The sequence below is a fragment of the Chenopodium album genome, chromosome 9 (assembly GCF_948465745.1).
Source record: "Chenopodium album chromosome 9, dcCheAlbu1.1, whole genome shotgun sequence".
NCBI classification, from domain to species: Eukaryota; Viridiplantae; Streptophyta; class Magnoliopsida; order Caryophyllales; family Amaranthaceae; genus Chenopodium; species Chenopodium album.
The window spans coordinates 62517045-62588925 of record NC_137842.1 but is presented as its reverse complement, the minus strand read 5'-3'; the positions used below and the strand labels follow the sequence as shown (position 1 = coordinate 62588925).

Sequence of the window (71881 nt, the reverse complement as noted above, 5' to 3'; positions counted from 1 at the left end):
GCAATGACCTTTGTTTTGTTGGATTATGAACAAGGTGGTCAATGGGGATCAGTTCTTCCAGCAGCGTAGGAATGCAGCTGGAAGGCTTGGGTTATCACCGTTGCAGAAATTCACCGCTGCGATTAGAATGTTGGTGTACGGTACCTCTCCGGATGCCTTGGATGAATATCTACGCATTGGAAAAACAATATCCTAAAAGGCATTGCAACATTTTTGTTAAGGGGTTATTACACATTTTGAAGCTGAATATCTCAGAAGTCCCACAGATGAAGATTTAAGGAGAATCTTGCATCAAAATGAAATGCGAGGTTTTCCCGGTATGATAGGTAGCATTGACTGCGTGCATTGGGAGTGGAAGAATTGTCCTATGACTTGGAAAGCGTAATACGCAGGACGGAGCAAAAATGCAACCCTCAATTTAGAAGTCGTTGCATATCAAGATTTATGGATTTGACATGCATTCTTAAAATCCCTGGATCTTGTAATGATCTTATTGTCCTTTACCGTTCTCCAGTATTTGATGATGTTCTCCATGGCCGGGCACCTCCAATTAATTTTTCCGTGAACGACCATAAATACAAGTTGGATTATTACTTACCAGACGACATTTACCCAAAATGGACTACTTTGATTCAAGGTATAACACTTCCTCAACTTCAGAAGGATAAATTATTTGCTGATAAACAAGCTGCGGCTGGGAAGGACGTTGAACGAGCTTTTGGGGTTTTACAGGCTAGGTTTGCCATTCTACGACAATCATCCCTTGCGTTTAATGAAGACATTTTGTGTGACATAATGAAAGCTTGTTATCATTATGCACAACATGATTGTTGAAGATGAACGACAGAACTATACTCGGGCTGAAGTTTTAAGAAGGTACTATGAAGAAGATTGCCCACAATTTACAAGACCAACTACAAGTGCTACATTTAACAACAAGCCTTTTGAATACAATGTTAGCCGACCGCTTAACGTTGATTTTGACACGTATGTCCAGAAAGAATGTTCGTACGTGATAGAGCAACTCAAGTTTAAAAGTAGATATAGTGGAACACATTTGACAAAAATATGGTTCTAATAATGAGTAAAAAAATTCAAATGTCGTACGATAACTATTTAATATAATCTAATGTAATCGTACGTTAATAATCGAATTTCATTAATTATTTGTAGTATGTATTAAATGTAATCGTACGCTACAAATTTAGATTATGTAATTGTTCGGCATTAAACATTTCTAATGACTAAAATGTAATGTAGTCGTACAATAACAATTGTTCGGCGTTAAATAATGAACATTTTTTTTTTTTTTTTTTATCACTAGTAGGAGAGAGATTTAGTTAAATCCCTCACAGGTCCTCCCGACCCGGGTTAGCACTTAACCGGGGGGGGGGGGATAAGAGAATTTTCATCCCAAAGTGCCTCTAGTAGGATATGATCTCATAATCTCGTAATTGTGACATACAATAAATCCAAGCCATGCTCGTCTCTAGTGCCTATAGCCCTATAGTAGCACATTTTTCGCATTAGGGCGTGTAGGATACTTCCAAAGCTTGAAAACACACACCGATTACAACATTTAGACAATGAGACCAAAACGTCCAAGATGGGTTGGTCGTACGTTGGTGACCTGCCTAATGTAAAACCTATGGTAAGTATGATCATATGACAACAGATATTCGAAATTTTGCGGCACATCTTCTTCACCTTCTAAAAATTCCATCTTTTTGTTTGGGTCCCCACTTTCACTTTCCCTTAAAATTCCAATCACACCCTTCTTAGTTGGCATCAATTCAATAAAGCCTGTCAAAAGTCGTCAAAACTGCCATAATCACGCTACACTAAAAAAAATCAAAAAAACAACCAACGTCTCGCAACTTTCATTTTCTCTCTCCTACTTTTCCGACCTTAATTTTTCTCGATGTCTGCGCCGCCGCCGGAAGTTTCGCCGTTGATTCCGGCGGATAACGCGACGGGTCAAACGCCACCTGCGCCGCCGTCGGGTGAAGCCGCCGCCATTCCGCCGGGACCACCCGCTGCTATTCCGCCGGAAAACGCGAATTCTTTTCCGTTGACCCTGTCAACGCCGTCTTCGGGAATGTCGAAGGAAACGTTGACTGCTTTGGTGGTTGGAATTGGGCTTGGAGGGTTAATTGTTTTGATTGCTGTGGGTATTTTCGTCTTTTTTTACAAGCGGAGGAAGCGGAAGCAGGCGGAGGAAGATCAGTTAATGTTGCCTATTAAACGTATGATTTTTCTAATTGTTGGTTTAATTAATAGAATGTGATGTTTGTTTGTGTTTAATTTTAGTAATTTTTGAATTTTTTGTATTTATTGATTTTTTCTTGTTTGTTTAATTGTATGAAATTGTCGTTATTAATGGTTGCTCTGACGGATTTGTAACTGTTATTAATTAAAATATTGTCAAGAGTTGTTTGGTTAGGTATTTGTTTGGTTTAATTTATTTATTAATTTGATGTTTGAATTTGTACATTGAAGGAATTTGTTGGTGGGTTTTATTTTTGGGGTAGTGGTGGTATTTGTGAACGTAAATTCGAGTGATTTGGTGATTTGAATGTGGTTAACTGGTTGATTAGGCGGATTGTGATCCAATTTTAGTAACTTTTTGAGATGTGTTATTGAAGACATATGCTTTGACAAATGGGTTTTGATGCCCTTGTTAAATGAGATGTGTTGATGAAGAATTCGGGTTGAGAAATTACATGAGATATCCTTGTTGCATAGATGTTGTATTAGGTTAATTGAGTGATTTGCTTTTGGAGATTGGTTTTTCAACATTGAGTGATTGTTATAGGGGTTACTTCGTCTTCACAGTTCCCGTCTTCTGTCACCATCACTACACTCATGTTTTGTGGACTGAACTACTGAAGTCATGTGTTCTTCTTCGTTCTTACACGGTTTATGGACTGCAGAAGGAGTAACTACATAAATGCTACACTGGTGCAAGTTTATGAGGTTTAGCAGCATGGTATTGCGTTACAAAGTTTGCCCAATCTTATAAAGTAGGAACTTGACATCAGATCCTTTGACTCAAGGGGGAAGGGAACTTATGGGAGTTTCTTTTGTGAATGACGAATTGATTAGGAAATTCCAATTCATGTTGTATTTTGAAGCCATTAAGTTATGAAGCACTTATTTACTCTTTGTGATTAATAGATCTGTACTACTCTGTTACTTTCCCGTCCCTAATATGCAAGTGTATTGTAATGAAAAGTAGAAATCCTTCTCTTTGACATTGTGATTAATTGAGGCCTTTGGGATTAAGGATAAAGGGGTTTCTGTGGTTTCTTCCAGTGATTGGATGTTATAATGATATGCTCCTCTCACCTATATACTGTTTATCATCTGATGACTGTATTTATGATTAGCGTTACTGTAATGATCTTTTTCTAGGCTTTAGCTGTCACATAAATTGATATTGGGACACTAGCTCTTCTTATTGTATCTCCTCTTGTCTGTCTCGCCTTCCATATATACAAATCCCCAAGTATCGTTCATTGTGATTTATTCTTATAGTAATTTTTGTAGAGCATGCCATTTCATATTATTGGTGTATAGATGCATTTATGGTGAAGTGCATTGCAGTTTCACTCTCCAATAACTAAGGGGCAAATAATTGTTTTATTGTGCTTTACATGAGGAAGCTACCTCATCTTCTTTTGTTTCCCTTTTCTTTCTTTTTTTTTTTTTTTTTTTTTTTTTACATGCTGTTCTCCCAAGCTTATCATACTGTTCACTATTTCCAGATAAACCAAGTGGTGGACAGGCCCAACAGTTACAGCACAATATGCCTCCATCTATGAATAATATACAGTCGCCACAACCCCAAGGTGCTGTAGCACCAATACCACCATCTTCAAGTAGCAGCTTGGGCTCTGATAAGTCACATCCAGCACAACCCCCTGGGCAGTCATTGTCCTCACTGCCCTTCCCTAATGGCACATTTACTTATGAAGAATTAGTTTTGGCTACAGACAACTTTTCAAGTGCCAATCTTCTTGGTCAAGGGGGTTTTGGATATGTCCATAAGGGAGTCCTGCCTAATGGGAAAGAGATTGCGGTCAAACAGTTGAAATCTGGAAGCGTCCAGGGGGAGTGCGAGTTCCAGGCTGAGGTTGAAACAATTAGTCGTGTTCATCACAGGCATCTTGTTTCACTTGTTGGACATTGCATTTCTGGAGAACAACGAATGCTTGTGTATGAGTTCATTTCAAACAAGACCTTGGATTTCCATTTGCATGGTAGGTTCTTGTTTGACATCTAACCTATGAAATTATTTTCAAGTATGCAATTGCAGCAGTGATTCTGTTTGTACATTTTAAGGCTTGCTTTTGAGCTTATATTCTACAGCATGATTAAGTTGGATATTTTGTCAATTTTTGATTTGGCTACGAAAATCTGCTCATGTTTACCAAGTATTTAGTAGAACTTTGTCTTAACTAATGAATCATCTAGCAGACTGAGCCTTGCAGCGTTCTTCCTAAGTTTTCAATTTGTTTTGGGATTGAGGAGGTTTGGGTACTAATTCTAGTTTCTAAATTGCATTCAAGAAAATAAAGAACATTTGCAATTTTTACTGTGAAGTATGACTAGATCTAATCTTGTTTTCGTTAAGTTTGATTGAACTTTAGATCAACGTATTGGCCTTTTCGTTTTTACATTGATTGAAATCATGGTTACTTTAGTTGGCTCATGAACTTTTTTGGTCATGTTACGGAGTGAATTAGTAAGGCAATTTCAATTACATCTAACCAAATTCTCTATTGGTGTAAAAGTGGTTGTAATGCATTTTTTTTTTTAAATCTGGGATTTTTGTTGTTGTTCAAGGTTCTCATCTGAACAATGAGAAGGTCTCTCATCTGAACTATGAGGGTTCATGTAGTAAAAAAATTGTAATTTCTCATGTCATGTTATAATGAAGTCTTGTGGTGTTGTAGAAGCAAAACCACCTATGAATTGGGCAACAAGGCTGAAAATTGCTATTGGTGCTGCGAAAGGATTGGCATATCTTCATGAAGACTGTGAGTTCCTTGGTGCTCGTATAATCATTTGGAAGGATCCTGATTTTGTCTCAAAAGGTTGTTGACTTTTGGCTAGTTTATTTTGTATACAGGTCATCCAAAAATCATTCATCGAGATATCAAGGCATCAAATATTCTTATTGATGAGGAGTTTGAAGCCAAGGTCAGGAATTTCATGCAATTTAATAATATATTGTATTTATCATCTACAATTTGGTAAATTTAAGTTGAATTCTTGAATGTGATGTTGTATTTGTGAGAAAATGATTCGGACTTATTCATGTGGCTCTGAAGTGCTGATTAGATTATCTACTTTTATGCTCCCAGGTTGCAGACTTTGGACTTGCAAAGTTTTCTTTTGACACAGACACTCATGTGTCTACCAGGGTTATGGGAACTTTTGGGTAAGATAAATAATATGCCGTCTGAAATCTCCCTGTTTAGATGTGTACAGTGACTAATTTGTTGAGGTGATCTGCAGTTACTTGGCTCCAGAATATGCTTCAAGCGGGAAACTCACTGAAAAATCAGATGTCTTTTCCTTTGGGGTTGTGCTTCTGGAATTGATTACAGGACGTAGACCTGTTGATAAAGCCCGTCCCTTCATGGATGATAGCATGGTTGAATGGGTGAGCTTTCTTTGTCTAATCTCACAAGGTCTCTTAGGCTGAGGCATTAACAAGTCTTGCACTCCAATGCTAATCTTAATGTTGAATTTGTAGGCAAGGCCATTGCTGTCACTAGCCTTAGAAGGTGGAAGCTTTCAGGAACTTGTTGATACAAGATTGGAGGACTACAATTCTACTGAGATGGCTTCCATGATTGCTTGTGCTGCTGTATGTGTTCGTAGCTCTGCAAGACGGCGGCCGCAAATGAGTCAGGTAACTAGCTGAGGATTGAGAATAAAATTGCTATTGGGAAAATACGTATAACATCAGTCTGCATTTTGGATTGAGTTATTACAACTCCTTGAGCTGATAGTCTGAAACTGCATCTTTCAATTTTTAAGTCCATCCTTCATTTAATGTAGGTTGTAAGAGCTCTGGAAGGGAACTTGTCTGTCGAGGATCTATTGAAAGAAATTCCACCAGACAACCGAGCATTCCACGGAAGCACAGATTATGACTGTAATAGTGCTCAATACAAGGAGGATCTAAAGAAATTTAGGAAACTAGCACTTGAAAGCCAAGAGCAAAGCACTGGCGAGTACAGCGTATTCACCAATGAGCATGGTGTACCCCCATCAACCTCGAGTACTGAGAATCAACTTGATACCCAGGAGGTCGAAACTGGGAAATCTAAAACAGGAACCACAAGTGTTCTTGAAATTCCTGTAGAGTGAATAGATTAACCTTTGGACTTAATTAATGTAAGCTTGATTCATTCTTTAAGATGCTTCATTTAGTAATATTGGTGTCAAATAGAGTTAGGTGTACAAAGTTTTTGTCGATTAGTCCTACTATCATTAACTTAATATTGGCATAGGTCACTGTAAATGTTCACTTGTTCAGATACACGAGCTTGAGACTAACTAGTGCATTCTTATTTTTTTTTTTTTTTTACCATAATGAACTAGCCAAAAGTTTGCCATACCTTTACACATTTTTCGCCTTTTTGAGTTGCTAAACAGTAATGTACTTGTTTTGGTTAGTGTATTTGTTCATCATATAGCTCTTAAAATTTCTGAAATACAAATAAATATCTACCCTACCATCAAAACTACCTTACCAGGTATAATCAACGCATAATTATAGCTTGGTAATACTTAATTGAAAGGTTTATTTAGGACAACTGTAAAAAAATTCTTTGATCTATTACAGTGTGCAGTATACTACGATCTGAGCTAATTGTATTGCACAGCACGAACTTCTCCTCTTACTGCTACCAGGTTTTTGGGTGGACCTTTTTTGCGCGTGTAACAGTATGTATGTTATTATTAACAAACTAGAGTGTACCGTGCAAAATGCACGGGATATATAAGAAAAAATATATTTAAAATATGGAAAGTTGATCTTGATGTTATGACTTATACTTGGGCTGCAATGGTCGGTTTTTGACTGGTCGACTTTGTTGAACCCTGTTTAGCTTTGCTCTAGTGAGTATTAATAATCGTATTAACAATGTGTTGACACTTGTTCTGTCGTGCTGACACATGCTCTGCATATGATATTCCTTGCTTTGCTTAGAAGCTCAAAAAACAGCGTCTTACTCTTTTATGTCGGTGGCCACGCAATGTAGCTAGATATTATGGGGTTTACTTTGTCAAATTTATAGAGGTTACCCGTTTAGTGTTATAGGGGTTACTCGGGTTACTTGGTTAGTGTCATATGGGTTAGTGCATGTCTTGCTCTAAGAGTTATATACTTTAATCTATTGCAAATAGTTATTCGGTGAGACCAGTTGCGCAAAAACGTGTTGTACTTTTTATTTTTTTGATGATAAGAGAAGTGGAAATTGTTTAGAGGGTAGTGCCTAAAAAAATGCATATAATTGAAAGGTTGGGGATTTAGAGTACTATAGTCTATTGTTGATACAGGAACTGTATATTCGTGCTAATGTATGACATATATTATACTATGTACCAAAAAATACTCGTAAAACAAAGTGAAATGTTAGTACATACATATTGTTTTAAAAAAAGTGAAATGTTGGGGGTTTTGAGTGTTATAGTGAATTGTTGATAAAGGAACTGTATACTCGTGCTAATGTATAACATATATTATACTATGTACCAAAAAATACTCGTAAAACAAAGTGAAATGTTAGTACATATTGTTTTTAAAAAAGTGAAATGTTGGGGGTTTTGAGTGTTAAAGTGAATTTTGTTGATAAAGGAACTGTATACTCGTGCTAATGCATGTCATATATTATACTACGTAACAAAAAAAAAGAAGTTAAATGTTAGTAGTAGTTTCTTGAAAAAAAAAAAGGAAATATTGGATGGTAGTTATTGTTTTTTTTTTTTAAAAAAATGATAAAAAAAAAAAAACATAAAGTTGTTGGATAGGTAGTTATTATTTTTTTTGTTTAATAAAAAAAATTAAAAAAAAAAATCTTAAATGCATGAGAGTTGAGCATTTGAATTTTAGAGGATTTTGGTGAAAACTGTCTCTACAATCTATACTTAGTATTTAAAAATACAAACCATAATTTTTCATATGACACATGTCATTACAAGTCACTCACTACCACATATGACACATGTCACCCATTTTGATCTTTTTGTTTAAGTCTTTATACATTCTATAACTTGCAAATTCAATTAAGAAAATGAAGTGTTTCATTTCCATCGTAATAAAATAAAGTTGAACCAATTAATATACATCACATAAACATATGAATTGAATTATATAAAAATTGTCTTTTCAACTAATAGACTTAAAATATAACTTAAACCAATATGTCATTTCATATCCTAAAATCTTCATGTATTTATATGTATCTAATAAATTCCTTTATCTTTTTCCACAGTTCTATCGTCATTCTTTTTTTCCTTTTAAGTTTAGCAATGAAACAATTACTTCGTATTTCATATCAAAAGTTTCAACTATTGAAAAACATACCTACATATGAAATAACCTAGATAAGAACCCGTGCATTGAACGGACCAAAAGGCTAGTTATAATATAGATACCTTCCCTTTTTTTAATTTTACTAGGAGAGAACTATTGAACTGGCCTCCACGAGTAAACGCCCATCATCATATCGTTATTTATCATATATTAATCTATGTATACTTGTTGGAGATTTGCTCCAAACTTTCAATTAGAATTATAGTGCTCATAATTGATAATTATTCCCTTGGCCAAACGTTACCACATTTACTAGTAAGATATTATCAGTTATAATCTTACAAATAATATGTTAGCTGTTACAAAATTAAGAGTTTATTGTCAAATAATTTTTCAGTTACAAAACTCTTAAGTTTCTTATTAATTTTAACGTTTCTTTTACTGGTTATAAAAACCAAGTTTTTCCTTTCAAGTGGGTGTGGAAAAAGTAGCCTTCTACCTACCTCTAAAATATGATAGTAGTACTTATTTTCTCTCTCTAAATAGTATCTTGTCTAAAATTGTCCCAAGATCTTAGCCAACAAAGACGGTTCTCACTCCGTCCATTGGAGTGTGCCTTTGCCGACGGAGGAGGTGTTAACCCTGGGGTCAGAACCCGTAGTCCAGCCGCACCGTAGTGGGGGTTTTTCTGATTTAGGGCAGTGACTCGTCACGGCACCTCAATTGATCCGACAAAGAGATAAGTCGTTCCAAATTATTGTTTATTTCCTTCAATCTAAGTCAGAAAAAACAAATTGTTTACTCAAAATCAGTTGAGGCATAAAAAGAAGGATATGAAGCTTCAGGAGCTTATTGGACATATCAAAATTGAAGATGCCAACAGGAACCGAGACAAGGATAAGGTTGTCACCCCATCCCCTTCTGTTAAAGCTAACATTGCTGAATATAAAACTACAGGTGGCTTTAGCAAGAATAATGCTGGTCTGAACAAGCCCTTAAATAACCAACATGGTCCCGGAGGTAACAAACGCAAACGCATTGCAGGTGATTGTTGGTGGTGTCACAAGCCCGGTCATCCAGTTGCCTTATGTCAAGCTAGGATCAACCATGAAAAGAAGTCTCAAAGCCAGCAAAATGACAAGAGCAATAAAGGCAACCAAAGAGGTAACTTCAGAGGTAACAAGAAAGGCCACTATCAAAGAAATAACAAAGGCAAGGTTGAAGCTAATGTAGCGGGAATGGAAGATGAGGAGATCATAACTGCTGTGGTCTCTGAAGTAAATCTTGCTGGAAACTTAGTAGAGTGGATCGTGGACACCGGTGCTACTCGTCATATTTGTACCAACAAGGAGTTCTTTAAGGAGATGGACGATGCAAAGGATGGAGAGTACGTGTTCATGGGCAACTCCAGCAAGGTTCCAGTCCTTGGCTATGTAAAGGTTCACCTTAAACTCACATCTGGAAAAGTTTTAGCTTTAGAAAATGTTCTTTATGTTCCTGATGTGCGTAGAAATTTAATATCTGGTGCTTTGCTTAATAAGGCTGGTGTTAAACTCACCTTTGAGTCTGATAAATTAGTCTTGACTAGGAGTGGTAACTTTATTGGAAAAGGTTTTTGTAATGCTGGTTTGTTTGTACTTGATGTTGAAATAAATGCATGTTCTTCTGCTTATTTTGTTGAGTCATCTATTGATTTATGGCATTCTAGACTTGTTCATGTGAACACTAATTCCATTAAAAGGATGAAAAAACTGAGTCTTTTGCCTGATTTGAACACCAAAAATGACATGAAAAAAATGCCAGGTTTGTGTAGAAGCAAAACACCCAAAGAAACCATTTAGAAGTGTGACTGAGAGAGAGTCCCAAGTTTTAGAATTGGTACATACCGACCTAGCTGATTTTAAAAATTGTCTTAGTGTAGACACCCATTTGTGTCTCCCCAAAACAAACCCAGTGATGAGTACCTTTCACGTCGAATCATAATCGAATGAAACGAAAGTGTGGAAAGGTCTAGTGTTGCGGAAAGTTTTTATTTCTTTTCTCTTCTCTCTGTTTTTGAAAACTTATTTTAAGAAAACAGCCAATCCAGTTTGGTTGGCCCATGATATGGGTCCAATAGTAGTGTAGTTGGATGGGGCTTGCAAAGACCTTTCCAACGATATATTATAAGCCCAATTCCGATGAATATTGAGGAAATTATGGCCAATTTACTAAACTGGGCCCGGTTTGAGCTTTATGTACGGCCCAATGATCTTGGGGAAGGCCTAATATGATTTATCATTCCTAATGCAATTAGGAATGGTTTTAGTCTTCTAGATTCTTCTAGAAGGTTCTTTTCATTCCTAATTCAATTAGCATTGATAAATTGACTTTTGTTGACTTTTCAGAGTTTTAATCAAAATCAAATAGCATTTTCGAGGAAATTATATAATTTTATCCTCCAGTACGGTAAATGTAGACACCCATTTGTGTCTCCCCAAAACCAAACCCAGTGATGAGTACCTTTCGCGTCGAATCATAATCGAATGAAGTGAAAGTGTGGAAAGTCTAGTGTTGCGGATAGTTTTAATTTCTTTTCTCTTCTCTCTGTTTTTGAAAACTTATTTTTAGAAAACAGCCAATCCATTTTGGTTGGTCCATGATATGGGTCCAATAATAGTGTAGTTGGATGGGGCTTGCAAAGACCTTTCCAACGATATATTATAAGCCCAATTCCGATGAATATTGAGGAAGTTATGGCCAATTTACTAAACTGGGCCCGGTTTGAGCTTTATATGCGGCCCAATGATCTAGGGGAGGGCCTAATATGATTTATCATTCCTAATGCAATTAGGAATGGTTTTAGTCTTCTAGATTCTTCTAGAAGGTTCTTTTCATTCCTAATTCAATTAGCATTGATTAAGTTGACTTTGTTGACTTTTCAGAGTTTTAATCAAAATCAAATAACATTTTCGAAGAAATTATATTATTTTATCCTCCAGTACAGTAAACTTATCGGATTTTCGAAAACGCGTTAAAATCAAGCTTGGCGTCCAACCCCAGGCCTTGGCGCCTGGAACCAGGCCTGGCGCCTGGCGCTAAGGCTGGTGCCTGGCGCCAGCTAGCAAGGGTTGGCGCCAACTCTGTTTCCTGAGCGTCAGACTCTGTTTTGTTAATTTATCTTTTTTGGCTGATTTTCTCTATAAATATCGTATTAAAAACTCCGTTTTCATTCATCATCTACATCTATCATTCACCGATTTACACCAATTCTTTTAATTTTCTCTTAATCATTCATCTCTCTCATTCATCTTTCTTCTCTAAACTTGGTTTTCTCATACAAAATTCCGCATTCACAAGATCTAGAAACACCTAGCCATATTTGAAGTTGCCTTCGCCCTAGACGTGAAAGGTTTAATTTCTGAGGGTTTGGTCCCAAATCTCTCTTTCAATTATTTAATTTAATTGTTTGTTTATTATTTTCCTTGAAGTTACTAACGTGTGTATTTTGTTATTAGAAAGAGGTACAAGGCATCAAAGTAAGTGCTTTAATTGGTTTATTGATTTATGATGTAGATATCATGCTTACATTGTTATTATGATATTCCTAGTATCATGTCTAGGTTATTTTTAATATTAAATATGATTCTTATGATGCCTTTTATTCTCTTCCTACTATTTATGATTGTTAGTATCATGTTAGGGTTAAAGATTTGATTTTTATTGCTTAGTGACATGCTAGGGTTTGTTATTAATCTTGTTAGTATCATGCCTAGAATCTTGCTATGTTTATTATGCTTTGATATTAACATGAACATGATTATGATTATGATTGTTATAATTTATTATTATTATTTTGATGATGATTATTTTATTTATGATGATTATGATTATTATTATGTTATGTTTATTGATCATTATGTTGCTTGATTTTTATTGTTATTGCTTGATCACCTCTTATTGCATGTTAAAGGGAATTGGTACTTGTAATCACGGTTAATAAGATAATTAATAATATTGTTAGGGTTAATTTGATTATAATTCAAGTGATCTCCAATAATAGATTTATATGTGCATTAAATTCAACCAACATAGATTAAACAGGTTTAGGGTTAATCCTATTGATTGCATGTTAATTAGAAAGCGCACATGAATACGATCAGAATAAAGTAGAGGCCTATTATTAGGGCAGGTTCAATGTCTTTTAGGTTGGATTTGTACCTTCATCCCCGAACCCTTATTTGGTTCTAGACCTTATAGAGTTGACGATCTCTTGGATCGTTGAGGGGTGTAACCTTCACCTCGTGAACGGTTTACAAGTTCCTAAAAAACTTGTTGACGACTCTTTTGCTCTATCTTCTTCCCTTTTGGACGCCACCGTACTTTAGTGTATGATCACAGTGGGGTTCAAGCTAGTGGGATTTTAAAGGCTTGAAATTATTCCATACAGTAAACTTATCGGATTTTCGAAAACGCGTTGGAATCAGGCTTGGCGCCTAACCCCAGGCCTTGGCACCTGGAACCAGGCCTGGCGCTAGTGTTGGTGCCTGGCGCCAGCTAGCCAGGGTTGGCGCCAGCTCTGTTTTCTGATCGTCAGACTCTGTTTTGTTAAATTATCTTTTTTGGGATGATTTTCTCTATAAATATCGTATTTAAAACTCCGTTTTCATTCATCAACTACACTTATTCTCACTAATCATTCACCAATTACCATCTACATTCATTCACCAATTGATTTCATTCATCTCTCTTAAAACATTCAATTCTTTCTTTCTTTGCTTTTCATACAAAATTCCGCATTCACAAGATCTAGAAACACCTAGCCATATTCGAAGTTGCCTTCGCCCTAGACGTGAAAGGTTTTAATTTCTGAGGGTTTGGTCCCAAATCTCTCTTTCAATTATTTAATTTAATTGTTTTGATTATTATTTTCCTTGAAGTTAATAACGTGTGTATTTTGTTATTAGAAAGAGGTACGATGCATCAAAGTAAGTAATTTAATGGTTTTGATTGATTTATGATGTAGATATCATGTTTACATTGTTATTATGATATTCCTAGTATCATGTCTAGGGTATTTTTAATATTAAATATGATTGTTGTGATGCTTCCTATGTTCTTCCTAATATTTATTCATGTTAGTATCATGTTAGGGCTAAAGATTTGATTTTTATTGCTTAGTGACATGCTAGGGTTTGTTATTAATCTTGTTAGTATCATGCCTAGGATCTTGCTATTATTATTATGCTTTAATATTAACATGAACATGATTATGATTATGATTGTTATAATTTATGATGATTATGATTATTATTATTATTATTATTATTATTATTATGATGATGATTATTTTATTATTATCATTATTATTATTTATTATAATTATTATTCATGATATTCATTATTATTATGTTGCTTGATGATATTTATTGCTTGATCGCCTTTATTGCATGTTAAAGGGAATTGGTATTTGTAATCACGCTTAATAAGATATTTAATAATCTTGTTTAGGTTTAATATGATTATAATTCAAGTGATCACCAATAATAGTTTATTTGTGCATTAATATTCAACCAACATAGATAAACAAGTTTAGGGTTAATCCTATTGATTGTATGTTAATTAGAAAGCGCACATGAATACGATCTGAACAAAGTAGAGGCCTATTATTAGGGCAGGTTCAATCTCTTTTAGGTTGGATTTGTACCTTCATCCCCGAACCCTTATTTGGTTCTAGACCTTATGGAGTTGACGATCTCATGGATTGTTAAGGGGTGTAACCTTCACCTCGTGAACGGTTTACAAGTTCCTAAAAAACTTGTTGGCGACTCTTTTGCTCTATCTTCTTCCCTTTTGGACGCCACCGTACTTTAGTGTATGATCACAGTGGGGTTCAAGCTAGTGGGATTAAAGCTTGAAATTATTCCCTACACTTAGCAAAGGGGGAAAGAAATATTATATCACCTTTGTTGATGACTGCTCTAGATACACTAAAGTTTACCTTTTGAGGAGTAAAGATGAGGCAGAGGAAACGTTTCTTAAATATAAGGCTGAGGTAGAAAATCAGTTAGACAGAAAGATCAAAAGGGTAAGGTCAGATCGAGGTGGAGAGTATGGTACTGATACTCTTACTGAGTTTTGTGAAAAGAATGGCATTATTCATGAAGTTTCTGCTCCTTATTCTCCAGAACATAATGGGATAGCTAAGAGGAAGAATAGAACACTTAAGGAAATGATGAATGCCATGTTAATTTCTTCTGGTCTACCTGACTTTATGTGGGGGGAAGATGTTCTTTCAGCTTGTTATGTGCTAAACAGAGTTCCGCATAAAAGACTTGACAGAACACCATTTGAAATTTGGAAAGGTTACCCACCGAATTTAAGGTTTATGAAAGTGTGGGGGTGTCTTGCCAAGGTAGCTTTACCTAGTTTTAAAAGGAGTAATATTGGGTCTAAAACTGTTGATTCTTTTTTTTTTGGGATATGCCTCTAATAGTGCAGCTTATCGTTTTATGATTAAAGAAGAGAATTCTAGTTCTTATGGTCCCATTATTGAATCTAGAGATGCTGTGTTTTATTGAATCTAAGAATAAGGCCTACAGTGGAAAAAGTAGGCATATATGGCTAAGACATAAGTTTATTTGTAACTTACAAGACCAAGGTGTAATCTCTCTGGACTATGTAAAGTCAGAGAGAAATATTGCGGATCCGTTAACCAAAGCTTTAAATAGGAAACTAGTTTCAGAGCATGCTAAAGGGATGAGATTGAGTCCACCTATGTAGACACCAATGATGGATATCCAACTTGGAATATCAAGTTCAATGGGTCAAACGAAGTCAATTGGTGAATACTTTGAAGAATAATAAGTGTTAATTTTATGAGCACTTTTGTATGTTATGTCCCTTAGCTTTGCATATACTGTTGTAGTTGAGATTGGATGTTATATCCTTAATGAGTTTCATAGCCCAAGTTTGGGTGGTGTGAGTAGTACACACTTGATGAAACTCACCTACGTGATTGTGGGGGCTAGCCACCTCCTATGAGAGTAATGGTGGACTTACTCTCTAGAGCGATCATGAGACTAGGGTATGTTGTGGCTAGATTGTGCGCGAGAACCGTCTTTGTCTCTTCTTAAAAAACGTCAGGTTCAAGACTTAGTTCACCTGATTGTTTTAAAATTAATTTCAAAATTTGATTTAAAGTTTGGACTAAGTGGGGGATGGTTGGAGATTTGCTCCAAACTTTCAATTAGAATTATAGTGCTCATAATTGATAATTATTCCCTTGGCCAAACGTTACCACATTTACTAGTAAGATATTATCAGTTATAATCTTACAAATAATATGTTAGCTGTTACAAAATTAAGAGTTTATTGTCAAATAATTTTTCAGTTACAAAACTCTTAATTTTCTTATTAATTTTAACGTTCCTTTTACGGGTTATAAAAACCAAGTTTTTGGGTGTGGAAAAAGTAGTCTTCTACCTACCTCTAAAATATGATAGTAGTACTTATTTTCTCTCTCTAAATAGTATCTTGTCTAAAATTGTCCCAAGATCTTAGTCAACAAAGGCGGTTCTCACTCCGTCCATTGGAGTGTGCCTTTGCCGACGGAGGAGGTGTTAACCCTGGGGTCAAAACCCGTAGTCCAGCCGCACCGTAGTGGGGGGTTTTTCTGACTTAGGGCAGTGACTCGTCACAGCACCTCAATTGATCCGACAAAGAGATAAGTTGTTCCAAATTATTGTTTATTTCCTTCATAAGCAACCATGACATTTCTTGAAGAAATGGTATTCAGAATTTTCCTAATGTTTCAACTATGTTATCTTGGTTATTCCGAGCCCCAGTTTGTAAGCTCTTTCTGTATAAAAAAGAGTGGCTCTTATAGTAAGAATAGCCTGTATCCGGATAATCTGAGTCTCGTTTTCAGCAATCTAACTTCTGCTGCATCAATTAAAGGCTTTGCTAACTTCACTGCTGATGAAGGCGTTGACAAAGTATATGCTCTCTTCTACTGCAGAGGAGACCTGAACCTGTCAGACTGCAGCAACTGTGTTGAAACTGCGACATCTAGAATTGTTTATGAATGCCCCAATAAGAAAGAAGCAATAGTTTTTTTTGAAGAATGTACACTTCGTTATGCCAACCGCTCTATATTCTCCCTAGAGGAGGAAGATCCAAATGATTGGTCTAACAGTGAAGCTATGGTTTCTGATAAAGAACAGTTCAACGATGTACTTACAGCAGCGATGAGTGGCCCTATGAATCAGGCTGCTTATAATAGTTCCAAACGAGGTTTTTCTACTGGTTCTACTACAAACTCTTCTGCAAATCAGACTGTATATTGCCTTGCACAATGTACTCCGGACATTCTTGGCAGCCCATGCCACAAATGCCTCCTTGCAGCACTTGGTAACCTGATTGATGAGGGGAGAACTAAGATGAGTCTTTTTATGCCAAGTTGTCAGGTTATGTATTCTCTTGCTCCTTTCTTCAGTATTAAACAGGAGCCAAATTCTTCGCCGAATGACCCTGGTCTTAAATCTCCTGCAGATGCACTCCCCCTTCCTTCCAGTAAGTAAATCACCAATCTGCACTCAATTTTTACTGCTTTTATATTACTGTTATCAACCACAGTAGAATAAATCTTAATTTTTTTTGGCAGCAGGAAATAGTAAAACATACATAGCTGTAGGAGTCACTGCTGCTTTAGGATTGTGTATTATGCTTTTTGCTCTATGGTTTTGGTTGTGTAAGATAAGGGTGACTATGAAACGCGAAAAAACCCAACAGATTTCACATAATGTGCAGAGCACATTTACTTATGAAGAGCTAGCTTTGGCAACAGATAACTTTTCAAGAGCCAATGTTCTTGGTCAAGGTGGTTTTGGATTTGTTTACAAAGGAATCCTGCCTAATGGTATAGAAGTTGCAGTCAAACAGTTGAGAACTGGAAGTGCACAGGGGGAGCGCGAGTTTCAGGCAGAAGTTGAAATTATTAGTCGTGTGCATCATAGACATTTGGTTTCGCTTGTTGGATATTGTATTTCTGGAGATCAGCGATTGCTTGTGTACGAGTTCATTCCCAACAAGACCATGGAATTCCATTTACATGGTAAGTTCTTTGCCTAAAATGGTCATCTTTGATTACACGGACTGTATATCTAGAAAATTAGTAATGATCAAGACAACAAATTCCAAGAAAATTGGGGGGAGAATTCAATGAAAAGTTTCAGTATATCTTCAGTATCTTATTTCCAATATTTCAGGACTTGATTTTAATAGATTTTGACATTTTTGTAGGAGATGAAAATCCATCTATGAGTTGGCAAACAAGGTTGAAAATTGCTTTAGGTGCAGCAAAAGGGTTGACATATCTTCATGAGGAATGTATGTTACTTAGTAGACCTTAACTTCTTGTTTTATTTTAAGGATGTTGATTCCTTTTCATCATGGACATTAGATGAGTAAAAATTGATGTTTGCCTTAAAAAATGTGTCTTCAGGTTATCCAAAAATCATTCACCGAGATATCAAGGCAGCGAATATACTTATTGATGACGAGTTTAATGCTAAGGTCCAACTTTCTTGCTAGCTGATTAATGAACTGAAATTTTTATTTAACTCTCCTGGTCTTTACTTTTGACAGCTTCAAAATGGTATGTTCATCCTGTGTGATTATAGTAATTTTATTATGTTTTTCGTTTTTTATGTTAGCTGTTTAACAATCCTAAGAACTCACCATACTATAAATATATGCTCTTTTAGTCTGTACAAATGTTGACTGAGCTCTGAGTTTCTGCTGCCAAACGATCCAAACTGTCCTGTTCTTTTAGTCCAGAGATAATGAACCACAATTTCTTCCTGCTGTAATTGCATATCAATAGTTCCTTCTGAAGTTTTTATTTTTTCTGCTAGAAATTAACTTCAGATTACTTGGGATAGAGCATCCTTGCTTCAACACCACACCGTATCATCATAATATACAATGCACCACTTTCTATACTATCAGTCTAAAAATAAGTCAGTACTCGGTATTAAATTTGATTTTCCCTATCATCAGCACATACACCAATTTATGCATCTTCTCCCTAATCATCAGTCTACCCTTCACAGCAATCCAAAGCGCGAACCTGTGCATAGGGACTGTCAATCTGTACTAATCTGATCCTATTAATAAGCAACAATAATCGGATTTTTATTGCATCTGACTCACTTTATATGCAGCATACACAACTTTTTTTTTTTTTTTTTGGCACTGATGCGAAATTGCATGTTCATCCTCTATCCAGGTTGCAGACTTTGGACTTGCAAAATTTTTCTTAGACACATATACTCATGTCTCAACTAGAGTTGTTGGAACTTTTGGGTAAAATTGATACTTCACCAATTAATTTTTATCTGTTCATGTTGCACTCATACATGTTAAGAATAAAATCAGCTAATATTATTGTAATTTGTAGTTACTTAGCGCCAGAGTATGCTGCAAGTGGGAAACTTACTGAAAAATCAGATGTATTTTCCTTTGGAGTTGTGCTTCTGGAATTGATTACAGGACGTAGACCTGTTGACAGATTCCGTCGCTTTCAGGATGATGGCATGGTCGAATGGGTGAGGTTATCATGAATCTTATGCAACCTTTAAGAATTTCTTTCAGTACGATCTTTTATAGTTTTATGGCTTACAGACACTCGTAAACCTGTTTGTCCATGTTGAACTTGTAGGCTAGGCCCTTGCTTCAACAAGCCCTAGAAGGTGGAAGCTTTAGTGACGTCGTTGATCCAAGATTAGAAGCATACAATCCCTATGAGATGGCACAAATGATTGCTTGTGCAGCAGCATGTGTTCGCATCTCTGCAAGACAACGGCCTCAAATGAGTCAGGTACATGTTGCATATCTTTAATCATGTTGGATTGTTACAATGTGACAACTAATTTCATACGTTTTTTTTTTATAAACCTTGTACTTATATTTGATCTGTTTATTTGGTTGATGCAGGTATTACAAACTCTTGAAGGGAACTTATCAGCTGATGATCTTCTGAAAGAAAGCACAACAGATAATGATATGTTCAACAAAATTTCTGACGACGGCTCTAGTAGCCAGCATAAGGAGGATTTACATAAACTTGGGAAGTTAGCTCTACAATCAAGCCATACTCAAAAGTACTGATAAGTTCAGTGCTAGCACCAGCGAGCTCGTATCTACCTCGAGTACTGAAAACCAACCAGATACCCTGGAGTTATAGAAATTGAATACTAAGAAACAGGAATGATAAAATTTCTGTTGAATGAATGAATTTACCTTTGGATTTTATCAAGTACAGAAGTACTCCAAGACCAAATTATTAAACTACGTTTGTTTACGTGTACATGTATAGATGTTAGGGAGTATATTGCTAAAACATTTTTGCTTTCTAAATTGTATAACACTATTTTGTTTTCTTAATCTCTTTGAACATGTGAAAAGTGTCATAGAATGAACTACTATTTCTATTCAGAGTTCCAGTTTTCTCAAGTTCTTCATCAACAATGATTAAATAAAAAGTAATGAGAGGTAAGGGTAGGAAATTGTACGGATTTATTATTTTCCTTTTTTATTTAATAAATTGATGAATATGATGACATCGTAGAAGAGCTTAATTTGTCTGAACTTAATTAACTTTATTTTATTTGAAATAAAGTTTAAAAAGTCGCACCAAATAAACCTTGTGTTAATATAATATAATAATTTGGAAAATTTGCCAGGAATAATACCACCTTTCACTTGTCTTCCAATAATGGAACAACCTTTAATTTATTTCTAAATGGAACCACCTTTGACCCCTATTTTCTATAAATGGAACAGGTTAATTGTTAACCGGTTTGTGAAGGTAAACCGGTGACGTGGCCTTAAATTTAAAGGTTAAATTGGTGAGTTGGCATATTACCGTTAAGTTATGTTGCCTTTTCTTATAAATTAGGCCCCTTGATCTCTGTTCTCTCTATTCTTCTCCTTCCCCTGTTCTTTCCATACTTCATCTTTCATTTTGCGAAGGAAATCCTTTGACAATGGCTTCAAGAAAGGGAAATTCATACACTTCTGGTTCTTCTTCTACCAACAAAAGGGTTGTGAATGTAAAAATTCGGTGTGACTGTGGAAGGGAAGCCCTTATCAAGACTGTGAGAAATGGGCCTAATATGGGGATGAAGTTCTATGGTTGTCCTCTGTGGCCAGTAAGTTTTGTAATTTACTTAATTTAAGGTTAATTAGTTATTTGATAGGCTAATTGAACAATTTGATAGGCTAATTGGATTTGATTTGTTGTGTTGTGTTGTGTTTTGTGTAGGATACACAATGTGAATTTTTTAAATGGGTGAATGAGCACACTGATTTGAAGGAGCAGCAGATGAAATTGTTAGAGAAGGATACTATAATATTAGAGATGGAGGTTGAACAAAAGATCAGAGATGAGAAGATAAAGAAGCTGCAATTAAAGAAAGGTAATTTGGAGGAGGAACTTAAAGACATGAAGAATGAGGTGTTTCAAATGAAATCTGAGATAATGGATTGTTCAAGAAATGAGAAAAATTTGTACATGGCTTTGTTTATTTCATGGCTTTTGTTTGTTGTTGTGTATTTATCTTAGGTATGTACTATTGGCTTGACATGATTGAGTTTGTAATGGGATGGTTTCAATGGAATGAGAATGACTAAGGTCTATTTTGTACAAAGTGTTTTACAAGTTCTATATGTGATTGCAATTGGAAAAAAAAAAAAAAAAAAAAAAAAAAAAAAAAAAAAAAAAAAAAAAAAAAAAACACCTCTAAATTTGGCAGCATAACTTCACGAAAAAGCTATAATGAGCTAAAAAACCTTACATTACTTAATTAATTATCATCCAAATGGTGCCCATATTTAAGCACCACCATGAAGTAAAAACATAGTTTTTTAAGTTGCAAAAGATTACAATACCCTGATCACAGTTTAGCTTGCCAAAATTACACAACTTTAACAAAGTTCAAAAGATATCCCTAGTCTGAAAACATATGTAGTTCAAGTTGTTACAACATCATTGTGGCTGGTGGTCAATGGTGGAGGTCTGGCTTGACTGAGTTGCTGACCTAGTCCTTGCCCTTGAACTTGAAACCTATTGTGTGTACATGCCAAAAAAAATGATGTCAGGAAAAATTAATAAAAAAAATCAGATTAAAAAACAAAACAATGTCAGACAACATACTTGTGGGTTTCCATCAGCACCAAACAACACACCAATACCAACAGGTGTGTTGTTTCTTCCCCTACCCCTTCCTCTTGCTCTCCCTCTTCCATTTCCTGAAGTACTTACAGCAGCATCAACTTGACTCCCCATTCCTCTTGCTCTCCCTCTTCCTTGTCTTGTACTAGCTGCAGCAACCTGAGTACCTCTCCCAGCTTGGCTTCCCCTACCTCTTCCAGTTGACCTAGCACCTTCACCTCCCAGAATCATTCTACCACCCCTGCCAATAAGAGTTCGTAGTACAGGAGCACTGTGATGGGCTGAGGAAGGTGTTACAGTTGCAGGTGTTGCAGTAGTTGCTGCAGAATCCATCTGTGAGGGGTGGTCTGTTGGAGTTGGTGTTGGTTCAGCTCTTGGCCTGCCTCTTGGTTTTTTAGGTTGTGGTTCAGTAGCTGCTGCAGATCCCTTGTCTGGGCACCCCCTCTTATTGTGACCCTTTGAATTACAAATGCTGCAGGTCATCTCAATCCCTGATCTAGTCAATGAGCCTGTCTTCTTAGGATTCTCAAGTGGGTGTTTGATTCTGTTCTTCCTGGGCCTTCCAGGGCCAATTTTGATTGGAGGGGGATCCAAATTGCAGGGCACCCTTGGCCAATACCTTTCTCCTTCCAATGGTGGTATTGAGCCACTGTAAGCCTTCACATAAGTCTCCACCTTGTAGCACACATCAACATAATCCTCTACTACCTTGTTCTGAAAGTAAATACAAGCTATGGCATGGCAGCAAGGAATGCCAACCATATTCCACTTCCTACAACTACAAGTCTTAGCCACTAAGTCTACATTCACTTGATCTAGGATATGTCTGACATTAAACAAGCATTCTGAGGATGACATTACAGTACAGTATGCTGCCTTCTCCTTTTCTTTGTCTAACCTAGATTGTATCCTAGGGCATATGATAGAACTCCACTTCCCCATTTCTTTTCTTTTGCTCACTAACCTTTGCATTAATGCAACCCTAATATCCTCTAACATGAAGATTAGGTGCCTAGTCCTAGCATTGATTATATAAGCATTGAATGTTTCTGCCATATTGTTAGTTATGGCATCAGTTTGAATAGATGGATCTAGGTGTGCTCTACAAAAGACATTAGGATTGTACCTCTTAAATGCCAAGGCAGCCTCTGCATTCATTTCACTTAACTCATCTAGTGCTTCATTGTAATCTGCCAAGTTATAGCACTTGGCTATCTTCCAAAACTGCATCTTCATCTCATCCCCTTTGTATGTCCTGTGCCAATGGGCAAAGATATGCCTGGCACAGTGTCTGTGTTCAGCTTTTGGAAGCACAGAAGCAACAGCATTCAATATAGCCTAAACCCAACATAAAACCACACAAACAGACTATTGGATCAACACATGCATTAACAAGTGAATAAAGGCAGGACTGTAGATGCATTAACAAGTGAATAATGGAGAATGGAAACATTTATACCTGGTCCTCATCTGAAATTATAGAAATCCCACTTCCATCTCCCAAATCAAGGCAGGACTGTAGATGGGTAAAGAACCATACCCATGACAGGTTGTTCTCTCCCTCAACCACAGCCCAACAGATTGGGTACATCTGCTCATTTGGATCCCTAGACACTGCTGTCATAATCTGACCCCCAAGGAATGTCTTCAGAAATGCAGCATCTACACAAATCACTCTTCTGCAAGCCATCTTCCAACCCTCTTTGACTCCATCAAAACAAGTGAAAAACCTCTTGAAGACTGGGGTTGATGTGTTAGGCTGTGGATCAACAACCAACTCAACTACAGTTTCTGGGCTAGCTTCCTGAATTGCCTTGAAGTACCTCTCAACTTTCATATAATGCTCTTTCATTGATCCATGTAACATCCTATGAGCATGATATTTGACCTTGTATGCAAAATTTCTAGTCACAATTACCTTGTACTCTCTTCTTATTGTTTCCACTATCTCCTTAGCTGGCCAATGTGGCCTTGCTTTGAACAACTCAAGAAGTTGCTTTGCCACCCAAGTGCTCTTCGGTTGTCTGTTCTTGTTCATGTTTCTAAGACATGTGTGGCTATCTACAACACTCTTCACCAACCAAGTTGCATCTCTGGAATGCATAGAACAGTATAGATAGAAAGGGCAGTTCTCTACACATTTAACTCCCAATTTTTGCTTGTCTTTGTTGCTTATGACATACCTAAGATCTCTCCCTTGCATGACTGCATATTTGCTAACAGCCTCCTGGAAATCAGCTCTGTTTGCAAACCTTAGACCCACTTTCCAGTTGAACTTTGTGAAGTCAGTGTCTCCCTTCACTAACACACCCTTTTTACCCTTGGTAACTCCCTCTAATTCATCCTCACTTGCAGTTGGTGTATGAATATCATCATCACTCTGCTCATTATCAGTGCATACACCACCTTGCTGGGTTGTAGTTGCACCAGATGTCTGATCTTCCTTCTCTAGTTGGTTTTCACCAAGCTTCCCCTGACAAACTTCTTTCTGCAACTGCAAAGCTATTTCAATTACCTTTGAATTGCAATTCTTCACTCTAGCCCTAGCTTCAATGACCTCATCATCACTAACATCAGACTCAGGGTCAATAAAATCAGTACCCTCAAGCTCTGCAACCTCCTCAACTTCCAGATCTATGTCATTTAGACTGAAATCATCAGCCTGTTCAGTGTCTCTATCACCATCTACCTCATATTCATCATCAATTTCATCCTCCTCAAACTCACCCCCCTCACAAAACTTCTTGTATTCTGGGTCTGGTTCATAAGTTGGATCACTGTCATCACTGAATACATCATCATCACCTATAAGCTCACTCCACCTCAAAGGGTTATCTCCCCTGTTGTCCACCCAATCATAATCAAGAAAGGTTGTGTTAACACTAGGCAGCTCAGCAGTGGATACAAATTCACAACTTGGAAATTGAGAAAGGTTTGGAAAGGGGTTTTCAGTTTCTTTATCTAAATCTGGAACTACGAAAGGAGGTTTGCTGAGGGAAGCTGCTTGTTTTTCTTTCAGATTTGGTTTCAAGGGTGGAACTGAGGTTGTTGGGGCAGTCAACTGTTGGTAAGATAGAGAATAGGGTGCTCTAATAGATTCTTTTTGTGATGATGTGGCAGCATCTTTTTGTCTCCTAGGGCTTATCCTAATAGGTGTGGCCAGCTTTGTTTGTGGTCCCTTCTTTGGGGTCATTTTTTTTTCTGTTGTTTACTTTGCTTGTGGGATTCTCAACATCTTTGACTGTTTTTTGAGATTTAGGTGAAGATTCTGCCCTATTGCCAACAATAACTCCCTCCTCACTTTGTACAGCAGGATTGCTAACAGCTCCCTCCTCACTTTGTACAGCATGTCTACGCTCAGATGGCTCCTCATGGTGCAGGAAATACACATCAGCACGCTTATGTGTATTTGCAATTTTAATCAAATCCAACACTTCTTCATCTCCATCTATTTTCCTCAAGCCATCCTCCAAACTCATCCCAAGAACTAGGTAATATATCCCAGCCACAGCAATGTACCCACATTTATTTGCATATTCAAGTAATTCCCAATAACACAACAAATCAGTGTCCACCTTGAAATTCCTACCCTTACCACCCACATACACCAATTCACCATTATGTTGATGTTTGAACTCACCACCATGCCAAAACCTTATTGTAACACTATCAAAGAAACTGCTCATTGCAAACCTAGAATTACAATTACAAAGTCAACATCAAAGTCTACTATTAATACCATCACAAGCATACTATCACAAGCAACAACATCAGCAGCATTAGCTAAATACATCAATTAACCAGAACACTCCATCAGTAACCCAACTAACAAGATTATCACAACATTCATAGGAATTAGCATCATTCGAAAATGTGTACTAATTACTCACATGAAATTCTATCTAAATTCATAATTAACACCAAACAACACTTCAATTGCATCAAAATACACTCAAAATCATACGTGACTAGGCCACAATTCACAATTCAATACATGTCATTGCAATCTTACATTTTGTCAATAAGTTGGGGCAAAAAATCTTACCTTTAAACGCGCAATTAGGGGAAAAATCGTCACTTTCGTACTTCCATAGATTGTAGCTTCCTTCTCCAGTTGATAGGGACGGCTCACCGCATTCAATTCCGCTGTTCAATTGTGGTAAAGTGAGTGTCTTCTTTAATGGAGTAAACAGAGGAGAGAGAGTGTGAAAGGGAGGGAAATGAAATTGAAGAGGGAAAAAGAAGGTTGTTGGGAGTCATTAATGCCACGTTGGCTTCTTAGGGAGGGAATGGAAGTCAAGGCTTGACTTCCACCTGCAACCTCATTTATTAGCCGGTTACCCGTAACCTGTTCCATTTATAGAAAATAGGGGTCAAAGGTTGTTCCATTTAGAAATAAATTAAAGGTTGTTCCATTATTGGAAGACAAGTGAAAGGTGGTATTATTCCTGGCAAATTTTCCTAATAATTTTAGGATCACTTTTTGTATTAGAGATACGGGGGAGATAATTGCCTTAACTAGCACACTAGACATAAACGAATAAATGATACATCATTAAATTCAACCTCGAGCTCTGAAAAATTAGGGAGAAGAGAGAATGAATAGCTTTTGTATTGCTTGATTATTATTCATCAATAGGTTGAGTATTTATACAAAACCTAAGCTCATAAGATAGGAAACAATCTTCCTAAAAGATATACGTCTAACCATAAACCCTAAAGATATATTCTCAAAATAATATCTTAACATAAATATCCTAATTAAATATATTATTCTCTTAAATGATATCTACGGAAAATATATCACACATATATTTTCCGATATCTCTAACACCCTCCCGCAATCATAACGGCAGTAACACGAACATTGCGATTGGAAATTCTTCACTTTGTTGAAGCCGAGATGCACACTCTTGTGATGTCGCCTTCAATTTTTTTTTTCTTTCTCAATGATGAGAACGTTCATCTTTTCGAACTCATCAGTCATCAATCAATCAAGCAAGAACGTCATTCTTTTCGAACCTGCAAATATAATAATTTTGGTTTTTCCAGAGCAAAACTGAGCTCCAATCAAATATTGGTTTGTCAGAGTAAACCACACTCAAATTTCTTATTGGTCTTTCAGAGTAAACCACACTCAAATTTCTTATTGGTCTTTCAGAGTAAACCACACTCAAATCCAAAGGAGCAAAATTATGCTCGAATCAACTCACAAACCTCGTCTCACGGCACAAGGAGAACCAAATATATCTTGTCTCACGACACAAGAGAGCCGCTTTTTTTTTATTATTATTTTTAAATATTGCGTCAAGCATAACGCTATTTAATGTCTTCATCTCCAAATATGTGTTATAGTGGAGGAAGTCCACTCACATACTCCCACAAAAAAAAAAAATCTCCCAAAAAATAAAAAAATCACATACACATATGATTAACGTGTACCAACCCAAAAAAAATAAAAATTTAAAGAGTATTAATATTGCATAGCGGAAGCAAAATTTTGAATCCCACCGGTGGGTTTAACTTTCTAACCCACCGGCAGGGGGGAAATTTTTGTGAGCGGTCCCAAGATTTAACATGCTCTGATACCATGACAAATTAGGGAGAATAGAGAATGAATAGCTTTTGTATTGCTTGATTATTATTCATCAACAGGTTGAGTATTTATACAAAACCTAAGCTCATAAGATAGGAAACAATCTTCCTAAAAGATATACGTCTAACCATAAACCCTAAAGATATATTCTCAAAATAATATCTTAACATAAATATCCTAATTAAATATATCATTATCTTAAATGATATCTACAGAAAATATATCACACATATATTTTCCGATATCTCTAACAAGCTCCATATCCATTTACAAAGTTCTCCCCAATTATTTTAAGGGTAAGTTTACTATTGCAAGTCTTGAGCAAAGTCTCAACATGAGTCTTGCTTAGAGCTGTCAATTCGGATAAACGGGTCGGGTTTGGGTCAGGTAAGAGTGGGTCGGGTCAATTCAGATTAATTCCATAACCTATGCGGGTCGGGTTTGGGTTGGGTCATGCTTGAGTGGGGTCACGTCGGGTCATACTTCTTATCGGGTTTGGGTCGGGTTTATGTCGGGTTAATAACAGATCAGGTTACATTCGGGTCTGGTGAACAATAGGTCGGGTTTAATTCGGGTTTTCACGGGTTAAAACGGATTAGGGTAATTCTCGGGTTTGAGTCGAGTTCACTTCAAGTCAATAATTTGCGGATTAGAATCAGGTCGGTTCATTCTCGAGTTTGAGTCAGGTTCGATTCAAGTCAATAATTTGCGGATTATAATCAGGTCGAGTCAATTTCAAGTCGGGTCATTCTCGGGTTCAAGTCGAGTTCGGTTAAAGTCAATAATTTGCGGGTTATAATCAGGTTGGGTCATTTCCAAGTCGAGTTATTCTCGGATTCAAGTCGGGTTATGTTCGAGCCAATAATTTGCAGGTTACAATCAAGTCGGGTCATTTCCAAGTCAGGTCATATTCGAGTTCAACTAACTATAAATAGATAATTATCATTTTTATCAAGATAATTATTTCCTTTGACTATAATATATATGGCAATATACTAGGGAACTATAGTTTATAATTTAGGAAGATAATTATCTCCTTTGACCATACAACAAATATATACTATATTTAACTCTTAAATTTGAGGATGATGCTCCTTTCTTTTGATAGCCTAGACCGACTTGGTCTCCCAAGACAGAATGCTTTGATCAACAATATTAAGGTGGCATGGTCTAAATTGCATTTAAGGTGATTTGAAATCAGGTCAGTAACAATTTGGGTTGAATTTAGGTCAGGTAAATAACAAGTCGTGTTAATTTCGAGTCGGGCTAGTAACAGATCGTGTTGATTTTTAGGTTGGGTAAGTAATAGGTATTGTAAAATTCGGGTCAATAACAAGTCAAGTTGTATTTGGGTCAGGTCAATAACAAGTCGAGTTGATTTCAGGTCGGGTTTGTAACAGGTTGGTTTAAATTAAGGACGGGTTAGGATCGGGTCGGGTTGAATTCAGGTCAGGTTAGTAACATGTCGGGTTAAATTTGGGTTTTGATGGGTTAAAACGGGAGTGGGTCAATTTCCGTTCAAGTCGGGTTATGTGAAAGTTAATTAAATTGGCCGTTGTAAACCGGTAAATTGGTGCAAGTTGTAAACCGGAAAAATCGGTTCAAGTTGTAAACCGGTAAATTGGTCGTTTAAAAACAAATTGAATGGTTCCACACACCCAATTGGACTCCCAGAGGGAATTAGGGACCATGGTAAACATTTCGGCAATTTTTATTTCTATGCGAAAAAAAGTCAAAAATTTCCAAAATTAAAGGCTAATGTTCACGTTTTTTGAGAAATTTTGGAGGTTTTCAGGCCCGGTGTCTAAAAGTCTTGAAATACTATGGAATAAATCTCGGGGTCATATCATGCCGTTTGGAACCATATATGATCATTATTTGTTGTCATAAATGTTCGTGGTAGGCTTGAATGAATGAAATCGGTGCAAATTGTAAACCGGTAAATTGGACGTTTAAAGGCAAATTGGATGGTTCCACCCACCCAATTGGACTCCTGGAGAATATTAGGGACCATGGTAAACATTTCGGCAATTTTTATTTCCTGGCGAAAAAAATCAAAAAATTCAAAATTAAAGGCTAATATCCACGCTTTTTGAGTAATTTTGGAGGTTTCGAGGCCCGGTGTCGAAAAGCCTTAAGAACTAGGGGATACATCTCGTGTTTATATAATGCCATTTGGAATCGTATATGGTCATTATATGTTGTAATAAATGTTCTGAAATGAATGGTGTCATTCGAACAAGTGTATTATTCTGATAGCGGGTTCAGAATTATTAGAAAGCTAATATATTCAGTAAGGTCAAGTGATCGGAATGCCTGGGTGGAGGCCGCTTCCGATCAGTAATATTAATATAATTAATATTACAGCTTAATCTTGACAGAACCCTTCGCGTTACACCCAAGCAAAATATACAAACCGACTCGACGAATTAATTCGGAAGAAATTAATTCGTCGCCCGAGTGTTAAATATTTAGACGTCGGAAATTCGAGCTTAGAGCGTCGAAACCGAGCGTCGGAAGTCGAGTCAAAAATAATAAAAAGACGAGACAACAAATTAGTAATAAATCAACAATGACCATAATACCCCTAGCATCGGAATCCCGAGTGCTAGGGGATTAGCCGAGCTAGCAGCCCGCACCATGTGCGAGACATGCTAGCAAGGTGTGGCTAGCATCCCGCACCATGTGCGAGGCATGCTAGCACAGCACGACCAGCAGCCCGCAAGCAGTGCGTGGCGTGCTGGCGTGCGCTGCTGCTAGCAGCCCGCACATGTGCGTGGCTAGCTAGCAGCGCCCTCGGCATCAGCAGCCCGCACTGATGTGCGTGGGCGTGCTGGGCCGAGCTGGCAGCAGCTAGCAGCCCGCACGGTGCGAGGCTAGCTGGGTCATGGGCCTAGGTCGGGTAGAAAGGGGAAGCTAGTAAGTATGCTTGCTTTTTGGTGTGGACAAGTGTCACAAGGAGAGGAAGGAGTGGGGAGCAAGTATGGTCCCCTCCTCTCCAAGTGGTCCATACTCCTCTTTACATATGACTAGGACCCTTGTTGATTTATTACTTGCTTATATATTTAATTTAATTTAACTTTAAATTAATTTGTGGAATTTCATGAATCCCACATTGATGGGATAGAAATTCCCACTCATACTTTCCTCTATAAATACCAACCTTGGGATTTGGAGTAAAGTGCTTGAGTGGGAGTTAGAAAGAGCATTCCATATTTTGGAAAAACTCTTAAACTCCATTAACACTTGGGTTTTGGTCGGACCTTGCTAACTCCAAAGTAACGGACCTAAAAAGTCGTGTTCGTCCTTTGTGGGTAGATACCGTTGGAGGCACGGCATTTGCGGTGCCATGGCTTTCAAGTAAGAGCCCGTTTTGAGAGGGCGAAGCTCGGTTCAAGGGTATGATTCGTTCTTCCTTTTCTTGTGTTTATTTATTTATGCTTTATGGTTTTATTAATTACGAGTGGTTCCTTGGGTCGGGGTTGTTTCCGCGGTGAGTCGGACTCACCAAACCCCAACATGTTCGTGGTAGGCTTGAGTTAATGAAATCGGTGCAAGTTGTAAACCGGTAAATTGGCCGTTTAATGGCAAATTGGATGGTTCCACCCATCTAATTGACCTCCCGAAGGATATTAGGGACCATGATAAACATTTCGGCAATTTTTATTTTCGGGCAAAAAATTGTCAAAAAATTCCAAAATTTAAGTCTAAGATCCATGCTTGTTGAGAAATTTTGGATATTTCGAGGCCCGGTGTCGAAAAGCCTTTAAATTTTAGGATTACATCTCGGGGTCATATAATGCCATTTAGAACCATATACGATTTTTATATATTGTCATACATGTTCGTGGTAAGCTTGAATTAATGAAATAGGTGCAAGTTGTAAACCGGTAAATAGGTCGTTTAAAGGCAAATTGGATGGTTGCACCCACACAATTGGAATCTCAGAGAGTATTAGGGACCATGGTAAACATTTCAGCAATTTTTATTTACGGGCGAAAAAAGTAAAAAAAAAAATTAAAAATTGAAGGCTAATATCCACGTTTTTTGAGAAATTTTGGAATCTTCGAGGCTCGGTGTCTAAAAATCTCGAAATTCAAGGGAATATATCTCAGGGTCATATAATTTCGTTTGGAACCATATGTGATCATTATTTGTTGTCATAAATGTTCGTTGTAGGCTGAGTTAATGAAATTAGTGCAAGTTGTAAACCGTAAATTGGTCGTTTTAAGGCAAATTGGATGGTTAGTTCCACCCACCTAATTGGACCCCCAGAGGGTATTAGGGAACATGGTAAATATTTCGGCAATTTTTATTTCTGAACGTACAAAATTCAAAAAATTCCTAATTTGAAGGCTAATATCCATGCTTTTTGAGAAATTTGGAGGGTTTTGGGGCTAGGTGTCGAAATGAAATGAGATTTTATTAGATACACCTCATGGTCATATATAATGACTTTTGAAACCATAAATGACCTTTATATGTTGTCATGAATATTCGTGGTAGGGTTGAGTTGATGAAATAAGTGTAAGTTGTAAACCTGTAAATTGACCGTTAAAATGCAAATTGGATGGTCCCACCTACCTGATTGGACTACTGGAGGGTAATAGGAACCATGGTAAACATTTCAGGCTTATTTTTGAGCGAAAAACAGTCAAAAAAAATAAAAAAATTGAAGGCTTTTTGAGAAATTTTTATTTTAGGATGGTTCCACCTACCTAAACCCATGGTAACCACGCTTTTTGAGAAATTTTTGAGGTTTCGGGGCCTGGTGTAGAAAAGCTTTGAGAGTTTAGGGGATATATCTTGAGGTCATGTAAGAATATTTTAAACCATAAATGAACATTATATGTTGTCATAAATGTTCGTGGTAGGCTTGAGTTAATGAAATCGATGCAAGTTGTAAACCGGTAAATTCACCATTTAAAGGCAAATTGGATGTTTTCACCCACCTAATTGGACTCCCGATGGGTATTAGGGACCATGGTAATTTGGTAAACCATTCGGAAATTTTTTATTTACAGGCAAAAAAAAGTCAAAAAAATCCAAAATTTAAGGCTAATATCTACGCTTTTTTAGAAATTTTTGAGGTTTCGAGGGCCGGTGTCGAAATTCTTTTAGATTTTAGGGGATGCATCTTGGGGTCATATTATGCCGTTTGGAACCATAAATGATCATTATATGTTGTCATAAATGTTCGTGGTAGGCTTGAGTTAATGAAATCGGTGTAAGTTATAAACCGGTAAATTGGCCGTTTAAAGGCAAATTGGATGGTTCCACCCATCCAATTGGATTCCCGGATGGTATTAGGGACCAAGGTAAACATTTCGGCAATTTTTATTAGCAGCCGAAAAAATGTCAAAAAATTCCAAAATTGAAGGCTAATATCCACACTTTTTGAGAAATTTTGGAGGTTTCAGGGCCCAGTGTCAAAGTCCTTAAATTCTAAGGAATATATCTCGGGGTCATATAATGTCATTTGGAACCATATATGATCATTATTTGTTGTTATAGATGTTCGTGGTAGGCTTGAGTTAATGAAATTGGTGCAAGTTGTAAACTGGTAAATTGTTCGTTTAGAGGCAAATTGGTGGTTTCACCCACCCAATTGGAATATCGGAGGGTATTAAGGACTATGGTAATATTTCAGAAATTTTTATTTTTTGGGCGAAAAAAAGTTAAAAAAAATTCCGAAATTGAAGGGTTTTTAGAATTTTTTGAGGTTTCAAGGCCCAGTGTCGAAAAGTTGTGAGATTTTGAGGGATATATCTCGGGGTCATATAACACTGTTTTAAACCATAAATGTTCGTAGTAGGCTTGAGTTAATTAAATTGGTACAAGTTGTAAACCACTAAATTGGCCGTTTAAAGGCAAATAGGATGGTTCCACTCACCTAATTGGTCTCCCAGACGGTATTAGGGACCATGGTAAACATTTCGGCAATTTTTATTTTTGGGCGAAATAAAAGTCAAAAAAATTCCAAAATTATTAATCATTTGGCATATATATATATATATATATATATATATATATATATATATATATATATATATATATATATATATATATATTGACAAATGAGTCTTGGGATAATGTATGAATCTGGAGAAAGTCTTGTATAAATTTAAATAATAAAAAATTAGTGGAAAGTTGATGTGACAGATAGAGTCTGGAGAATAAGCCTTGGTTTAGATATCCGAAATATCATAAACTGATATCCGAATCCAATTTGAAAATTTCGGATATCTTATATCCAAAATCATTTGGATCGCTTCGAATATCCATTATTCAATATTAATTAAAATTGATTATGATTATTTTCTTATTATATTAATTTTATTGCTTTTTAATCGCTAAGTTGTATAATCTATTTTAACAAAATAAAAGAAAATATATTAAGAATATTATAATGAGTTAATAACAAAGGGTCAGTTTCATATGGACATTTAAAAAATTTATAACTTCATATATTTCACTATTTTAGCCTTTATTTTTTCTGATATCGATTTAGATATCTAATATCCAATCGAAACATTTGGATATGTTTCAAATAAAGGATAACCAAAATCTTGAAAATCAGTATCCAAATCTGCATTTGATATCCAATTCAAAATAAAACTCAGATCGGATATCTAATAATATGGATCGATTGCGGGTTGAATTGACAGATAGTTTTGTAGCCGTCTAGTTGTGAGTTGAGAAAATCATTAGGAATTCTCATTTCTTAGGTACATAATAGACTATGTAACAGAAATAGCTAACCAAAATTATTACAAGTATGCTTTTTGAAAAAATTTAGTGGGAATAATTTCATTATATTTCATGATACACAGGGTTAAAAAGAATCTCTCGTAAAGTTTCGACGTCTCCATAAAAAAAAAATCAATAAAATTGTTTTCAAGTGGGAGTTTATAATTTATTTCCATCAAAGCAACAACGTACTCCTTCACTATCATCGATCATTATTCATCTCTATTAATTGCTGTCCAATTAAAGATATCGTACCTAACGTTATCCTTCATGTCCCACCTTCAAATTTACCAATAAATGGTATACCTCGTCTTGTGTGCGGCCGGCCACACCGTGTGACTACTTAAAGTAACCCCTATAACATTGATTAAGTAACCCTTGTAATACCAATCAAGTAACCCCTATAACAGTGACCGAGTAACTCTATAACAATGATGAAGTTACACTTTTAACACTGATCAAGTAACCCCCATTACACTAGCAAAGTAACCCCTATAATGGTTGGCCACACGGTGTGGCCAGCCACATATAAGACTTTGTGTAAATGGTAAGTGTACAATGATGTTAGCTCTTAGTAAATGCAAGACTTGTTATTTAATATATACACCACTTCCTTAAGTTCCTTTCATTGTGATTTTCATGTTTTCTTGATCTTTCTTTATCTCTTCTACTTTTACTCCATATCATTTTAGTAAGCAATAATGAACTCCTCTAGCCTCATACACGTACCGAAAACGGAAGCCGAGCTAACACAACTAAAGAGCTCCCTCCCACAAGAGATATGGTTCAATGGCAACCTAATGTACCTATACCAAGGATTTTGGACTCAAAAGTTGGAATCCTTGGTTGCTTTTCAAAACCATTTTGAAGCTCATGATGCTGATATCTTTGTTACAAGTGCTCGAAAAGCCGGTACTACTTGGCTAAAAGCTCTTGTGTATGCCATTTGCAACCGCGCAAATCACCCACCTTTAGAAAGCCCCTTACTCGTTCATAACCCTCATGAGTTAGTCCCTCAGTTAGAGTCCAACACCTACTTTAAATCGAAGTGTCCGGATCTTAGTAGCCTTAAGTCTCCTAGACTTTTTGGTACCCATGTTCCTTATCCTTCATTGCCTAGTTCGATCAAGAACACTAATTGCAAAATCATTTACATTTCTAGAAACCCATTTGACACCTTGGTGTCATCATTTTTGTTTTATCAAAATGTGGATGATAATAAGACTCTAAAACCAGAGTTATTGGGTCAATATTTTGATATGTTTTGTGAGGGGAGAATTCCGTTTGGTCCTTTTGAGGATCATGTGTTGGGATACTGGAAGCAGAGCTTAGAGCGGCCACATAAGGTGTTGTTTATTAAGTACGAAGATTTGAAGGCGGATCCTAAACCTCACTTAAAGAAAGTGGCGGAGTTTGTAGGATGCCCGTTTTCGAAAGAAGAAGAGATGGGAGGTGTTATTGATGGCATTGTCAAGTTGTGTAGCTTAGAGAAGCTAAAAGACGTCGCAACGTCGAAAAAGAGGGGTAGGGTTTATTCTTCAACTCAAAATGAGAAGTTCTTCCGAAAAGGGGTTGTTGGAGATTGGGTTAATTATTTGAGTCCATCTATGGTTGAGAGACTTGAGAAGCTCATGCAAGAGAAATTTAGTGGTTCTGGCCTAATGTAAGATTGCTTGTTTTTATTTCCTCTGTTATAAATGAATTATTGTTTGTTTTAGTCCTACATGTCTCTAAGAAGTAGTCCCTAGAATCCTCTTTCATTAAAACTCTTTATAAATTAAAGTTAGATCATCTCCAATGGTCAGACTCAAATTTGAGTATTAAAATACAAAATGAGTTGTTTTTTTACCTTCAATGGTACCGTACTTACTTCTCAATTTCACAACTCATGTGAAGCCTAATTTCCCGATGGTAAAACTCTCTAAAATATAAAAATGTCACTTTCAATTTATAGTTCACCAAATTCATTTCTTTTTTTAATTTCAAATATTATAAGATTAAAAAAAAGGTAAAACTTAAAGAAAATTACAAAATATATTAGAATATTGACAAAGGACCCACACTTTTTGTCAAATGAGACTCAATGTTGAGTATCTAAACTTAGCAACTTTCTTTTGGAGTTGCTAAATTTAGATACCAACTTATTGGTATACATTGCAAAAAAATACTCTCTCTTTCCTTAAAATACTCACTTGAGTTTCACCATTAGAGAGGATCTAAAGAAGATTGTTGATCTGAGGCAATTTTTTAAAGAACGTAAGGATTGATGGCAATGGGTCTAGGACTTGACCTATACCATGTTAGACTCGACCCTTATCATAGGGTTTGGGTCCTAAAATTTTAGACCCAACAGAACTGGATGGATCGGATTTGAATTTAACTTTAATGGATAGGGTTTGAATCCGAGTCTAAAAGGTTTAGACCCATATGATTTGGGTTTCTCATATTATAGAATCTTGATGATGAAATAGATGACGAAATGGAATTTAATAGTGCTATCATATGAAATGGAAGACTTAATGCACCAAAGAAGACTTAGCTTGCTGCATGCTACAACTTTGTTTTTAAGAATTTTTTCTATTTAAAATATGTGGATTGTTTATGAACTACTTCCTCCGTTCTTTTTTACTTGACCCGCTTTGACTTTTACACTATTCAACACTTCTCTTTTGACCTTTTTTATGAATGATATGTAAGGAAAAATATATTCATATGATATCTTTTTTAATTCGTCTCAATAAGTACTATCGTAATATACAACTTTTATAATTTTTACTTGTAAATAATTAAAGTTATTGATCGCTAAAGTTTTGCATTGGCAAGCGTGATAAAAGAAACAGGTCAAATAAAAAAAACAGATGAAGTAGTAATTTAGTACAGTACTATCATGATTATTTAATGTATCCTAATTTATAGTAGTCACACTATCGTAATAGGATAGTTTAAATATTTTAATAAATATACGTAGTATAATAAAACTATTGTTAGACTCATTTTGGACCCATTTTAGACACGCTAGACATGTGGATTTGGGTCTGAGTCTGATTGTTTTAGACCGTGGATTTGGATCCACCTCCAAAAATCTGGGTCTGGGCCAGATCCGGCCTATTGTCATGCAATAGTGTAATGCCTTTTTTGACATATATTACCTCCGTTACAGGTTATGTGCGACATTTTTCCTCTCTACTTTATGTCAAATCGTTGCACATAACCTATAACGGAGGTAATATGTTTTTCATTAATGGTGCCCTAGGCTAATTTAAACACTTTTAATTGATTAAGCAAGCTCATTCTTTGTATATATTTATTTAATTATCCATTAAATCTTGACATTTTAGGCTTGCTTGTAAATTCAAAATTGTATGTTTTTGAATACTTTTGCTCTTTAATACCCTAAAGTGTCCCCAAAATTTCGTGTCATTATGTTTTTTTTTTTCTTTACTAGAAAATACTTTAATTTTATATTTTAAAACTTTATTAAATGTTTATATTTATTTTTCCTTTGTCATATAAAATGCCTCTACTTTTACTAATTATACACTCTATCCATTACCTGGCTAAGTGCTAATTAAAAAGAATAATGTGGAGGTATAAAATTAATGTCGGACACTATATTATGGCCTATGGGACATAGTAACAATTAATTTGTCTACCGTTACGGACTACCAGAGGTAAATCAATCATGCAAGAATACATCAATAAATAAACTAATAACATGAAATTTTTTAATATTTATTTTTTTCAGCTGCTTCACGAGGGTCTGATTAAGTAATACTACAATTAACAAGACATCATACCCACGTCCCACTCCACGACGGTCCATGCATGACTTTTTGTCATTAGTAATCTTTTTATATCATTGCACAAAATCGATCATTGTAATTATATATTAAAGTACCCTTAAAAAAGAAATCCATCAATAATGTCATTTAATTATTCCATGCTCTCTTTATATCAATATCATAGCTCTTGTATTTGCAATTGTGTATTTCATTTAAGCAATGGAAACCATTATTTCAACAAACACAGAAAAACTGAAAAACTCCCTACCAAAAGAGTTGTGGTTTGATGGTTATCCCTTGTACTTCTACCAAGGCTTTTGGGCTCCAACACTTGAATGCATAACTTCCTTTCAAAACCATTTTGAAGCTCAAGATACTGATATCTTCGCAACCAGCTTTCGCAAAGTAGGCACAACTTGGCTCAAATCCTTGGTGTTTGCCATTTGTGACCGCGCAAATCATCCACCTTCAAAGAGCCCCTTACTCACTCATAACCCTCATGAGTTAGTCCCCCAATTCGAGTCCAATATTTATGCTAAATCAAAGAGTCCAAATCTTAGCACCATTAAGTCTCCTAGGCTTTTTGGTACACACATCCCATTTTCGTCCTTGCCAAGTTCAATCAAGGGCGACTCAAAGAGCAAGATCATACATATCTTTAGAAACCCATTTGACACTTTTGTGTCCTCTTGGTTGTTTTATAAAAAAGTGGATAGTCACAAGGCTAATATGCCACCTAACATGTTTAACCAATTTTTTGACATATTTTGTGAAGGGAAAGTTCCTTTTGGACCGTACCCTAATCATGCATTAGGGTATTGGAGGGAGAGCCTCAAGAGGCCGGAGAAGGTGTTGTTTATTAAGTACGAAGATTTGAAGGCAGATCCTAAACCTCAATTGAAAATAATTGCGGAATTTATAGGATTTCCATTTTCAAATCAAGAGGAGCAAGGAGGTGTCATTGATAATATTATCAAGTTATGCAGCATTGATAATATGAAAAAGGTCGCGGTAGATAGTGAACAAGTTTATCCTCTTATTCAAAATGATATTTTCTTCCGTAAAGGGGTGGTAGGAGATTGGACTAATCATTTGACTCCATCCATGGTGGAGAAGCTTGGGAAGATTATGGAAGGAAAATTCTACGATACCGGTTTAACATATATGTAAGAATGATTGTCATCATAACCTTAACTAAAATGTGCTTTAATTTGTATTTGCTTTGTGGTAAAATAATCGATCACATATGATGGGTGATCTACGCTTGTATTTATTTCTATTCTTAAATATGTTTCCTAGCGCTTGGTACCAAGTGTAAGGGAACAAGCTTGGAACGGCTTAGGGATATCCCCAACCCCCTTATTTGTATTGCCAAGTAGTTTATATTGTCTGTAACCCCAATCCCCTTTTAGCTTTTGTATTAGTTTGATTAAGAGGTTTAAATTTGCTCGTTATTGTCTAATGTTAGTTGAGAGCTAGCCTTCTTTTGACAATTGTCAACAATTAAAAAAAAAAAAAACTTCTTTTATTATTAGAGGCTTAGATCCATGATTACTTGATATAATTGATCTGGTATAAATTTTTTAATTTTCTAATTAGAGCTTTTGATTGAGCTGACCTTCTAACGATGATTATTAGCAAAGCCGAGATCATAGACGCACACAAAAGTTTTATAACCAAACAAACCCAAAATTGGCTGCCTAATTGCCTATAAACCGCTTCACAGCCCAATATAAAACCCAAACCACAATATCACATATCCTTTTCCCGAACATTCCACCAAAAATAGAAATTCCTGAAAACAAATCCTTCTAAATTTCCCAAATCAAACACCTCTCAAATCTCAATCAAACCCTAATTCTCTCTCATCGCAAAAATGGAGGTCACCGGAGAAAACCTCACCCTTCTCCAGAAAATCCGGCCACCAAATCTCGAAGACGCCGGCTTAGAAGACTGCGCTTTACCTCCAGATTTGATCAAAGAAGCTTTTCTCAAAGCAGCCTCCGCCGTTGGCTCACGCGCCGCCTCTGTTTTCGCCGGCGACGATGACGAGATCGACGGCGGATGTGTGAGTGATCCTTGGATTGAAAAACACGCGCCGTCGGATGCATTGGTGGGGGTTGAACCTGAGAAATCGCCTCCGGGAGCATGCGCCGCCGGGAAGGGTGGCGAGTTGGTCGGAGATGGTGAGGCGGCGGGTGATGTGGTGGTGGTCGGAGAGCAAAATGGGGAGGAGGTAGATGATGAGGTTGTAATTGTTGGTGGTAATGACGGTGGCCAAGGCGGGGATTGTGTTGATGGGTTAAGGGGATTGGAGATTCAGGGGAAGAAAGAAGATGAAGAAGAACAAGATGAGAAGAAACCTACTTTAGTTGAGGGTTTTTTTTTTAATACTTGAAAAATACTCCTTAAAAGTTGAAGGTTTTTGTATTATTTTTTTTTTTAATGTTGTAGTTTCTGTTAATATAGAATAATGTTGTAAAATGTGAGCTTAATGAAATGGTATTTGATTCTGTTTTAACTTGGATGTTTTTTATAATGTGGTTGATGTTACAAAAAAAATTAAGATTAGTGTTCAGAGGAGTGCATACTCTGTTATTAGCGTGGTAGCAAAATTACTAAAGAATACAAGCTTTGTGGCCATCTACTTAATATGAACGCTGAATTAAATGGAAAATTTTAACCAAATATCGATATCTTGGATGGCAAAAGTTGTAAAAATACGAAAATCCGAGGAAGTTTTTTAGAACTTTAACAGAATAGAATCTCCAAACAAAGTATAGAAGCCTCAATTCGGTCTAAACATATCAAAGCTAAAGGATGGAAATCTGATCATTTTTCTTCTAACTTTGACTTGGAGAAATTGAAGCTTCCCCGGGGCATTGGGATGATGTTCGATAGGCGGTGCGGTATTTCGTGCTCACGGGTCAGCTAATGATAACAAAGGATTTGCCCATGCTCAACTCGTACACAAATTTGCCTTAGGCAGTTAGGCCACTTGAAAAATCGAGTTAGGTTGACTTTTATATTCCGTACAAGTCTATTGTCTTCCATTGTATGTAATTGGTACAATTTTGGACTGTACATTATTGTGTAATTAGCTTCTATTTACAAAAGTCAATGCAACAAATCTTCTTCAAACAAAGAATAATACTACCTCCGGTTCAATTTACTCGCAACAAAGGGGTATTATTTATGAGACATAAAATATTCCTTTGTTGCGAGTAAATTGAAACAGAGGTAGTAGTTAGCATGCAAAACAGAACAATTTAGGTACTCTATATAATGTTAGATTTAGGGTTTGTTCTCATTGACTGAACTCAGCTAAACTGAACCGAATTGGCTAAACTGAATATTTTATAAGAGAAGGAAATTAGGAGCTGAACTGAGTTGAACTGAGTTGAACTGAATTTCAACGTAAGAGAACAAGCCCTGACTTATGTAGTGCAATTCTACAAAAAAAAGCTATGCATATTTCCACTTGAAGAGTGAACCATTATACATCTTGTTTATTATGCTTTCAAAATATGAAGTAGTCTTGTTAAATGCACTTTAACCTTTGTTATATGGGTTTAACAAGATTATGAGTTACTCATATAAAATTAAAAGCCATTCAAATAAAAGGAAAAAGAAAAGAGAAGAAATGGATAGATAAGGATTTGAATATTTATCAGCTAAATGACTTCGCAAGTTTTGTCCATTACTGAAAAAAAAAATGATACTCCATAGTTAACAAACGATGGAAATATCTACATATTCTCTAATGAAAATTTTATTTGAAGACGAAAGGAATTAAATGAGAGATCTCAGACATCCAAGGAAGGATAAAAACAGCATTAGCTCTCAAGTCTGCGCAGACGAAAGCTCTTGGGCGGCCACTGCGAATGTTTTGAGAAACAAGCCTTTTAATTTAGCATCATTGAGCTCTCTAATCAAATTAATCATAACTCTTGATCAAAATAATTTTAACCACAAATCACAATTGACAAAGTTTAAAAACAAAGTCTCTATGTAGCCTCAGAAAGAGAGTCAAGAATCATCAAATATCAGACGGTAATTCCAACTTTGATTTTAATTTCATCCTAAGCAACATAATCAAACTTAATAATTTCAAATACTAAAAAATGTAATAGCACAAAACGGCTCTGTTTAATCACTACAAATAGACCAACAGATTCCTATCAAAATGCAAAACACTAATTAAAGTGTAATCTTGGTCTAATCATAGCATCGATAATCATCGCATATGCTATTAACGATGTGGCATCGGACCGTAAAAAATAAAAAGAAAAAACAAAGAAAAAAATTCCAATCACAACAAAGTTCAAATAAATGATAATAATCAAAGCCTATTCAGCCCTACTCATAAAGTCAAAAGTCTTACCTTCCTTTAAGTTGGGGGAACAGGCTAGTTTGTCCCGAAATAAGAACACAAATGCCACAAATAGAAGGTTTTATTTGAACTAAAATAATAATGTGACAGAATTTTATAATGTTAGATTCTATTTATAAAGAAAATGTACAAGTTCAGTAAACATAACTCAGTACATTTTTATGAAAACATTACAGTTCACAAACAATTATGGGGTACAAGGTTTGCTAATGAGATTGATATATTCTTAAAGAGTTATGGGATACTACGAAGTACATCCAACAGCCTTCTAAAACACCATACTAAAACTTTACAACCTGTATTTTTGATGAAAACTAAATTGAAAGACAGTTTAATGAAAGATTTCAGACATCCAAGGAAGGATATAAACAGCATTAGCTCTCAAGTCTGCGCAGACGAAAGCTCTTAGGCGGCCACTGCGAATGTTTTGAGAAACAAGCCTTTAAATTTATCATCATAGATCTCTTACCTTCTGTGCAAGATGATTCAATTAGATTAATCATTGTAGAATATTTAAATTTAGAGATCTAAATTTTAAATAATAATAATAAATAAATAAATAATTCCACGAAAAAATGTGAGAAGGAATTAGTAGATAAGGAGCATAATTAGCCACCTCAGCTGTGGATCCATCTCTACGGTTGTCTGGCCGCTGCTGCTTTTTATCAGTTTGATTTTCATCAAAACTAATAAAAGCAGCTATTTTTATAAGCACCTTGAGTAATAATACTCCATTATTGGATTTAATTAGTGGGTATAAATAACATAAAAGGTGCAATATCAATTATATTTAACATTTCAAGGATTATGAATGTAAGTCAACTAAATTTATTGGACAGAGACCTAGGAAGGGCAGTCTATTAGCTAAAATTGAAATTTTATTACATTGGCTGTAATATTAATGAATGTGGTGTTAAACAATTGAATTTTTCATTGCAAAACAACCAAAATTGGTTGCATTTCAACTAGTTGAAAGACAAATATGAAGTAAATAGAAAAGTCTTCAGACATCCAAGGAAGGATAGGAGCAGCATCAGCTCTCAAGCCTGCGCAGGCGAAAGCTCTTAGGCGGCCACTGCGAATGTCTTGAGAAACAAGCCTTATAAAATTATCCTCATAGACCTCTTCTAAATACTTCAGTATATGAATACTGTGACTATCAACAATGGAATACAGAAGCAAATCACAATTAAGAGCCCAAACTAACACACGCAAATACTCATCAAGCTGAAGGTATGGAGCAATTGACTCGAAAATATGAAATGTAAATGCAATAGATCATCACAACCTTGGACAAACATAGTCAAAGTCCATATCCATATAGCCTACCTAAGAATATTGCAATTAAACCCATTAGCTCTGTTCTCTAAATATAACCTTAACGCCTTTGTTTGGGTAGAAAAGAAAGAAGTACATGGCAGGGAAAAAGAGGAAGCAGTGAGATGAGCTTCATTTTCCCTAACTCTCCAATTTTGGAGAGATTATTACCCAAAAGAAAAATTGTCTCCCTTACTTTCTCGGCTCTTCTTTTCCTTTCATTTCTTTCAATCCAAAGAAAGCGTAACTTGCTCCTTGCCTAATGCTTTGGTCAACTACAATGTCTATCATATAGAATGTCTATTCGTCAAGCATATCATCACAAAACTACTTGCTTTGGCAAAGTTGAAGTACACAAAGAAGTCTCAGACATCCAAGGAAGGATAAAGCAGCATTAGCTCTCAAGCCTGCGCAGGCGAAAGCTCTTAGGCGGCCACTGCGAATGTTTTGAGAAACAAGCCTTAAGATTTATCATCATCGACCTCTTCACATACTTCAACTCGTCAATATATAATAAAACGATCATCACATCTCCTGATATCGCCATCGAAAATTCAATACAAATCGAGTTTCTACAACTCCAAGTTCAATGACCCATCAACATAATTAGCCTCAGGAAAAAAGTCTTTCATCAATATCAGACGGTAATTCCAACATTTTTTTAATGTAATTCATCACTGGCCAATTTCCAAACATACTTAACCACTACACTTCTAATTTAAAAGTAACCTAACTAATTATCAAAATAAAAAATAAAAATATTTTTGAAAATTAATAGGGTAAAATGATAAATTAAAGAGGTCTCAGACATCCAAGGAAGGATAAAACAGCATTAGCTCTCAAGTCTGCGCAGACGAAAGCTCTTAGGCGGCCACTGCGAATGTTTTGAGAAACAAGCCTTTAAATTTAGCATCATCGACCTCTTTAATCAAATTAATTACAACTCCAAATCAAAATTAACAACTTTTAAAAATAAAGTGTTTCATATATATTATGTAGCTCGTATATATTATGTAGCCTCAGTAAGAGAGTCAAGAATCATCAAAATATTCAGACGGTAATTCCAACTTTGATTTTAATTTCATCCTTGACTACATAATACAAATTTAATTGTAATTTCAAAAATTAAAAATGTAAACGCACAAAACGGCTCCGTTTAATCATGGAAATAAAAACCAACGGATTCCTATCAAAATGCGAAACACTAATTAAAGCTTAATCTTGGTCTAATCATAGCATCGATAATCATCGCAATATATGCTATTAACGACGTGGCATCGGACCGTCAATTTTAAATAAAAAAGTTTTAAAAATCGAAATTAAATTTCCCTCAGAGACCCGTTCATAATCACACACAACAGAAATTGAAGCAGAGAATAAAAAATCAGAAGACAAACCAAAAACCGGGGAATGTTGATTAAGCCGACAAAAGACGAGGTTTCCCGACCGAAATGAACGGTGGATGGGAAGATCAACGGCGGATGAAGGAAGAATCAACGGCGGAGATTGGTTGAGTTCTTGAGAGATTTTAGACTCTAAACCTTCGAAATCTGTTTGTTTAAAGTGTCAGACGGCACTTCCTATCTTTTTTTGGGAATCTTTCTTCATTGGGAGAGAGAAATGATTGATTGATTGAAATTGAAAAACCCTAAAACATAAACCCTAATTTGGGGAAGAAGATGAGAGGAAGTGAATGAGTGAGAGAATGAGATGGAGATGAGGGGTTTTAAGGGAGGAGGAAGAGGGTTGGGAAACCCTAATTGTGGAATGGTTTTGGGTTGGGCTGGGGTTTTATGGGCCCATGTATTTGACCTAAGTTTTCTTTTTTTTAATGTTGGTCGTCAAGCTTCATCGGTTAGAACTGCTGGACCTAATAATCCTAATATGCCAATATGGTTAACCACATGACCCATATTTTACTCCCTCTGTTCTTATTTTTTAGTCATATTTGACATTTTACGGTCTTCAAAACGTGTCTTAGAATGCATATATCTTTATTTTCATACACTTTAAAAATTGTCCTAAAAAAACCACTATAAAAATTGTTAAAATTTAGGAAATCATGACAAAAACACACTAATTACAGTAATATATGCGTGTTTTTGTCATATATTTCTAATTTTATAGAATTTTCAAAATTATATTAAATGTTTATATGTAGCCTTACGGGTTATGTATAGCGTTACCCTGGAGTACTAAATATGATTTCACAATAATCTTTGTGGAAAAAAAAAAAAAAAACTTTAAATCATGTTTAAAATTTGCCAATTTGATTTGGATTTAAAATGTTCAGGTTCAAATTGTGTCAATTTGATTTAATTAGGTTGGAATTGTTAGGAAGTTTATGTCAAGTCAATATAATGATCAATTCTAACAAAAAGTATAAGTACAAACAACAAGAGATGAATGTGGATACCTATTTAATTTACCCACCCAAAAAAATTGTACCTAGGACAATTAATTGCTTTAACTAGTTTTGAGGGTTGTGTCTAATTGAGTCATTCTCCATGTCAATCTCGAACTAATCACAATGCATCATTTTACATACTCCGTATGAAATATTATGTTGGGAGTACTAAGGGCTTGTTCTCATTGACTGAAATCAGCTGAACTCAACTGAGCTAACTGAACTGAATATTTTATAAAAGAAGGAAATTAGGAGCTGAACTAAACTGAATTGAACTGAACTGAGCTAAACTGAAATGAACTAAATCAGGTTCTCCCAACGTAAGAGAACAGGCCCTAAATTTTGCATTTATTTTTCCCAGATATTATTAGTGAAATCTTAAGCGGATGGTATTATTAAATTAAATCAAGAGCTCCCAAAGTAATTAAACTTTGGACAAAGATAAGAAAATTGTTTAACCATATATACTTCGGGCATTTTGCATATCATTTCGTTACAAAATACTCCGTATATAGTCAAAGTATTGGCCTTAAAAAAAAAGTCACAGCATTACCATAATTATACAAACATGATGACAACAAATCAACAAGTGAATTGCTAAACCACGTCCAGTATTTACCGGGTAACGCCCGTATTTTAACATGACTTTACAAACATCTCCCCATATAAAATTGACCCTATTCCACTTTCACTTTCACTTTCACTTTCTTTAACCACTCTCTAACTTGTTACCCCACCAACCACCAAACAACCATCACCTACAAACAACCACCATGTCATATTTTTTTAAAATATTTGTTTTACACCAATTAGCACAAACGGTGAATGAACGAGTTTAAGGAAGCAATGACGCCACTAGAAAGATCGTCGGAGCATAGGGAGTCGGTAAGTGCTATGAATTTTTTTATTTTTATTTTTATTTTTTTTCGTAATCATAGAAGGAACACCTGAAATTTTAGAATCACCCTTGGAACATTCTAACATTTTAGGCGTTCAAGGGGGGAAACACCTGAAATTTTAGAATGTTGTAGGGGGAAACGCATGAAATTTTACAATGTTCGAGGGGGGATTCTAAAATTTCAGGTGTTCCTTCCATGGAACATCCTAAAATTTCAGGCGTTCGTCTGGAACGACTGAAATAAAAAAATAAAAAATAAAAACAAATACCTGACGCCAACCCCCTTACCTTTTCGATTGATATCGTCCCTTGTAGCCGGTTGCAATCCTTGGTGGCGACGGAATTATGGTGGCTTTGTTTGGTGGTGACGGAATTGTGGTGGTTTGCTTGGTGGTGGTGATTTGATTGGTGGTGTTTGTGAATGAAATTTTTAAGGTGAAGAGAGAGAAAAGTAAAAGTGAAAGTGAGAGAGAGAAAATTAAAGAGATATTTAAGAAAGGGTTACTTAAGGGAGTTCATATAAAAATACGGGCGTTACCCGGTAAATACCGGATGCGGTTTAGTACCCCCATTTAATCATTCTAATTATAATGTCTTCATAGAAAAGCACGAGTAATTTGTACATTTACAAACTTTTGAATTTTGATCTATGTATATTGTCAAGAAAATTTATAGTGTGTTTACAAAGTGTTACGAACATGCGTCTGATCAAGGATGCAGAAGACCAGTAGACGTTCCAAGCGCTATTTCTTTGATTTGGCCATAACTATTTTTTCTACCCCGCCATTTCTTAAACAAAAAAGTAAACAAAACAACCAACATTACCACTACCAATATGCTACCCCCGACAACAGCTCCCACCGCGACACGATTCCTCAAAGGAGGTGGTGGTTGTGGGACAAACGAGATTGGCGATGATGCCAAATGTGGTATTGCCGGTGGCAGACGCATTTTTAGATGTAACGGAAGTGACATTAATGGTGCCGAGGCTGGTGGCAGCACTAAGAGCAATCTAAGAGCAAATGTGGTATTGTTGTGCAACCACTGCTTATGAAAGTTATGGTGATCCATGTTAATTTAATTTAGCATAGCTATTCAATTTATCTAATGATCTAATGAATTTAAACATTAATTTTGAAGAAGGTAGGCAAAAACACGGGTGTTTGTACGTGTAGTTGCTAACATGTTGCATATTCAAACATAATTTATTTTTGTAGTCTATCAAGTGCATTTTAATTTGTCTCCCACTATCATAGTTTTTATTTTAATTTTTAAACATTATTTTATTTAGTTACAGAGTACAGCAAATAAGGTTTTGCTTACAATTATGTTACACTAATGAATACTAGTAATATCGTTTTTGCTAACCATAATAAGGTCCATAACTCCCAACAAGGCAATAATGCTAATTGGCTTCCCTTACCTTAAAAAATAACAATAATAATTGGATTCCTGTTGAGAAATTTTAAAAAAACAAGGCCTTATACTTCGTATATTGGCAGCCCCAGAAAACAAACATTAGAGGGGTCACGTTCTATAATATATACTACGTACTTCGAATTTGGTGTTCAAATTAAGCGTATAGGCAGTGTCTAGCCATATAGGTGAATCTTTAACATAAATATTTAGGGCCAGGTCTCAACCCATCCCATGAAAGTGTATGAAGCTATGAGATACTTCTATAAATCTGATATTGAAATTGGGGAAAAAAAGTCATTAATCCATGCTATCACATGTTTTGTATTTAAAGGATTTGTGTTTGGTTTATGCAAATATTGCATAAACCGGCCCAATACAGGATACAAAACCGGACCAAAGGGCTGGGCACCTATTAGAAAGGGGCCACTAAATCTATTGAGCTTGGGCCTAAGGTACTAAGGCTAAATATTACGAGCGTATAGTTTAAGGGTCTGTTCTGATTTATTGAATTGAATTGAACTAATTAGAGCTAAATTGAACTGAGCTCAACTGAATTAATTATGAGATAAGGAAATTAGAAATTGAAGTGAACTGAACTGAAATTAAGCTGAAGAGAACAGACCTTATATGAATGTGGATTAATAGTGTATGTTAAATATTTTTCAAAAGAAACCTTTTTCCTCTCTTTATTTTTTGGTTTGTTAAGCAGTAGAAAAAAGTTCTCCCAATGCTTATTAAAGAAAGTAACTTTCATCAAACTCCCTAGTCCTTATTCTTTATCCCATCCATCATCTTCCTTGTAGAATTGATAAAACAGAAAAGCTTGAGTATTATTATCACCGTTCAACCATATATATAATACAAGCTATATCAATCCCAATCAAGATAGAATTAGGAAAGAATCAAAAGATAATAACTAACTACCAAAAATATGCTATCAAAAGATTTAATAGAAAATATATCCTATTTTCCTCAATACCCCCCCTCAAGTTGGAGCACTAGGATCATAGATGCCCAACTTGGAAAGAAGAAAATCAAACTGTGACTTCCCAAGTCCCTTGGTGAAAATATCTGCTAACTGGAAAGAAGTAGGAACATATGATGGAGATATTAACCCCTCATTAATTGCATCCCGAACAAAATGACAATCGACCTCAATATGCTTAGTGCGTTCATGAAAAACTGTATTTTTAGCAATATAAAGGGCCGATTGACTATCACAAAATAACTTGATCGCCTGAGGATGTTGAATCCCCATACTCAATAACAAGGCTTTTAACCATTTCAACTCCAAAGTAGCAGAACACATTGACCGATACTCGGCCTCAGACGAATAAGTAGCCACCGTAGGTTGTTTCTTGGTTTTCCAAGAGATAGGAGAGTGACCAAGAAAAACAAGCCAACCAGTCAAAGAACGACGAGTAAGGGGACACGTCGCCCAATCTGAATCACACCAACCCTGCAAAGTTAGATCGCTAGTTGCACTTAACAAGATTCCCTGCCCAGGGCTACCCTTCAAATATCGAACCACACGCAAGGCCGCTTCCCAGTGCTCAGAACGCGGTTCTTGCATAAATTGAGATAAAACATGCACCGAATAAGCCAATTCCGGTCGTGTAACCGAAAGGTATATTAAACGACCGACTAATCGTCGATATGACCCTGGGTCTGCGAGCAACTCACCAGTAGCCAGGCCTAGCTTATGGTTTTGAGGAATAGGAAAACCACTCGGCTTCGCCCCCAACATACCTGCTTCAGAAATAATGTCCAACGTATATTTTCGTTGGCACAAAAACAAACCAGAGGAACTACGAGCCACTTCTATACCTAAAAAATACTTTAAAGGACCAAGATCCTTCATTTTGAAACAGTCACCTAGGTATGTCTTAAACACAGACAATGCAGCGGAATCGTTCCCAGAAATAATAAGATCATCCACGTACACCAAGACATTAATCTGGATTTTGCCTCTAGTATATGTGAAAAGAGAATAATCTGAGTAGGATTGTAGGGAATAGTTTCAAGCCTTTAAAATCCCACTAGCTTGAACCCCACTGTGATCATACACTAAAGTACGGTGGCGTCCAAAAGGGAAGAAGATAGAGCAAAAGAGTCGCCAACAAGTTTTTAAGGAACTTGTAAACCGTTCACGAGGTGAAGGTTACACCCCTTAACGATCCAAGAGATCGTCAACTCCATAAGGTCATGAACCAAAATAGGGTTCGGGGATGAAGGTACAAATCCAACCTAAAAGAGATTGAACCTGCCCTAATAAAAGGCCTCTACTTTATTCTGCTCGTATTCATGTGCGCTTTCTGATTAACATACAATCAATAGGTTAACCCTAAACCTGTTTAATCTATGTTGGTTGAATATTAATGCACAAATAAACTATTATTGGCGATCACTTGAAATGTAATCACAATTAACCTTAAACAAGATTATTAATTATCTTATTAAGCGTGATTACAAGTACAAATTCCCTTTAACATGCAATAAAGGTGATCAAGCAATAAATAAATAAATCATCAAGCAACTTAATAAATAATCAATATCATTAACAATAATATTAATCATCATAAAATTAAATTATAATAATATTCATAATCATGATCATGTTAATATTAAAGCATAATAATAGCAAGATCCTAGGCATGATACTAACATGAATAAATATTAGGAAGAGAATAAAAGGCATCATAGCAATCATATTTAATATTAAAAATACCCTAGACATGATACTAGGAATATCATAATAACAATATAGACATGATATCTACATCATAATATCAATAAAATCAATTAAAGTACTTACTTGGATGCCTCGTACCTCTTTCTAATAACAAAATACACACGTTAGTAACTTCAAGGAAAATAATAATCAAAACAATTAAATTAAATAATTGAAAGAGAGATTTGGGACCAAACCCTTAGAAATTAAAACCTTTCACGTCTAGGGCGAAGGCAACTTCGAATATGGCTAGGTGTTTCTAGATCTTGTGAATGCGGAATTTTATATTAAAAAAACAAAGTTAGAAAAGAATACTAAAGAATTAATGTTATTAAAAATTGATGAAAATTGATGAAAAAAGATGAATTGTTTGTAGATGAAGAGAATTAATGAATGGTAATTGATGATTGTTGATGAATGAAAACGGAGTTTTTGATACGATATTTATAGAGAAAATCATCCAAAAAAAGATAATTTATCAAAACAGAGTCTGAAGACCACAAAAACACATTGGCGCCAGCCCTGGCTCATTGGCGCCAGGACCAGTGGCTAGCGTCAGGCGCCAATGCTGGCGTCTGGCGCCAATCCTGGTTCCAAGCGCCAAGGCCTGGGGTTGGACGCTAATTCGGAATTCAACGCGTTTTCGAAAATCTGATAATTTTACCGTACTGGACGATAAAATAATATAATTTCAGTCGAAAATGCTATTTGATCTAATTAAAACTCTTAAGAGTCCTAATTGAATTAAGAACGATAAGAACCTTCTAGAATGTTCTAGAAGACTAAAACCATTCTTAATTACATTAGGAATGATAAATCATATTAGGCCCTCCCCTAGATCACTGGGCCGTACTTAAAGCTCAAACCAAGCCCAGTTTAGTAAATTGGTCATAACTTCCTCAATATTCATCGGAATTGGGCTTATAATATATCGTTGGAAAGGTCTTTGCAAGCCCCATCCAACTACACTACTATTGGACCCATATCATGGACCAACCAAACTGGATTGGCTGTTTTCTTAAAATAAAGTTTTCAAAAACAGAGAGAAGAGAAAAGAAAAGAAAACTTTCCGCAACACTAGACCTTTCCACACTTTCGTTTCATTCGATTATGATTCGACGTGAAAGGCACTCATTACTGGGTTTGGTTTTGGGGAGACACAAATGGGTGTCTACAAGGATTGAATAAAACCATACCCTTTCAAAGCTGACGTAAGCTTCGCAAACCAACATCGCGGAGCCTGTTTCAACCCGTATAATGACTTTCTCTAGCGGCACACCAATGACGGATCAGAACTTTCAAAACCGGGGGGCAATTTCATGTACACCTCCTCATCGAGGTCACCATGTAAAAAGGCATTGTGGACATCCATCTGATGGAGATCCCAATTCTTAGAGGCCGCTATTGCAAGAAAAGCTCGAATAGTAGTCATCTTAGCCACAGGAGCAAAAGTTTCACCATAATCTATACCTTCCTGCTGATGATTGCCAAACACAACTAAGCGAGACTTGAGTCGCTTAACATCACCATTAGACAAAAATTTTGTCTTATAAACCCATTGACTTCCTAGAGCTTTCTTACCTGGGGGAAGATGCTCTAAAGTCCATGTGCCATTATCTTCTAAAGCTTTTATCTCTTCTTTCATGGATTGCCTCCAACCTTCATATCTCATAGCCTCTTTGAAAGATTTTGGTTCTTTATCATGAACAATGGCTGCAAGAAACTTGCGATAATTTACAGAAAACTTGTCACAATTTATATAATGTGCTAAAGGATAGGGGGTACCTGAAGGAGTGTTGGAGGACGGAGTGGACGGAGACGGACTATTAGCAAAGACGGAATGAGTGACATAATCTCGAAGTTTCACCGAAGGAATTTTCTCTCGAAAGCCCCTACCCAATACCTCCGTTTGTGGCGGCTCAGGAGTGGCGGGTTGTGGTTGCTCGGTCACATTGGGGCTGCTAGTGTGCGGCACGGCAGACCCAACAGCAGTAGGCTCGACTGTGCTGGGTTGCTGCTGCTCTGTGACTGATCCCTCGGCCGAGGGATTACCTGCGGTTGGGACAGGCTCTTGATGAGCAGTCTGCCCAGCCGCGGGATTACCTGCGCCCGCAGGTGGCTGCGAGTGAGAAGCTGCGTGCTCTACGCTCATGGCTGCCTGCAAATCAGTATTCCTACCAGTAGTGTCAACAAGTACGTCCCCCTTATCATCATCCAAAAATTCACACTCCCGGAAATCATCATCTACAACGCCATTTAAATCATCATGGGACACAATATTCACATCCTCCGGGGTACTATACGGAAAAACATCCTCTACAAACCTCACATCTCGGGAGACAAAAAATTCTTTAGACTCAAGATCATACAATTTCCACCCCTTCTTGCCAAACGGATATCCCACAAAAATACATTTTCTACTTCTGCTTGCAAATTTGTCTCCCTTTGTCTTTTGGTTATGAGCAAAACAAAGACAACCAAAAGTACGAATGGCATCAAAAATCGGAGGTTTATCAAACAACAATTCAAAAGGTGTTTTGTTTTGTAGCAATGGAGTAGGAGTTCGGTTAATGAGGTGAGCTGCGGCAAGAACACACTCACCCCAAAAGTAGATAGGTAAATTTGCTTGAAATCTCAAAGCTCTCCCAACTTCAAGAATGTGTTTGTGTTTACGCTCAACTCTACCATTTTGCTGAGGGGTACCCACACAAGATGTTTGAAAAATAATTCCAGTGGTACGAAAATAATCAAACAAACAATTGAATTCAGTACCATTGTCACTTTGCACAATTTTAATAGTCTGGGAAAATTGTCTATCAACCATTGCAACAAACGACAAAAACATACGTAGAACCTCAGTTTTATCAATCAACAAATAAATCCAAACCGCTCGAGAATAATCATCAACAATAGTAAGAAAATAACGAGCTCCACACGACGAATGGTGTCGATATGGACCCCACAAATCACAATATATTTTCTGAAAAATCCTAGAAGCTCTACTATCACTTAGAGGAAATTTATTTCGAGGATGCTTAGCACGCATACATACTTCACACCCCTTAACTAAACAATCTTTATTGCTACTAACATGAGGAAGTGACTTAACTACTTTCTCGGAAGGATGTCCCATTCGACGATGCCACAACTCCAAATTTGAGATCGCTCCAACAACGCCAACATGATGCACCGAGTCCGTATTGCTAAAATAATATAGTCCGTCCCTCCTAGCTCCCGTTCCAATCAGCTCCTTCTCTTGGTCCTGTATAGCACACATATAAGAGTTAAAATAGACAGTACAATTAAGATCCTCAGCAAGTTGAGAAACGGAAAGCAAGCTACAACTCAAATTAGGGACATAAAGCACCCCATTGAGGGTAAGTTTGTCCGATAAACGAACAGAACCAATTAAGGAAGCAACCACAGTGTCCCCGTTAGGTAAACCAACGGGACACTCAAAAGGTCTTGTATCAAACAACCAAGAGGCATCTCCGGTAACATGATGAGTGGCACCGGTATCAATAATCCATGAAGTAACATCAAACTTACCACTCAAACAATTTTCAGAGACATTGACATTACCAAACAACCCTGTGATGGCCTTCCATTGCTCACTTGAAAACACCTGTCCAGGAGATGATGCGGCCGAACCCAATACTGCATTGGCACGCACCGAGCCCTGACCACGCCCAGCCGAGAGAGACCCCCCTGGCTGCCTTCACCCGTGCTAGACGGATAACCATGTAAATCAAAACACTTGCTCTCTATGTGTCCCCGTTTCTTGCAATGATTACAGACTTTATCGGACCAACACCGCGAAGTCTCATGACCCCCCTTTTTACACTTAGCACACACCGAACCATTAGCACCACGATCTACTCCCTCACGGCCACGTGGCTGACCTGTTCGAACAGCAAAACCGGCCGCTTGAACTGGCTCCTCACGAACACGATCAAGACCTCTCACAAGTTCATCTTGAGAAACTTGTTAGTAAGCCTTATTCAAAGTAGGCAGTGGGTCTCACTACAAGAAAAGGGCCGTTTTGCGACGGAAATAATTCGTCGCAAACTGGCAAAATTCCGTCGCAAAGTGACTTTGCGACGGATTTCCGTCACAGGCATGGCGTCGCTCGAACTTTCGTAGCAAACAGTCCTTTTGTGACGGAATATCCGTCGCAAAACGAATTGCGACGGATTTTGCGACGGAAAGGTAGTTGTAGCTGAAAACAACATTTGCGACGAAAATTCCGTAGCAAGAGGAGTCATTTTGCGACGGAATATTCCGTCACAAATTTTGCGACGGAATGTATTTCCGTCGCAAAATGGATTCTTTTGCGACGGAATAGTCCGTCACAAATTTTGCGACGGAATGTAATTCCGTCACAAATTTTGCGACGGAAATTCCGTCGCAAAGTTATTGTAATTTTAATTTTTTTTTTTTTTTGTATTTTGTTTTTTTTTCCTGGAACCTGTATTCCTGCAATCCTGTTTAATTTTTTTGTATTTTGTTTTGTTTTCCTGGAACCTGTATTCATGCAATCTTGTTTAATAAAATACGTGCATTTAAAATAATTTCAGTCAAAAAGTCCACGCCCTAACATAATTCAAATATATACAACACGTAGCCGTAACTACCAAGTACGGTACATGATATAATTTTTTAAACTACAATGTCATCCATATACAAAAATCGAAAAATGACACCTAACTAAACACAAGCTGGCTGTCCTTGGCCTGCACCACCACCACCACCACCACCCGGGTCGTTCCTGGGGTCTCGAATCTGAGGCTGAATCGTAGAACAAGTGAAAGGAGTGGTCAATCCTGTAAATCTACTGGCTAACTCCTCTAAGAACTCCTTGTTCTTCCTCTCGATTTCAGCCATCCGTTCTGCCACTCGAGCCTCCACTCGAGCATCGAGCTGTTCCGCCACACGGCTATCGATCTGGCTCTCAATTGCTTCCACCCTCTCATTCAACTCCTTGTGGAAGTTTTCCTGCATTTGAGTTATGACCGACGGTACGTATTGGCTGGAAGAACCCGATCCTCGTCCCCTAGATGTGCCGTAGTACAAGTCAGCACCAACACCAAGACCTCTAACACGACCCTTCTTATTACGACCACCAGCCGCCTCAAAGAAAATTTCATTTTCAGACAGTTGGGAACCCTGGGTTCTTGATTCCTCCTGTCTGTGTTGGTACGCCTCCTGTAACAAACAAAGGATATACAATGCAGAAATAAAAATAAAGAATGAGAACCAATAGTTTGAGGCTTGATATAGTTCATAAGTGGCAATATAGGTTCACTAGGTCCTAAAACTAGGAAAATTGGGTGAAAATGGGGCGTTTTTGGTTCTAACTTGTCTATTTCTCACATTTGTTATCTAATGAACCTATTTTTGACCTTAATACACCTAACTAACATAGTTACTTGAGTTTGAGGCTTGAAATTGTTTATAAGTGGCAATATAGGTTCACTAGGTCCTAAAACTAGAAAAAATGGGCGAAAATGGGGCGTTTTTGGTTCTAACTTGCCTATTTCTCACATTTGTTATCAAATGAGCTTATTTTTGACCATAATACACCTAAATAACATAGTTACTTGAGTTCGAGGCTTGAAATAGTTCATAAGTGGCAATATAGGTTCACTAGGTCCTAAAACTAGGAAAATTGGGTGAAAATGGGGCGTTTTTGGTTCTAACTTGCCTATTTCTCACATTTGTTATCTAATGAACCTATTTTTGTGACCTTAATACACCTAACTAACATAGTTACTTGAGTTTGAGGCTTGAAATTGTTTATAAGTGGCAATATAGGTTCACTAGGTCCTAAAACTAGAAAAAATGGGCGAAAATGGGGCGTTTTTGGTTCTAACTTGCCTATTTCTCACATTTGTTATCAAATGAGCTTATTTTTGACCATAATACACCTACCTAACATAGTTACTTGAGTTCGAGGCTTGAAATAGTTCATAAGTGGCAATATAGGAAACAAGTGGCTTGAAAATGGGCGAAAACTAGTTATTACCGCTACGCTCTGTTCGTTTCATTGTCACAACTTCTACACAACTCACGCATATAATCATATCAGTCACAAACAATAGTAGCAAAGTATCAAGCTAAGTTCTTTTCTTCATAAAATCAAACCTACATGAGGTTTTAGATGACATATATCCAGGGGTCCTTATCACTCCAACCTAACCCATCCTTGGACATCTTATCTCACTAGTGAATGTATGCCTAGTGATGAAACACATATAATTAACACACAATTACCCACATTCAAATAAACATACATACACTAACATGTATTTTTAAATTAACATATATTTTAAACTAATCTAACATATATTTTAAACTAATCTAACATATATTTTAAACTAAACTAACATACATTATAAACTAACTAACATATATTTTAAACTAAAATAACATACATTATAAACTAATCTAACATGTATTTTAAACTAAACTAACATACATTAAACTAATTCTAACATTGCAATATATCTTAAAAATTAAACTAATTCTAACATTGCAATATAAATTAAACTACACTACACTAAACACAAGTAATTAAATAATAAAATTTAGTTACAAATTAAATTAAAAAACATAATTAGAAAAAGTTAGGGTTTACATTAAAATTAAATTGAAAACAAAAACAAAGGGGGATAGTGGAATACTCACCGGGATTTGAGGGTGTTGTGGCGGAAATCCGGCTGCCGGAAGGAGGGTGGTGTGGTGGCTGCACACCGCCGGCGAACGGAGGGGCGTGAGTGGGCTTGAACGGAGGGGGTGGCGTGGGTGGGCGTGAGTGCGCGTGAGTGGGAGTGAACGGAAGGGGTGGGCGTTAGTAGGTGTGAGTGGCCGGATTCCGGTCGTTCCGGTGGCGACAGCGGCGGTGAAGTGGCCGGATTTTCTTTCTCTCTCTACGCTTTCCTCTATCTCTCTCTACGCTTTCCTCTTTCTGTTCTTCGTTTTCTTTTTCTCTCTCCTTCAGCGAAACTTCAGTTTTTTTTAAAAAAATTTAAAAACTTTTTGCGACGGAATTTCCGTCGCAGAATCCGTCGCAAAATGTTTTTTTTTTATTTTTTTTTTAATATTGTTTTGCGACGATTATTTCCGTCGCAAACAAACTTTTGCGAGGGAATAAATTCCGTCGCAAACTTTGCGACGGAAATTCCGTCGCAAAAGTTTGTTTCCGTCGCAAAGTTGCGACGGAATTTATTCCCTCGCAAATTAACCCTTTTTGCGACGGAATTGTAGTCCGTTGCAAGGTTTCCGTCGCAAAATGACCTATTTCTTGTAGTGTCTTGTGCTAATATGTTAGACCTGGTTTGAGCGTAATACTCGGAACACAGGCCTAATAAAAACTGCTGAAGCCTATCATCTTCACGCCTCTTTTCATGCTGCCTACCCACATTACAAGAACACTGTCCACACTTGCAATTGATTAAAGGTTCCAATTTAGCAAGGTCATCCCACAAAACCTTTAATTTCCCAAAGTAAACAGCCACTGTCATATTCTTAGGTTGTTCACACTTATTAATTTGAGCCTTTAAATTTTGAATACGGGGACCATTAACCACACAAAATCTTTCATGCAAATCATCCCACAAACGTTTTGCATTATCATAATTAGAAAGCAAAGATTTTACCTCCGGATCGATAGTATTCATAAGCCACGAGACCAACATACAATGTATTACAACCCAGTCCTCCTTGGTTGCAGGTGGTATACAGTCGGTGATTGTGCCGTCCAAAAAGCCAAATTTTCGTCTAGAAGACAATGCAACATAGATCGCATGAGACCAGGCATCAAAATTGTCTAACTTTAAGCGAACCGGAGTGATAAAATCGCCAGGCCTATCATGCGCTCCTAGATAAAACGGTGAATTTGTTTCGATTTTAGGTGGTGGCGGAGGTGGTGGAGATTCATCACCCGCCATGGCTGAGAAAAAAAATAACTGGCTGTTATACCATGTAGAATTGATAAAACAGAAAAGCTTGAGTATTATTATCACCGTTCAACCATATATATAATACAAGCTATATCAATCCCAATCAAGATAGAATTAGGAAAGAATCAAAAGATAATAACTAACTACCAAAAATATGCTATCAAAAGATTTAATAGAATATTTGGAAAATATATCCTATTTTCCTCAATATCCTTCCACTATTATACTTTCTACAACTAAAAAAAAAACTTTCTACGACTAATTTGCAATTTTGTTACAAGTGGAAAAACTTTTCCGATGACAACATTTTCCGTCAAACCAAACTGAGCCTTTAGCACAACGATTAGCAATTTTGTTATAATTTGAAAAACTTTCCTAAGGATAACATGATCTGTTTATCCAAAATGAGCCTTTTGCACAACTATGCATTTCCCTTGGATTTTGATTTTTGACTGGAAGATTAGTTAAATGTTGGTGAACTGGTGTAAACAGCGCTACATGAGAATGGGCTTTACGTGGACTAGGCTTGGTAGGGCTATCGATGGGTTGATTACGAGCTATCCATGGGCCTAAGATCTTGGACAGTTGGACCAGGGTGGAAATCCTGGTATGAGGCCTAGCAAAAACAATATTTAAGATTTCAACAGGTGATGTAAAACATAGAGTCTGAATAAAACTAACATGGATAGAAAAATCAGTGAGTATTTGGACTAAAACAAAACTTAAACATTAAAAAAAATATAAAGGTTAAAAAAAAAAACAAAGAACATTTTCTAAACTTAAAAAAAATAATAGTAATAATAATAATAATAATAATAATAATAATAATAATAATAATAATAATAATAATAATAAACATGTCTAATCTCCACGCATAAATAAGGCCCAACTTTTTTGAGTTCTTGAGCAAGGCATAGTGTAGAATAGTGAATTTCAGTAGAGCAAGGCATAGAAGAGTAAATGTCAGCAGAACAGAGCAGGCGTTAGTAGATTATTAATACTCAACAGAGCATAACATAACCACCACAGCTCAAAAGAATAGGGCTAAAAAATATTAAAATAAATCTACATTGAAAGCAATGTAATGTAATTGAACATTTATCTAAAATCCGACTAACTTGCCGTTCAATATCTCGGCTTCCCACTAATTTATTGTAGGTTGTATGACTATTGTTTTTTAGAAATAATAATAATAATAATAATAATAATAATAATAATAATAATAATAATAATTTCCACGGTTTTTTCACCATCAACCCCTGAGTTTTTTGTTTATTCACCATATACCCATGAAAATTTTCAAATTCATTGTATACCCTTGAGTTGTTACAAAAATTCACCATATTCCCCTAATGACAACAAGATGAGTGAAATTTGATTAATTATGCACCGGCCGAAACCAACTTAGATCTCTCCATTTATCCCTGAAACCACTCCTCTTCTTTATCCAATTCCTAAATCCACTCTAAATCTTCGTACCATGTCTGTATGATTGATTTTGTGGATAAGAAAAGAAAATTTGGGTGGTTTTGGGGGTAGAAAAAAATGTGGGTGATTTCGAAGCTAAGGGAATGTACTTAGGGTGATTTCGGGTCATAATTAACCCTAATGATTGATAAAGTTAACAATCAATAGTTATCAAGGGTATATGGTGATTTTTTGTAAAAACTCGGGGATAAAGGATGAATTTTAAAAAATTCATGGGTATATGGTGAATAAACAAAAAACTCAGGTGTATATAGTGAAAAATCCGTAATTTTCTTTTTACAGCGAGTAGTAGCCGCTAGTAAAAGAATAAATAGTAAATAGTATATAACCTAATTCCAAAAAAATATATAATTCAACCCTAATGAACATATAATAAACCACAAATGAATCTAAGTTTTTATTAGACCAGGTGTGCCATAAACATTGTGCCACCAAATGTACCAATTAATTACACCAGTACCTTGGTGGTTGTTTAAAAGAGGTTTACTAATACAAGGCATATTATAACATCATGCAATCGAGTGCACCCATAATTGCTCAAAAGAGGTTTATTGATACAAGACATTTTCTAACATTATTATTATTATAATTATCATTATTATTATTGAAGTTGTCTTGGAAGACATGAATTGTGGCTCCCAACTACATATACAAGCTCTTAACATGCTACATATGCTAACCACTACAGATACAGCCAAAATTAAGGAGTATTTGACCTCCATAACGTAAAATAAATGCAATTAATAGTTACTAATTAAGTAATAACACACTCAATTTGCTGATAGTTACGTTTAGAGAAAAAGTAATCACTCATATATTAAAAATAAATAAATAAATAAATAAATAATTTGGTGGCCATTCATTCATACTTTGTTCATTTTTGTACGAAATAATGACGGCATATAAATAACGCGGGAGTAGTAAAAAATTACGAGTAGCCGTTGAATATAATTTCAACTCATCGGGTCCTACACGGCGGAGGACGGCGTGATGGCTTCAAATTTCACGCACGTGATTGACTCATTTTTAATGTGTTATATTAATGCTAATAAGTTCAAATTGATGATGTGTAATCTTAATTATGTGTTGTGCTATACTCTCATTTTCTTAATTTATTTAAACATATTCACCATGTGTGAAATTATATGGCTTTGATTTTAGATAGGTAGACTTCTAACGATATTATTAAATTGTGAGATAATATAAAATGAGCTTAGATAGCTCAAAAAAGAAGGAGGAGAATTTGGTTTTCAAACAAGGCTAAGGAGGTTCTATACTAATATTAATAAACTGGCTAAATTTTAAATTTGACTTAAAAACTAAACCTATATAACAATATAAATTATTGTTAACTACATATGATTGTCATTATTGATACAATATATACCTTATACGTAGTATATATTTATCATCATCATAGAACTTGTAATAATACTACAAAAAAAATGTTATTGTAGAATCGAAAATGGATATAAAAAAAATAAAATAAAAAATCCGGAATCCTATGTAGTACCACAAATTATATGGGACACATTTAAGGGATATGTCAAAAAAGAAAATTAGGAAATACAGCCGATTAAGGGCTAGAGCCTAGAGGTAGTAGTTACTCACAAAAACTTGTAACACTAGCTGCATAAGAAATGTTGGTTTGGAAATGTGGAATTGGTGTACAAATTAATACGTCAATAATAAAACAAATTAAATATAGTGACAGTTAAGTCTCCCTTATAATAATATATGGTTATGGTGATGATACTTTTTATATAAGCTCATAAAAATTAAATATAATCACTAATAAGTTGGTTTTAGTTTAGAAATTTGTATGGCAAACTTTATTATATTAAGCATTAGTCCGGTGTAATTTATGCTTAATATTCCTACCTATGTTATATTTTCTAATGAATTATGATCAGATTTTTGAGATGTAAATCATTTAAATCATTTTGTATATAGTTAGTAATCTGTATGAAAAAAGTATATTACAAGAAATCAATTAGATCGGAAAATTAATCTCTTAACAACTACCAACTACTTAATATAATCATGACTAATTTTTTTATTTTTTTTATAAAAAAAAAAAAAAGAAGAAGAAAGAAAATAAAGGAGAACATAGCATAGGACTGCACTAGCTAGTTAAAATCATTCATTTAAGTATATATTTTTTTTTCTTTTTGACCAAAACTCATTTAAGTCATTCCTAACATACTTAATCTAAGATTTTTTTTAACGGATTTAAGATTATTATTTCTTCCCGTCAAATTATATATATCTTTAGGTGCAAATAATACAATACGGGGTATTAATTTGAGTTGTGCCCAATTAATTCCGCAGATAATTTGTTTATCTGGGGGTATAATCGTCTTTTCAAGTACCAGTTGAGGGGCACATGTGTCTTTTCATATATTAGTTGAGGGGTACATGTGTAATTTCCACACCAGACAGTAAAAGCAAGTTATAATTAGTAATTGGATAGCTCACCAAAAATACTGAATAAATGACCAAGTTTTTTCAATATATTTACAGAAATGCCATCAGATTAACAAAAATTCGTTTATCTAGCAAATAAACTTGTATTTGCCCGTATTAATTATCCCCTAATTATTTATATTTTTTAAAAGAAAAGATTGATTTATAAGCAAAAAAGTCATATGACATCATCAAAGAAGTTTATATCTAGTAAATACATGATAATTGGGTTTTTTTTTTTAAAAAAAAAAATACATGATGATTCAATAAAATAAAAACATTCTTTGAGCAAATACAATCATTGTTTAAAATCGTAGATTTTTATACCCTCTTTCATAGTGTTGTGATCAATTTTACAACTTTCTTTGACAAGGGGTCTACTGATTCGTAATAGTCGTCGTGAAGAAAATTTTCGCCCGATTCATTTGATTATAATCGAAGGATTAACCTCTTTTATTTCGATCATGCACAAATTTTACCACGAAATAATTTTATAGCAATCCATCGAGCAAAAAAGCAAATCCACCTTTAAAAGAGAGAACAAAAACCCTGTCTTTAAAAAGATAAAACTCCTTCTAGCAAGGAGAGAAGCTCAATCTTTCAATGGAGAAATGTTATTCCTAAAAGAGGAATAGTTATTAAACTTAAAAACAAACAAAATAATGAGAAAAAACGTACAAGATACAAATATTAGGGCTTTTCACCTGTAAAAATCGATGAAAGTCCCTTCAAAATTCAACAAAAAAAGCTAGGGTTTTAGAGAGAGGAGAGAAGAGAAAGGCTAAGATATTTTCAAGTCATTTATATGATGTTAAACTACGTTACTATATACTTACGAGTACTATTCATTTGGTTTAACTTCAACAACTTTGATCGTATTTTGTAATTATATATAAAAAATATAAATTACTATGAGGAAAATAGTTAGGTTTGATTAACTACAAATTAAAGTATGTAGCTTCATGATATCAATTTTTAATATTTTTATGGAAAAATTGACAAAAATAATCCCAACTTTTGTCCGTTCACTCAAAACAATCCCAACTTTGGATTATTTTTAAATAATCCGAACTTTGGGGATTATTAGCTCAAAATGGTCCCATGTGACCGGTAACCTGTTAAAGAGGTTTCGTTTTTTTTTTTTTTTTTTTTTTTTATTTAATAAAAACCTAAAAAAATAAAACTTTTTTTTTTTAAAAAAAAAAAAGCCCAGCCACGAACCCAACCACCACCCACGCCTCTGTTGCCGGCGAAGCCCCCCACCCAGCCCAACCTAGCCAAGTCCTGCCGCCGTCACCTTGCGCCGCACCCAACCCATGTCCCCGTGCCGACACCACCCTATTGTCGATCGTTAGTTTCCCCTTGAACCACCAAACCACCACCCCCAAAACCCCTATCCTCCTACAACCAAACCCCCATAAAAACCGGCGACTCCTCTATTTCGGCGACAAGGAGACCTTGAAATGAGGATTAATGAAAAACTGAGGATGGGAGAACGAAGAAGGAGATTGAAAATTCTTCGTGAATGGCTGAACGACGGTGACGAAGTTTCAATTCGGTGTTTGATTTGGGATTTAGGGTGGTGGCCTTGTGGGGGATAGGGGTTTTGGGTGGTGGTTTGGTGGTTCAAGGGGAAGGAACGACGACCGGTGGTAAGGGGAGGGTCGAAGAGGTGTCGCCGGCGTGGGGAGGCAGATCTGGGTGCGGGGTGGTGGCGGGATGGGGAGGCTGGCCGTGGTGGCTGGGCTGTTTTAATTTTTTCAAAAGTTTTCTTTTTTTCAATCAACCACGTGATGACACGTGTCACCTTAACCTGTTATAACGGGTTGGTTGATCGGTTGGGATCATTTTGAGCGAATGTCCTCCAAAGTTCAGATTATTTAAAAATAATTCAAACTTGGGATTATTTTGAGCGAACGGGTAAAAGTTGGGATTATTTTTGTCAATTTTTCCTATTTTTATATATGATATGATACTGTATTTAAAGAATTAATGGACTAAGTTGTACATCAAAGCGATTATACTTTATATAGAGTAATTAAAAAAATAAATAAAAAAAAGAGCAAGGAGGTGAAAAATACAGTCCAAGTGTGTATTGTCACTCCAAAAGGCCTAGTTCAGCCTAAATTTGATCACTTGTTTTTTTTTGATTTGGACAGGAGCATGTAATTTGATAAATGATTGAATATAATTTAATTAGGTGCATTGAATACTGTACTTATCTAGTTGCCCAATCTTAAACGTTTCTTGTAGAGAACTTATAATTGACCTCTTTAATTGGTGGGATGTCATGGCTCTTATCAACAAGTGTTTTTCCAATTTATTTGGGATAAATACTTCACTTAATCACTTCGAATACGAAAACTATGATTAGACATGTAGATTATACTGATTCTTAATAGTAATCTTCCCCTTGCCTCTAATTATTTGCTCCCATGTCATAAATAATACTTAAATTATTAGTTATTAGTTTGTTAAATTTTGTTGATGAAATTAATAAAAGTGAAATTTGGTTGGACCAACCGATTAATAAGGAGTACATAGTTGTTTTGTGAGAGAAAAATAATACTCGTAGAAGATAGTCCTAGATTCTCAATCTCAGCTCTCTTATATATTTCTCTCAGGCAAGTAAAAAAAATGAAGAGATTGGTAATAATATTCATACTTAGCTATATTAGCACCATAAAATATGATTTTTATACCTCTTATAGAAAGTGATACATTATCAAGCACGTGAAGGTTATAATTCATGGATTACCAATGAAGTAATGAAAAAAAAATATTATAAATGCATAACATGTGAGATACCAAACCAGTAAACCACCCTTATAATGAATGATACATATAACTAACTACCCTTATAACTCTCTAAGCATTGTACTATGTATGAAAAAAATATAAAAGAAAAACCTAGATAGTCAAATCATTGAAGTATAAAACTTGTGCTTTACTTTGGATAACGCTCTCTTATTATGAGAAAAACTCACAAAGGACATTTGAGTTTTATCTACGTAGTTTTAAAATATCATCATACCGCCACACATTATTATTATTATTATTATTATTATTATTATTATTAATTATTATTATTATTAATTATTATTATTATTGAAAGAAAAGAACAGTATTTTAATTGACTTCAAACATATTAATTTTTTTTATTAAATTATATTAAAATAAATAAAAATTAAATTAATGGCCATCGAAATTATTCTCGAACATAAGCTATCTTGAATAAAATACTTAAATTTCGATCATTAAAAATTCAACGAAAATCACTCATAAAAAATTAGTTAAACAAAACGAAACCTAGTAAAATTTCATCAAAGTAATTAGTACGGAGTAATAATTAGCAAAGTTATTAGATTAATTAATTAGTCCCGGTTGCATATTAATGATGACTAAATCTTCCCACTCTCAAGTCTCAACTATTTTATCTCTTAATTGTTGTCATTGTCAATTAGTGGTATTAGATCCAAATCAAATTGCATGGCAAGAAACAAATCTATAAATCTCATGAATTTTTTTAACTACATACGAACATATATGGGGCCAATGCCAGCTTAATTCTTTGTTAAAAGGGAAAAAAGGTCATGTGAGTCAATGCCTACATTAAAGTATTTATATTTCTGAAAACAGATCTGGTTAGCCACTAAACGTCTAAACAACTTGGGTTTGCCAGCTCAAACAAAGACTTGTTATTGCATATCAATCACACACCATCATCATTCACCAACCATCATGTATATCGCATATGCTAATTGATACAGATAAAGGCTAACTAGCTATCACGTCGTGGAATCTGTTCAGTTCATTTCAGTTTTTAATTTCTTTCTCTTATAAACAATTCAATTTAGCTCAACTCGTTTCAATTCAGTTCAGTAAATCAGAATAGACCCGTAGTATCTCTGTACTATTGCTCTTCACATTTGAAATTTTAAGACATTTTAAGGTAAATGAAAACTTATAATTCAATGGGTTTTCCATAATTCAAATATAGTCATATAGGATCCGAATACGCTCATCATGATTTTTTATTTTTTATTTTTTTAATTTCCAAACATATACAAGTAATTTTTATTTATTTTAAAATTTTAAAATTATTAATCCTCTCTTTATCAACAATTGAGTATGACTTTGGTCGTAGGACCTAGTATAAATTGTCCATTTGTCCTAGACAAAAATGTACCTTTCAATTGTTTCAAAAAAGAAGCACCCTTTGTCAAAAAAAAAAAAAAAAAAAACAAAACAAAACAAAAAAACCACGTACATTGTTTCTGTAAATTTAATTCTAACCTAAGCCGTCCATATTAGGGGTGAGCGAAAATTCAGGGTACCCTAAATTGAAATCAGAATCTGTACAAAAGCTTCCGATTCCAGGTATTAAAATAGAGAACCTGTTGTAACAAGTTTCGGTTCAGGTTCTCGATTTTTTAGAACCGAAAGTTGTAGGGTATCCTATAACCTAATAAAAGTGTTACTTAAGCCCAATTTTTACTTAATATAAATAAAGTGTTACTTTTGCACTATTCATACATGTCATTTATTACTTTGACCTTCGTTGGTACATTATACGAAGTATATAAAAGTAAGAGCATATCCTGTTCACCTTATTTTTCACTTATTTTAGGTGTAAATAAGTTTAAGTTTAGTTAAAGAAAAATAATGGTGTGTTCTATTCACATGATTCTCATTGATATGAGCTTATCTGAACTTATTAGACCTTATTAAAACTTATTTTAGTTGTAATTTATACTTGGATAACCCTTATCAGAACTTATTAAACCTGAACTTAACTTATTATATACATCTGAAATAAGTGAAAATAAGGTGAACAGAACACACACTGAGTTCTAATAAGGGTTATTCCAGTACAAATTACAACTAAAACAAGTTTTCATAAGATCTAATATGTTCAAATAAGTTCAGATAAAAATAGGTGAATATAACACACTATAAATATAGTCATGTGGGTACTTGTTAGAATCATATAAATATATAATTTTGAAATATAAACTTTTTACAGCTTATAGTAGTTGATAATTAAAGAAATTATTACAAAAAAATTTTGAATTGACAAATATATCAATTAAAATAGATATATTTATTTTGAAACGGAGAGAATACATGAGGAATTTTAAAGGGAGGAAAGTTAGGCATTTGTAAATGCATAACATTGATTAAAATATTATTAAAACACATGATAGAGAGAAAAAAGAGGAGAGAGATAGGAAGAGAGAGGTCTGTAGGTGGACCCCACCTATTTTTTGGTCGGATTGTATCAAGTGATGGGGGACCACATGTTGATTGTTCCACTGAAAGTTTGTATGGTACCATTGAATTTTCAGTGGTACTATTTATGCATAAATTTTGTACAACTGAATGCATATATAATGACCTTTTTTGGGAGAAAGCTGGAAGCTGAAAGCTGAAAGTTGAAGCTGATTGAGTTAGCTGATTTTGACTAGCTGATTTGACTAAGTTATTGTATTAGCTGATTATATAAAAGTGTTTGGTAAATAGCTGATTACATAAAGCTGTTTGAGATGTAAAATGACCAATAAGGACATTAGCATATTTAATTTTGAAGGATTAGTTATTTCATAAATGATATGTATGTATTTATTGTTATACAAATTTGCATGCTGGTTATACATAAATGGGCATAATTTTATTAATGATATTGTGATTTTTTTTTTATTTATATACATAAATCTATTTATGAAGTTGTGAGATAATTTTTTATATGAACAATTGGGCGTATAAAGTTAGGAAAGATAAACACACAACATCAATAAAATCGAAAAGAAATATTACATTCTAAAATTTGTAATGTTACAATGCAAACAACCTTTTGATATTGGAAAAATTTTATGTCTATTAAATTAAACAACTCCATGTTTAAGAAATATAGCTAAACTTTGTGAGTAGTCTTCAACACATGATTTATCTGACAAAGAAAAAAAAAACAGATAAAACGCATATATATATTTTTTCTTCTTTTTTTTTTTTTTTTGACAAAATATATATTTTTTCTTCTTGGTAATGCATATATAGATCAAATAAATAAAAATAAACGCATATATAATTCAAATTAAAAAAAACAGAATTATTTTGGGTAACAACTAACAATGATTTCGTTTTTTTGTTAGGATGAGATAATTTTTTGGGAGAAGATAAGGATTGCTAAATTTTGAATTAAAATAGATTAAAAAAATTTTAAAAAAAATGCATGACCAATATAATTATATAAACTAAAAAACAGTTTCAAAACAAAGAAATTAAGGAAAAAATTGTTTCAAAAAAAAATAAAAGTTAAGAAAAGAAATTGATAAAAATAACCTTGAGAACCAGATCTGTTATGGAGTGGCTGAGGGAAGGAGTGAGAAATGCCTTAATTGCTTTGCTTGGTTGTATGTCATAGGATTTATAAGAGGGCAAACTTGTAATTAAAATTCACCTAACAAATAAGCTTTTTGCAAACGCTGCTTAAAGCAACGTTTTGTAAAAAAGCTTATTGAGATAAATAAGCTCTTTCAATAAGCTTAATACCAAACATTAGTATTAGCTTATTTGGCTAGTCAATAGACTAAAGTTAGTCAAATAAGCTAATTTAGCCCCCAATAAGTTGTTTACCAAACAGGACCAATATCATTATGTGCATATATAGTATCACTGTATAGTGTATATTCAGTGGTGCCATTTAATCATCCAATAATACCAGAATATGCATTCGTTTGTACATATGTATAATTACATAAATACCCCTTGTTATGCATTTGTAAATGCCTAACTTTTCTCCATTTCTAATTCCTTGGAATACATTTCATACAATTCTATTTATTGGTGCAAAATTTGCATGTACACAGCACACACTATCATCCAAATAAAATAAAACAAAACAAAACAAAATAATAATAATGCTAACAGTAACCTACATACTAACCTTAAATCATTATTCTCATTTCTTCAGTAAATACATAGTACTCCTGCAGAATATTATTCAATTGTGTCTCATTTATTTATTCTTTATTCAAAAGTTGCAAAACCTATTTTGATATTTGACACTTACTACCGTGTACTGTAATAAGGTTGCAAAGACTATTATTCAATTGTGTCCCAAACCACCCAAACACTCAGTTGGTTGCATAGGAGGCACCTCCTCTCAATTCTTTCAAACTCAACTTCGACGGTTTGGTAAAAAACAACTCAGCAGCAGCAGGAGTCATCATCAGAGATAGTGAAGGTACACCCATTGCAGCACAAGCTTTCAACCTTGGAACCACCAACGTCTTCGTCGCTGAAGCTTTTGGCCTCCACAAGGGAATCATTCTCGCCCTCCAACAAGGAATACAAAATCTTCACATTGAAGGGGACAACCTCCTAGTTGTCAACGCAGTAAACGGTATTTGGTCGACCCCATGGCAAATTGATCACATTATAGAAGATATCAAGATCTTACTTCACAGATTCCCCCATTGGGAACTCCGGCATGTCTACAGAGAAGCAAATAGAGCAGCAGATTGGATAGCAAATGTTGGGCATATTGTCACCGACAAATTGGATATTCCATTCTGTACCTCTTCAACTTTATACCCTATTCTCACCTCAGATGCTTTAGGATCACCCCTCGTGAGGAGGGGGTCCTAATTCTTTTCTTTTTCTTACATTAAAAAAAAATAAAAATTGTGTCTCATATATATGTTTAATCTAATTTTTATTTAGATGAAGCGAACTTAAATTTGTTGAGCTGAGATCATTTTTATTAGACTGAAATTATTTTTAGTGAACATTATTTTTTTTAAGGTAAAGTGAAAAAGGGCCTAAAAATAAGTTTTAATTAGTTAATTATTGTTATTTTCTAATTTTTTGGGTGTTCATATCCGTGAACAAATCTATATCAGTATAGCAAAAAAAATAAATTCAGTTAGTTAAAAAAAAGTTTAATCAATTACTTTATAGAACAAAAATAACAGAGAAGCAGTAAAAATAAGTTTAAAAATTAGTTTAAATTATTAAGTAAAATAAAAGTAATTAAGTTCAGCAAAAATAGTATGTTTCATTTTAGTAAAATAATAAAGTTTAGCAAAAATAAGGTGAATTGAACAAAGCCTTGTAATGTTGTAATACCTTATTTTATTTAAAATTTCTAACCTAGTTTTTAAAAAAAAAATCAAAAAAAAAAAAAAAAAAACCTAACCTTAGGTTCTCTCAATAGTGTAAATTGAACTTAATTTAACTCATTTTTACTGAATTGAATTAATTTTTGCTGAACTTAGCATATTTTCTCTAAAATTTATTGACAACTTTTTTTTATTTTATTTTTTTTTTATCAAAATTATGAAATTATTATATCTTTACATTCTTTGTCTGAAATATTTTTCGCCTAAACTTATTTATTTTATGAAATTATGAATTGATTTTTTTTTTTTTTTTTTTTTTTTTGCTGAACTTAGCATATCTTCTCTAAAATTTATTAAACAATTTTTTTTTTATCAATTATGAAATTATTTATCTGCACATACTTTGTCTGAAATAATATTTTTTGCCTTAAACTTATTTATTTTATGAAATAATTTTTATTTAAATTTAAACCTTGTTCACTTCACCTTTTAAAAAAAACTTAATATTCCAATATTATTAATTTCAATTCAATAAAACTAAGTTCATGTAAAATAATTTTAATTCAATAAAAATAATTTCAATTTAGTAAAGTTCAGTAACTATAAAGAAGAAATATAATAGGGAATTGGTAAAAATATATATTTCATTTCAATAAAATTAGTTTCAGTTCAGTAATAATAAGGTAAAATGAATAAACTTTTATTTATTTATTGAAAAATACCTTACTCATTTTTTTTAAGTAGTTGAAAAATTAAATAATAATGCCAGGTCATCTTGAT

The 71881-nt window shown here is 35.2% G+C and overlaps 3 protein-coding genes, 9 non-coding genes and 3 pseudogenes across 13 annotated transcripts; 5 read left to right on the top strand and 10 right to left on the bottom strand.

Moving 5' to 3' along the window:
- The first annotated feature begins 1810 nt into the window (after positions 1-1810).
- Positions 1811-6634, top strand: LOC145558684 (proline-rich receptor-like protein kinase PERK15). Its single transcript, XM_081619992.1, has 8 exons — positions 1811-2246; positions 3768-4262; positions 4959-5042; positions 5135-5205; positions 5370-5446; positions 5524-5671; positions 5765-5923; positions 6073-6634. Exons 1-8 carry the CDS (start codon positions 1922-1924, stop codon positions 6382-6384), a joined length of 1671 nt encoding a protein of 556 aa, XP_081476118.1. The 5' UTR covers positions 1811-1921; the 3' UTR covers positions 6385-6634.
- A 9393-nt stretch (positions 6635-16027) lies between these two features.
- Positions 16028-20073, top strand: LOC145560082 (proline-rich receptor-like protein kinase PERK3; annotated as a pseudogene). Its single transcript, XR_014093081.1, has 8 exons — positions 16028-17107; positions 17199-17648; positions 17837-17923; positions 18039-18109; positions 18825-18901; positions 18996-19143; positions 19257-19415; positions 19532-20073. The product of XR_014093081.1 is annotated as a proline-rich receptor-like protein kinase PERK3 (transcript).
- A 14643-nt stretch (positions 20074-34716) lies between these two features.
- LOC145560081 (cytosolic sulfotransferase 15 pseudogene) lies at positions 34717-35833 on the top strand (annotated as a pseudogene).
- Positions 35834-38056: 2223 nt separating this feature from the next.
- LOC145558683 (cytosolic sulfotransferase 15 pseudogene) lies at positions 38057-39347 on the top strand (annotated as a pseudogene).
- Positions 39348-39774: 427 nt separating this feature from the next.
- On the top strand, positions 39775-40296 carry LOC145557895 (uncharacterized). Its single transcript, XM_081619073.1, has one exon. The coding sequence runs from the start codon at positions 39775-39777 to the stop codon at positions 40294-40296; it is 522 nt and encodes a 173-aa protein (XP_081475199.1).
- Positions 40297-41700: 1404 nt separating this feature from the next.
- On the bottom strand, positions 41701-41823 carry LOC145560866 (small nucleolar RNA SNORD14). The gene has a single exon (XR_014093462.1). It is a non-coding gene; the product is annotated as a small nucleolar RNA SNORD14 (small nucleolar RNA).
- Positions 41824-42020: 197 nt separating this feature from the next.
- On the bottom strand, positions 42021-42171 carry LOC145561213 (small nucleolar RNA snoR2/U65). Its single transcript, XR_014093773.1, has one exon. It is a non-coding gene; the product is annotated as a small nucleolar RNA snoR2/U65 (small nucleolar RNA).
- Positions 42172-42631: 460 nt separating this feature from the next.
- On the bottom strand, positions 42632-42754 carry LOC145560865 (small nucleolar RNA SNORD14). The gene has a single exon (XR_014093461.1). It is a non-coding gene; the product is annotated as a small nucleolar RNA SNORD14 (small nucleolar RNA).
- Positions 42755-42864: 110 nt separating this feature from the next.
- Positions 42865-43020, bottom strand: LOC145561221 (small nucleolar RNA snoR143). Its single transcript, XR_014093781.1, has one exon. It is a non-coding gene; the product is annotated as a small nucleolar RNA snoR143 (small nucleolar RNA).
- Positions 43021-43290: 270 nt separating this feature from the next.
- LOC145560867 (small nucleolar RNA SNORD14) lies at positions 43291-43413 on the bottom strand. Its single transcript, XR_014093463.1, has one exon. It is a non-coding gene; the product is annotated as a small nucleolar RNA SNORD14 (small nucleolar RNA).
- A 556-nt stretch (positions 43414-43969) lies between these two features.
- Positions 43970-44091, bottom strand: LOC145560864 (small nucleolar RNA SNORD14). The gene has a single exon (XR_014093460.1). It is a non-coding gene; the product is annotated as a small nucleolar RNA SNORD14 (small nucleolar RNA).
- A 316-nt stretch (positions 44092-44407) lies between these two features.
- Positions 44408-44529, bottom strand: LOC145560863 (small nucleolar RNA SNORD14). Its single transcript, XR_014093459.1, has one exon. It is a non-coding gene; the product is annotated as a small nucleolar RNA SNORD14 (small nucleolar RNA).
- Positions 44530-44737: 208 nt separating this feature from the next.
- On the bottom strand, positions 44738-44892 carry LOC145561212 (small nucleolar RNA snoR2/U65). Its single transcript, XR_014093772.1, has one exon. It is a non-coding gene; the product is annotated as a small nucleolar RNA snoR2/U65 (small nucleolar RNA).
- Positions 44893-45154: 262 nt separating this feature from the next.
- On the bottom strand, positions 45155-45221 carry LOC145561214 (small nucleolar RNA U49). The gene has a single exon (XR_014093774.1). It is a non-coding gene; the product is annotated as a small nucleolar RNA U49 (small nucleolar RNA).
- A 9906-nt stretch (positions 45222-55127) lies between these two features.
- Positions 55128-59012, bottom strand: LOC145557894 (uncharacterized). The gene is made up of 3 exons (XM_081619072.1): positions 58396-59012; positions 57751-58012; positions 55128-56268 (listed from the first exon to the last, which is right to left on the bottom strand). The coding sequence occupies exons 1-3, from the start codon at positions 59010-59012 to the stop codon at positions 55771-55773; spliced, it is 1377 nt and encodes a 458-aa protein (XP_081475198.1). The 3' UTR covers positions 55128-55770.
- Between the last annotated feature and the right edge of the window lie 12869 nt (positions 59013-71881).

Excerpts from the sequence above, each read along its gene's own strand:
- LOC145558684 (XM_081619992.1), top strand. The coding sequence starts at position 1,922 with ATGTCTGCGCCGCCGCCGGAAGTTTCGCCGTTGATTCCGGCGGATAAC. Across the intron at positions 5,206-5,369 it reads ATGAGGAGTTTGAAGCCAAG|GTTGCAGACTTTGGACTTGC; the intron begins GTCAGGAATTTC and ends TTATGCTCCCAG. Across the intron at positions 5,447-5,523 it reads AGGGTTATGGGAACTTTTGG|TTACTTGGCTCCAGAATATG; the intron begins GTAAGATAAATA and ends GGTGATCTGCAG.
- LOC145557895 (XM_081619073.1), top strand. The coding sequence starts at position 39,775 with ATGGAGGTCACCGGAGAAAACCTCACCCTTCTCCAGAAAATCCGGCCA.
- LOC145557894 (XM_081619072.1), bottom strand. The coding sequence starts at position 59,012 with ATGGCGGGTGATGAATCTCCACCACCTCCGCCACCACCTAAAATCGAA. Across the intron at positions 58,013-58,395 it reads GAGTATTACGCTCAAACCAG|AGAGATAGAGGAAAGCGTAG; the intron begins GTCTAACATATT and ends GAAAGCGTAGAG. Across the intron at positions 56,269-57,750 it reads CACAACACCCTCAAATCCCG|GAGGCGTACCAACACAGACA; the intron begins GTGAGTATTCCA and ends TGTTTGTTACAG.